This window comes from Lutjanus erythropterus, chromosome 5 (assembly GCF_056507025.1).
Source record: "Lutjanus erythropterus isolate fLutEry1 chromosome 5, fLutEry1.hap2, whole genome shotgun sequence".
Taxonomy (NCBI): Eukaryota; Metazoa; Chordata; class Actinopteri; order Lutjaniformes; family Lutjanidae; genus Lutjanus; species Lutjanus erythropterus.
In genome coordinates this window covers 10045140-10098846 of record NC_139321.1, presented here as the reverse complement: position 1 = coordinate 10098846, position 53707 = coordinate 10045140, and the positions used below count along the sequence as shown (strand labels likewise).

General features: G+C 40.7%; 4 protein-coding genes across 4 annotated transcripts in view; 2 read left to right on the top strand and 2 right to left on the bottom strand.

The window, feature by feature from the left end:
• The window catches only part of cnot7 (CCR4-NOT transcription complex, subunit 7), an 8467-nt gene extending 317 nt beyond the window's left edge, over positions 1 to 8150 (bottom strand). The window contains exons 1-7 of the mRNA XM_084718739.1: positions 7962 to 8150; positions 5217 to 5340; positions 4940 to 5133; positions 4392 to 4553; positions 3237 to 3381; positions 2972 to 3082; positions 1 to 1420 (exon numbers count right to left, since the gene is read on the bottom strand). The exon at positions 1 to 1420 is cut by the window's left edge and continues 317 nt beyond it. Of these exons, the coding sequence (XP_084574865.1) occupies positions 1289 to 1420; positions 2972 to 3082; positions 3237 to 3381; positions 4392 to 4553; positions 4940 to 5133; positions 5217 to 5333 (861 nt within the window). The 5' untranslated portion in view covers positions 5334 to 5340; positions 7962 to 8150 and the 3' untranslated portion in view covers positions 1 to 1288. The remainder of the gene's footprint in view (positions 1421 to 2971; positions 3083 to 3236; positions 3382 to 4391; positions 4554 to 4939; positions 5134 to 5216; positions 5341 to 7961) is intronic.
• Positions 8151 to 11434: 3284 nt separating this feature from the next.
• On the bottom strand, positions 11435 to 24355 carry mtmr7a (myotubularin related protein 7a). The gene is made up of 14 exons (XM_084718738.1): positions 23895 to 24355; positions 23476 to 23598; positions 22572 to 22734; positions 21837 to 21994; positions 21614 to 21742; positions 19757 to 19891; positions 18433 to 18565; positions 16021 to 16130; positions 14251 to 14376; positions 13823 to 13872; positions 13538 to 13738; positions 13170 to 13304; positions 12282 to 12408; positions 11435 to 12173 (listed from the first exon to the last, which is right to left on the bottom strand). The coding sequence occupies exons 1-14, from the start codon at positions 23916 to 23918 to the stop codon at positions 11829 to 11831; spliced, it is 1959 nt and encodes a 652-aa protein (XP_084574864.1). The 5' UTR covers positions 23919 to 24355; the 3' UTR covers positions 11435 to 11828.
• A 5630-nt stretch (positions 24356 to 29985) lies between these two features.
• Positions 29986 to 43971, top strand: slc7a2 (solute carrier family 7 member 2). Its single transcript, XM_084718736.1, has 12 exons — positions 29986 to 30245; positions 32355 to 32732; positions 33492 to 33647; positions 34790 to 34955; positions 35116 to 35252; positions 35944 to 36166; positions 37734 to 37873; positions 39986 to 40088; positions 40603 to 40814; positions 41877 to 42043; positions 42133 to 42241; positions 43102 to 43971. The coding sequence occupies exons 2-12, from the start codon at positions 32363 to 32365 to the stop codon at positions 43290 to 43292; spliced, it is 1974 nt and encodes a 657-aa protein (XP_084574862.1). The 5' UTR covers positions 29986 to 30245; positions 32355 to 32362; the 3' UTR covers positions 43293 to 43971.
• Positions 43972 to 46892: 2921 nt separating this feature from the next.
• Positions 46893 to 53049, top strand: pdgfrl (platelet-derived growth factor receptor-like). Its single transcript, XM_084718735.1, has 6 exons — positions 46893 to 47098; positions 48774 to 49047; positions 49133 to 49284; positions 50756 to 51049; positions 51481 to 51617; positions 52697 to 53049. The coding sequence occupies exons 1-6, from the start codon at positions 47044 to 47046 to the stop codon at positions 52883 to 52885; spliced, it is 1101 nt and encodes a 366-aa protein (XP_084574861.1). The 5' UTR covers positions 46893 to 47043; the 3' UTR covers positions 52886 to 53049.
• The last annotated feature ends 658 nt before the right edge of the window (positions 53050 to 53707 follow it).

Here is a 53707-nt window from a genome sequence, read left to right as displayed (position 1 = left end):
AGAACTACAAGTGAAATGAACTCCACTGGAACAAAAAAGATGCGCGTTAAAAGGCAACATTATTTTTTTTCTTCCAATGAGTAAAAGTTTTTTTCTCCTTTTATTACAACACTAAAACTCTACAAAACCTTAACTTCAATTAAAAATGAAAATTTTACTCTCAACAGAGTAGTTCAGGGTAACCTCAGCATGTCCTACAGCAGGCGAGTATTTATTATTATTAATTTTTTTTACACTTTAATTGTTTTTAAGGTCTGGTGAATTTGGTTGAAATGCATCTGTGTTCATGTGTGCTTGTGTAATTGATGGTGTTTACATGCACAAATAATCCACATTCCTCTAATGGAAAAGTATGCACCTAGTACATACTGTCTTATATCCAAGTATGCGACGACTCTGAGCATTATCATAAATACAAAAAAGGAAAACGGCAACGAGTAGTAAAGAGGAAATGGTGTTCACTTGTTTTAGTATCCCATCTATGTGTTTAAGCAGAATACACCAGCTTGTTAAAGGCTCACAGTGGGATTAGAGCTTATCCAGGTCATTACGAACATTATCTTTATATGAACAAATGAAAAAAAAAAAAGAAAAAGTATTTCTGTGCACGTAAACAGACTCAGAGAGCTCCCTTTTCTCATCATGATACAAGAGATCCAATGACAGAGGGCGAGCATGCCGCCATGCTGTGTTGAATCTTTTCCATGTCAGACAACCTGCACAATAAATTAATGTTTAAAAGATAAGATTGCAGCTAATATTAAGGCTGAGCGTGGTGAGAGCGGTTGTTTGTTGTGATAGTAAAGAAGTTTACATGTTCACAATGTAAAACGGGAACGTAGAGAAGGCAACAGAGAGGAGAAGGAGACACCAGAAACGTTTTCAGCTTTCCATATAAAATCAGGTTAGAGCTTTAAAGTGCAAAACATTTTCTACAGAACATTTTTAGGAAAACTAAAATCCCATCTTTTCAAGCATGTTAAATTGAACTGATTCAACCAGGCTGCCTACACCGCTTCAGAGGAATAAAAGACTAAACACTCACACACACACGCAGCCAGCAGGAGCATGTGTGAGGACAGCTGTGGGTTTTGTTGTTGTTTTTTTTTCTGACCGTCATATTTCGGTTGTCTAAGGTGAGCAGAGCCTATGAGAAGCAGCTTGCTAAATGACGTGTGTGTATGTTTTTATGTTCTTCCATTATTATCATCCGCTTGGCGAAGCTCGGCTCCAGTGCCGCACTGATTGTGCATGTTGAACCGCAGGATGGGAGAGTTTCAGAGTGATGTCACGACTGCTGCTTGTTAGCCTCCTCCTCGTAAGCGTTCCCCGTTCCGTTCTGGACGTAGGCCGAGCCGGAGCCCAGCCCGTACAAGTGACCACAGTACTTTGCATCATCGATATGATCCTCAAAGAACATCTGTGGGGAAAAATAAAGAACGCAGGGTACTGAAAACAGATGCTTACAAGGTTATTTAATGTCATATTCATCATTTTGTGCTTCATCATGTGAAACACAGGCACCGATGTGTTACTTCCCAACTCCGTGTGGTGCGGTTTAATTAGGGGGTTTTTACATCAGGGACCTGGGACTGGATCCAATTACACTTGACCCCAAAGTTTAGTTCATTTGATAAGTGTGGACACATTGTGCTGTACCTGGGCATGGATCATTTATCTGTGCCTGTGTCCACTTGAGAAGGTGGTCTCTAACGCGGTTCATGTGTACTGTTGCGTGGTTCACATCAGGTGTGAGAACTAACCGTAACAAAACAAGGAAGTGGACTGGTTTTTGGGATCTCGTCATCAACAGGCTTTTCTACACAATAGCAACAACTTAAATGTTTTGTAGGTGATGATGAAGGCTGACCGATGGGGAAGTGGAGAGGTGGGGCAATCTTAATCAGTCACACCTGATGTGAAAACACCCTCACATGTAGGATGGGTTTTGAGACAGAAACAACTTTCAATTAATTGTTCAGTCAACTGACAGAAAAGTAAAATTCGACATTTTTGATGATGAATTAATAACTTGCAAACAAACTTTTAACACTTTGTAACTGAATAAAGTTATTATTCTTATTGTTGCTTTTTATGTTGTGAATTAAACTTTATGTTTTAAATTAAATATATTTAAATAGACAGCCAAAAAACAAGATGTCAACTTGTATTTGAAGATGCCAAATTAAGCATCGGTCAATTGTATTCTATTATTTTGCCAGTATATTTTTCTCCTGCCTGCTGCTGTTTGAGGATTGTATTTTGTAGGTTTTGTTCTGAAAGTGTTTACAATCTTTTTGCGACATAAAGCTCTTATATCCATCAGTTGGTTGGATAAAAACTGACTCGATCATCTGCAAATTTTGTTCTGTGCCCCAGTGATGCTTTGTCTTAAGCCCTTTTCAGACATGGAATACATAACATTGCTGGCATGATCATATTTTGTCATCCAGACACTGGTGACTAAGGTCGACAGGACAGCACATTTACAGAAAGTGCAGCATGCTTGTGCAATATTTGGCGCCTGGCGTGTTGGAGGTTGGGCGCGGGGAGACAGTCATTGTTGGATTTCAAAATTTCTTTTGACATCAAAATGACTTTTTTAAAGAGTGGTCTGAACTGCTTTTGTGCATGAAAAAGACACTTCTCTTTCTCTCTGCATGTCATAACTTGTGGTGCTGCAGCCTTCATACCTGCATCCTTTACGTTAATCAGACGGCAGTCAATTAAAACTTGAAAGTTACACACACATGTTACCAGGTCAAACATAATAAAATTTCCATTGTGACATTTACATGAATGTGACCAGGGTGCTTCATCCGACATGAGACCAGCATGTTAAACTGCTCCAGATTAACATAAAGGAGTGCAGGTCTAACTCTCTGGGCTGCTTTGCGAGCTTCTAGATTTCACCACACTCATTCACACTACAGATCTCCTCTCCCTGACTTGGGGGGGGGGGGGGGTGTACCTCTCTCATCTTGAAGAAAGCCATGCCTGTGAGTAAAGAGTCAGAGCCGGCCTGATGCTGTGGACCGATCCTCTCCAGCTCCAGCTGCTCGGCTACCTCCTGCAGCCCGCCCTGAAAACAAAACGCCGTCAGTCACTCAGCATCCACGATTCTAGTCAAAGTAAAACACGAGGGCCACAGAAACCAGAGGTGTGAAGCTTTAAATATAAAAAAAAAAAAACACAGGAGATACTCTGTGCAGCCTGCTGGAATATTTATTAAATACCTTCAGGTTTTTACAGCTCTTCATGAGGTACTTGACATCATAAATGACTGGAAAGTACAAGCGAAGAATCTCAAAGAAGTCCACCTCCTCCTCAGGCAGGTTCGCGTTGGACAGAATCTTGATCAGGTATCCAAAGTCGTAGCCGCTGCAAAACACACAAACACACACACACACCTTTTAATTTTGGTATTAAAGAGAACATGGCAGGAGCCTTCAAGAGATCCTGTCACTCACAATCTGCTACAACACATAATTAAAAACAGGATCACTGGCTTTTCTTCGTCTTATGTACCTTCCTCCCCTGATGTCATGTTTACAAAACTACTACATGCAAGAACAGTTAACTGCACAAAGCCATTATCCCCAAAATGATCAAGTATTCTTCTAATCAATGGCTAATAGGAACTGAAAAAGATGAATACGGTGTTCTGAATTCAACTGAATTAAAGAAATACCAAGATAAAAACAGAATCAACAAAAATACAACAACAAAGAATCCAAAAAAACCAACATGACATTACAGCCTGTTGGCAAAGGTTTGTTCTAAATACCTGAAAGAGATGTCAGTGATGTGTCAAACCTAAGCTTTCTTTATTTTCCAAAGCCTGGTTATCTTTAGCCTCAGTTTGCCATGGAGACACAGTGGGAAACTGAGTATGAAATGAAGATGTTAAGCAGCAGAGTGTAGAAAATACTGGTGGAAAGGTGCTTTGGCATTACAGACCAATATAACAAACCTTCATTGCAGCAAATTTTAACAGCATATTTTTTAACATGTTTGTAGGAAAACAATCACAGTTCTGCGTAACATCTTTCATGTCACTAAAAGAAAAAAATACAATAAAACAGGAGGATGTCTGTGTGCTGACATGATAAAATACACCATACATTAATTAACACTTTCAATGATAGAGTAGTTTTCATTTGGTGGTGAGCAGATATCGTCATAACACCAGAGTTAACATAATGTTTCTGATAAATGCTTGTTAATTAACTGACAAGCAAAGAGAAAAATGAGATTTTACAGGGATGAAACAGACAATTTGCGATTTCTGTACATTTTTCCTTCCTGTTGCTACGCAGCTGTCTACAGTACAGCTGCCAGATTTCAAATCTAACCGACTGCATACAGAAACAGCCATACAAGCTGGATACCTGTGAAACGACAGCCACTTGACCCCATCACATAGCACCACTCCTGATGTCATCAGCAGCTCTGCAAAGTAGAGCGTCTCGATGCCTTCGTCCTCGTGCTTCTTAAACTGAATCCCTGAAGTGGTCAGGAGCTCGATGGAGTCCTGTGCATACATGTCTTCTCTGATGATGAAGACAAAGACACGTCTCACTGTTATTATTTCAATCACAAAAGACAATAAAGTGGGTGTGAGAGCAGTAAATGAATGTCATGATCATAAAAATAGTCTGTATTTTGTAATGTGTATCTGAGGTGCTCTGTCAGTGTCTGCAGATGAAACAGTTCTAAATTTTGTCCTCAAACCACATAAAAAAACTGCTGATATGCCTTTTGACAGGGCGGTATCTCATCATGAAAACTGTTTGTGTATCGCATTCAAATCTATATTGCTGCAAAATCCACTGATGTCACAACAGATAGGATCAAACAACTCTCATATATGCCATGGACGCATTTACATGCCACATAAGAAATGAAAAGAGGGAGAGAAGAACAAAAGTCGTCTTACGTGAGGTTAAACTTAAAATTGAACTGCCATGTTGATGTTCCTGGAGGATATTCCCCTTGTTCGTTCATAAACGTGAGGCCCAACTGGATTATCTTAAGCAAATCCACATTGCAGCGCAGTAACTGGTACTGATAGTCAGCGTTGCTTCTGAACTCTCCGATTGGTCTGGCTACCACACCTGGAAACTCTGTGTCCTGCAAGCAGACGGACAACGAGTTATGCACAACAGAAGTCTGCTTGTGCGAGACAGTTTGTGCCCTGTGCCAGCACCTCTCACCATAGCAATGTAGTTGTATTTTCGGATGACATGTCGGATCCTCTTCAGCTCCTCCTCCAGGTTGTTGGCCCAAACCTCACATATTCTTTGGCTGTGATCCACAGTAGCTGCGGGCATAGTGCCACTTCACCATGCAAAGAGAAACACAGACGCACCAAGACTTCAATAAAACCAACCCTTTCATTTGTATTACATACCACTTGGGATATGTGATGCATGTTTGTAACTGAACTAACCTTTTAAATACGGTCACGATAGCACAGAACCAAATATTATTGGACTATGACAATCATTTATTTATTCATTTTAAAAGAAAACTGACACAAATTACACAACTTTGCATTAAATCGGTTTGATGAATTTGGCTGTTATTCTACCTGGATAAATAAACGCAACAATATAAAGCTAATTAAAGCTAATTAATAGTTTTTTATTGAGAGAATTTCACAAATCATTCATCTGATTTACAACATAGACCTTTTTCAGCATGGCTCTCAATGTTTTTGTATGTAATCAACTATATGGAAAGACAAGTACAAAACAAAGAACGACATTCAAAATCAAGCTAACTATATAACAGAATCAAAACCAGACAAAAAAGGAGAAAAGAAAGAGAAAAAACAAAAACAACTGGACAATTTAGACCAGGGGTGGGCAATTATTTCCCATTGGGGCCGCACATGAAATTCAACAAGCTGCTATGGACCGGACACAAATGCAATGTGACAAATAACACACAAGTTTACCAGCGACTTTAGTAAAAAAAAATACTTTTAAATATCCTGCATTAACTTTTTGCTTTTTACCACTCATCTACAGTACCACTGCTACGTGCAAAACATCTCTCACACTTGATGTACAGTACGATACGACACTTAAAACTCCTAATAATGGCTGAATCTCTAAAAACTGGCACGGTCAGAAGGGTGCTATATACTGTCAGGCACACAGGTAATGAACATGTATGTCTATGAGCTTTCAGCTGGCTAACACACTTATCACATGGCATGTCTGCGTCATAAATGTCTGAATTCAGTCGTAAAACTGTTAAATCATACTTTAGTTGTTTTTTGTGAGTTGCCATAAATGTAACTGAATGTGTTTAACTGACACATGATGTCATCTGATACCGATCGCGGCCCCTGAACTGAACTGAAATCGAATCGTGGCTGGCTCTGTGAGATCGGCAAATATCTTATCGTTGTCCAAAGAATCGATATAACATCTTAGTGTGATGAAATGTGACTTTCCACCCTGTAAACATGGATGTGCAGTAAGATAAAAATAAAGATAGAGTTCATTATCATTACCAATACCATACCCTTTCAGAATAAAGGCATGATAACAATGAGCAAAATAATATTAACTGTTAATATTTCTAAATGCTCCTGATGGCCCTGTGGACCACATGGGACCTTTGAGTGGGCCGGATCAGGCCCTGGTCTGTATTTTACCCAGGTCTGGCTTAGACCCTCTCACACAAATGAAAACAACATGCACTGCAAAATTAAAATAGTAGATAAAAAGTCATAGTACAACGAGATCTTAACATTGCTTGATGATCTCTGCATTGTTCATTTGCAGTATTGGAGTGCCTCTATTGCATACTACTTCATTAAAGTCAGCAGTTTTAATGCTTAATTTACAGCTGAGATGGTACAAATACTAAGGACGCACAACATGGATTTTTTTTTTCTGCTTATACAATAATTTTGTATCTTAAAAAGAAATTCATATAACCTTTCGTCTGTGCACCCCTGAGGGTAAGAAAGACTAAAATGTGAGGTGCAAAGATGGATGATTTAATATTCTACAGTTCTGACCCAATCAAACCTAGTAAAGTATATATATAATTATGTATATGTATATATATGAAAAACACTTAGAAATTTTATAAAAAAATTAAATTAAATGCTTTGGTCCGGTATCAATTAAGCTGATATTTATTGGCTAACACGCTAATACAGATATGGACTCATATAGCTGTGATAGGCCAATATCAGCTGATAATTTATCTGCTCCAATATTTATAGTGCATCTCTAACAACACTCAAAAAGTCAGTCTGTAGTCTGTTTCCCAAGGCTGCAGCACATTTGTATTCACATGCTTCAGTCTGCTGGTTCAGTAGTAGCATTAATTTACTGTGTGCACGCAAGACAGTTGGTTCATACATCCAATCAATCTGCTGATCTGTCACAGACCAAATGATAAGATGTGGGAAGAGGCATGCCACATTTCTAACACTGTGAACTGCAGGAAATACAACCGGTTTAAGCACAAGTTATCTCTATGTCAGTCAACACTGGGGAAGCTAATTCTCCCTCTGAGCTGTTTGTGCTTCACGTCAGCAGGGGCACTTAACTGAAATGAACAACTTACACAAACATGAAACAGACGTGGGACGGCAGCAGCTGTGTGGTGAAGGTGTGCAGGACGAGCCAAGCTGGCTGCTGTGGACATCAGGTTAGCTCGTCAGCAGCACTTTGTGCTAGCTAGGTTACCTGTAGCAGTTAGCTACAGGCAGCTAACATGAGGAGGCTCTCGTGTGGGAGGCTGTGTGCAGTTTACACACACTTCTAAAGGCAGGTAGCTAGCTCGACAGATGAATAAGAGTGTGTGCAAGACGTGAAAGAGATGAGTAACTAGCACCACACACACACACACACACACACACACACATATACACAGACACTCGTCGGCGCCACTTTGATACTGCAAAGCTGACTGTAGCCTCGTGAACTTACCGTTCCCCAAACCGGCCGGTGAGTGTTTTTAACTGTGTACTATCTGAAAACTGTTGCTTTGCTCTACCTTACTGTGTCGGGGCTTTTCCGCTAACTTTTAAATAGTTTATATTCAGTAATGTATCGATGTCAACCTACGGCTGCCATCATAGCTGAGCCTGCCACACGACGTCATCACGTAAAACACCAACGTCATGTGCGTATGTATGCATGCATGTGCCGTGTGGCCCACGTCCTATTTGTCCCGTGCTCCTGAGGAAAAAAAAAAAAAAAAACAGGGAAAAACATTTATTCACTGAGACAGGGAAATGTCTTAAAGGGACAGTTCACACCAAAATCAAAAATACGTGTGTTTTTTTTCTCTTACGTGTAGTGCTATTTATTCATCGGCTATCTGCTATTTGCAGAGTTTTGAAGATGTCGACCGTAAAGATGTCTGCCTTCTCTCAAATATAATGGAACTAGATGCCACCGGGCTTGTGGTGCTCAATGCACAAAAAACAAACAAACAAACACACAAATAAACTAGTAGACTTTTCGGAAAAACTCAACAACAATACCTCTTTCCAGAAATCATGACATTTACATTAGAGCTGCAACGATTAATCAAATAATTGATTATCAATTGATTATTAAAGTAAATTGTCAACTATTTTGATAATTAATTAATCAGTTTTAGTAATTTATTAAGACAAAAAAATGTTCAGTTCTCTCATTTCAGCTTCTTTATGACAGTAAACTAAATATGTTTGAGGTTGTGGACAAAACAAGACATTTGAGGACATCATCTTGGGCTTTGGGACACACTGACTGATATTTTTCACCATTTCCTGGCATTTTATAGACCAAACAACTAATCAATTGATCATGAAAATGATGATTAGTTGCAGCCTTAATTTGCATCCTGTGCTGTCATGAGCACAAGCCTCTCATCCATGAGTAGATCCACGGTGATGCAGTTTGGTGGACAGTAAAAAAAAAAGTAGTTCCTCTTGTAGATTATCTTGAATAACTGGCTCATTATTTCTCAAGAGACATCGCTGTTGAGTTTTTTCAAATGTATTTTCTTGGCACTTTGACCTCTAGATGGACAAATACCACTACTGGCCAGAGCAAAACTCTGTATTTTTTTTTTATTTTGGGGCAAACTATCCCTTTAAAATTTCAGACCTCTGTTTAAAGACATGTTAAGTCTATGTAAGAATCCATGAAAAGTAAATTAAACCTTTTAGACTTGGACCAGCTAAATTATAATTAGTCCATGTAATTTACAGCCTAATCAACATTTTCCTAAAAAAAAACAAAACAATGTCATATAACATAACCTCTTTTAATCATCACTTATGATCCGTTAGAAGTGTGTAGTGGTGACTATATCACATACCATATATATACCAAACTAAAATGTTGGTATTTGACTTTGTGATGCATTTAGGAGCAGCTTGGACAAATCCTACTCACTAAGTTTAACACTAAATAATTTTGGAAAAACTGTAATAGCAATCAAGCAACAACAAATATGCACTGTTGAGGCTCAAAGTAAAATTCTCTTTGTTTACAGATAATAAATGAGAGCAGCACTACAGCTGCTGACAGGACTACAGGTTCTGGCTCATGGCCAGTACAGCTGGACAGATGTTCATAAACAACCTGGACTGATGCTGAGCACTAAAATCAGGGGCAGTGTGTGCTGTCATTGACTGAACTGACATCTACATTTCTACCTATCACTTGGGATGTGTCAGAAAATATATGTTATTTAAATTTTGTTGAACTCACCCTTAAAAAAGGTCAGGCAAGTAAACAACCAAAAACTACTAAAACACTTTGACTGACAATGATATATTTATTTCAAAAAGAAAACACAAATTACACACATTTGCATTGAAATCAGTTTGACAATTTTGGCTCTTGTTCCACCTGAACAAATAAACACAATATAAAGCTTTTTGTGGACAGTTTAGACCCTCTAATACAAATAAAAACAACATGCATTAAAGCAACAGTAGTCAAAAAAATAGGTCATAGTACAAAAATATCTTAACATGCTTTGCTTAATCTCTGCATTGTCCATTTGCTTTACTGGAGTGCATCTAATGTGTACTACTCTATTAAAGTTAGCAGTTTAAACGCTTGTTTTACAGTTGAGATGGCACAAACACTCTAAAAGTCAATCAGTCATCTGCTGCCTAAAGCAGCAGGACGTTTGTGTTCGCATGCTCCAGTCCACTGGTTCAGTATTCAGTAGTCATCATTTACTTTGTGCATTATTTGTACCAGTGAACAGTTGATTCCCTTTGGTAAGAATTTTGGTTTGATCACAACAAATTTGGTGTCGATGTGGCGAAAGGTTTTTAAACTTCCCTTCTGAAAGGTTATTTTTCAGATGTTTGTAGTGTGAATAACATGTGATATTGTGTTTCTAGATAAAACAGTAGGTGTGAACCACAACTAACTGCTGGTTATTGTAGTGTAATGACTCCACAACCCAGCTGAGGTCACTGTGGCGTGCTGAGTGAGTTTAGTCCTTTTGACCTGAAACTCTGCTCCAGTGACATTTGAACTGAATTCTGGGTTGAACAGGATTATTGCTGTTCCATCAGGCCAGACTGAAATCTTGAATCCAGACTGCCTGTGAGCAGTGACCGTAAGGTGCCGTGTGATCAGGTGTTGCATGAAATTAACAAAACAATTTAAATAAAAAAGGACTTTTGCAAACACTGAGGAGTTAATTCTCAACGCCAATTAGCAGCACGTGTTGACAGCATGTATTCTGTACACATTTGTCATACCCATGATGTTGAGTTTTAACTTCTTCCAAGTGCTGCTGCCTGTCATGTCCTTTCTCATAAGGTGCAAAGCCAAATGCCTGGCGAATAAACAGAGTACAGGGAAGACCATGGTAAAAAAGTAAGCAATACACACCTAAATGACTTAGGAATTTGATGAGTTAAAGGGCAAATTCTGCAATTTTCATGTGGATGTCCAGTCACTCTTGATGATAAATGTAGTCAACTGAAGCTTACATTCCTCAGTGTGTGATTTATTGGCTAAGACAACTGAGTTCTCCTGCTCACAGCGCCGTGCTGGCAGTGTCTTCATGTACCAGACTGCATTGCGTGCAAGTTTCTGAGACCCATGTTTCCATTTATCATCACCCTATTATTTTGTTGGCCAAAACACGGTGTTAGGTGACAAATATTCTCATCTAGCATGCACCCTGGCTACCTAGAGTCAAAGGCTAGAAATCCAAGTTTCTTCCTTAATACCAACTACATCACTGTGACATCACTGGATGCAGGAAGAACAACAGATTTTGCAGCAGGAGAACTCAGGTTTCTCTGTCAATACAGCAGCACTGAAGGATTAATTGCACCAGTTGACTCATTTACCATCAACACCGACTGGACACCCACATGAAAAGGGCCAAATCTTCCTTCTAACTCCATTGACGTGCGTTGAAATGTTCACAATTGGTTGATATTAAGCCTCAGTATCTTGGTTAAAATGCCATTAAATTGGTTACGGTGACCCTGGAAGCTTTTCACTAATTTTTCCCTTTCACATTTTTTCTCTCTTATTGGGTAACTTTGCCATCAACAGAGCAGCTTTCAGCTTTGCAATTATTTTTAGAATCTTAATTTCTTTCACCAGTATAAGAAGTAAAAAGTGATCAGCTACAATAAACAACTATTAACTAGTATGTGTGTGGCAACAGGTAGAGTCCACCAAACCACATGCAAACAAAAGTGCAAGTCAACTGTGTGACCCGGATAAGACTTTTCACTGGAGTTAGCCCACAGCCGGGTTACTTTGTAAATGTTTGCTCAGTGGCCCCGTGAACCTTACACCAAACGCTACATTTGCTCAGGCAGCTGAGTAGGCAGCCTCGTCAGAGTCTGGGTCCCTGGTGCTGTCCTCGCTGAGGGGTGAACGGCAGCTCACGTCCGCGATCCCCGACTCCTGGTCGCTGCCGTTGGAGAGGCTGGTTTCGGATGTTTTGTTCAAGTCCTGCGGCGGGAGGATCAAGCTGCTGTCTGGCGCTTTGGGCTGACAGGGGCTGCTGGTGATGAAGCCCCCGGTGTAGTCCTGAGGGGTGTTGGCCAGGCCGATGTCACTGCCGCGAGCCCACGCTGTGGGGCTCTTATCAAAGGCGGCTGCTTTCTGGTTAACACTCCTCCACTCCTGCTCCTGCTCCAGCTGAGCAATTTTCTATTGTTAACGTAAGACAACAGTCATCCAATACAATCAGGAAAGAACAATGCAGTAGATTTTTTTTTTACTCATGAGAAATGACCAGCAGTGTGACTTCTGTCCTACCTGTTTGTGTGAAGCCAGCTGCTCCTCCAGCTGCTGCGTCTCCTCTTGGATGGCACTCAGATAATCCTCTACAGACTGTCGAGGGTGCATCCCTCTGTCAAAACGGTTGTACAGCCCTCTCCAAAACCTATAGAGAGATTTCCAGCTCTGACATGAACACATCACCAACTGTTCCTTCTATCGGTTCTATTGGTACATGGTATTTTAGCCACTTAAAAAAGGTCCACCTAACAAAAAAAAAAAAAAGAAAATCAAACCCCTATATCGGTTAAAGTGTATGCTGTATTTGTAATATTTTCACTGTTGTACCTTGCCATGATGCAGCCTTTTCTGAAGGGAAGCCGCAATTACATAAGCCAAATATCACTCTCTTCAAACCAACCAAACTCCATGAGCGAAATTGGTGATTTTACCTCACAGAACACAGGAGCTGCTGGTCTACTGCTGCCTCAATCTGTTAGTTTGTTTGTGTTATTGTGTGACTTCAGTGAATCCGAACTAACCTTCTTAATCACAGAAGTCACATAATAACACAAACAAACTCACGTATTGAGGCAGCAGAAGACCAGCAACTCCTGTGTTCTGTGAGGTAAAATTAATGATTTTGCCTATGGAGTTTGGTTGGTTTGGAGAGAGTGATATTTGCCTTATATAAAAGCAGTTTCCTGTCAGAAAAGGCTGAGTCACAGCAAAGTAAAGCGGTGAAAATATTCTTTATACATACATAGAGCTTTCACTTAAACTGTTGGTGATCTTTTTTTTTAGCTGGACCTTTTTCAAGTGGCTAAAATACCTTGACTGCTGGCAAGTACCTCATACAACCCCACTTCAAACAATCCAAACTATCCCTTTGAGCTGCATGCACAGTTACAGTGTGTGAAAACCTACTTAAAGCAGTAGGGGGCAGTAGACGGCCGGAGGAGGCCCTGTGTCTGGCTGTGGTTTGGCCGGTACAGAGGGTTGATGTAATCTGCCTTGTTCGTCCAAAGATAACTCCACAAAGAGTGAGTCCTCTCACGCAGTCTGTATGAATGTCAAGTGACAGTCAGGAGATAAAGACAGTGAAAGACACGGTGAAAAGTGGATTAATGGGTTTCTGATAAAAGAGACATTTTGTGTCTAGGACAGAGTCGTCTCTATTTGCATCAGCCCTGTGATATAGTATACTCTGTGCTATAGTAAGTCTTCTCTCTGACCAGATGTCTGTGCTGTGAAAAGGAAAAGAAACTGATGTCGTCCTCTGGTGTAAATCTCACCCCAGCTCGATCCTCTCTCGCTGGTTGTTGCCAATGAAGTTGCCGTACTGGCAGGAGTAGATGTGGCTGTGAATGGTGATGAGGAGCCTTTCATTGAACTCAAAGGCACAGGGGAACTGCTCCATGAGCTGCCACACGCACTCCAGGAACTGGTCGATGATGGGAGACACCTCTTTAGGGTCTCCGACCTGGTGGTTGCATCTGTGGAGGAGGTGAGGACACTTAGATCCAAACCCAGCATCTTAAAATCACACGTCCTACGACAGTAAAGTTTTAGAGACCAACCTGTGAGAGAACTTGTGTCCAAATGAGACCCAGTCTTTTTCAATGAGAACCTGAGAGCAGAAAAGAAAGATTCATGTGCTGAAACACAGTGAGAGTTTGTGTGTCCTGAGGCTCGAGAGGGAAGGTTCAGACAAACTGTAGTGCACAGTTAAACCCTGCAGACCAACTGAACCTCTTCACCCTCTGTGTGGGGTCACTTTTCTCCGACTTCAGGGACAATTCCCAAAAGCCTTCTCTACTAGATTTATTTCCCACAGTGGCTCTCAGTGGATTCCAAGTTAGCCTGGGCAAATCCTTCTGATCAAAGAAACAAGCCTCATGAGTCCAGTATGGACCTACTACCAGCCAGAATGGGACTGGATGTATGAAGTCAGTACATCGGCAGTTCTACACTGTAACATGAATACAAAAAAAGGTTCAGTATGTACCATAAGTCCTCTGAGGGTCCTGTAGTATGGATCCAGCAGCACACAGGCCACTGAACACACCTGGGCAGTGCGGTCCCAACCGTCTGAACAGTGGACCAGGACGCTGACCCCCTCCTCTGCAACAGCCTACACACACAAACACACAAACACACAGTCTGTACATCTACTGAAGTCAAAGTGCACATTTCAGCATTTATCCGTGCCAGAATTGTAGGAAATTTCCACCATGGATTTGGTAGTTGAGCCACAATGATTAGTCGATTAATTGATTTGTTTGTCTAAAGAAAATTAGTTGCAGACTATTTTGACCATTCATTTTTCCAGCTAATTAAATGTAAGAATTTACGACTATTTACTACCATATATGACAAAGAAAAGTGGCAAACAGTAGTAAGTAAGTCTTTGAGTTTTGGACTGTTTGTTGGAAAAAAGAAGCAATTTGAAGATCCCACTCTTGAAAATTGTGATGAGCATTTGCATTTTCCACAATTTAACATTTTGACATTTTATAGACTACATGACTAATCATGAAAATAATTTGTAGATTAAATAATAAAAATAATAGAAAAAAAATAGTTGCATCCCTATTTGGTAGATGTGGCAAAAATGTCATTTTCAGTTGCCAAAAGTGGAGCAATCTTTAAAGGTGACAACTTTTAATAAACGTGATGATCAACCCAATCATTTCTCACATTTTTAAAAAATTATATTTAGCTGCCTTGGAACTATCTGCAGAAATCTGGATTTTGTGCCAGTTATCCATCGCTGAAAAGAACAGTAAAAATATGGGAGGAATGAGGGGAGAAGACGACTTCTTGCAAGCAAACATGGATGTAAATGTCGCCCAATAACATGTTTTAATCACATATGCAAACATTTTATGAGGAAGGAAATGCACTCAACATTATTTAGACCTCAGGGATACACACAATGGGTTTTGATGAGAAGCACTAAATTTAAACAGAAATTTGTTTGCAAGAAAACTCTACAGAGCATCTTCAAATGTTCTGATGCACCAGATCACTTCAGACCTGCTGAAGAAGTGCTGAGATACAGCCTGGGGTGCTTTAAAATCAATCAGTGAATAAAGGTTATCAATTAATGAAAATGTTGCAATTTCATTCAGTTTGTACCCGTTTTCAGCCTACAATTAGTTAAACCTGAAGTTATAACTGCTGAAGTTTGGGGAAATGGACAGATGTTATGCCTTTACTGTGATTACACTGCACTGTGTCTCATGTTCCTGTTTTCATCTGCTTTGAGAAGTTGTTTGCATCATACTTCTCAGTCAGTTGTCACATCAGTTTTGTTCCCTGATTCGCAAACAAATCCCGCCTCTGTCTGTTGAACTACTGACCCTAATCATAGCTGTTCTCCAGACCTAAACATATGCAAACTTAATTTTTTGGCTGGTGGAGCCTTGGAGCAAGTAAGCGTAATGTGCGAGTTAAAGGTCCACCCAGCCAGAGGGCAGTGATTCAAATAACAAATTTTTTTAAGGCTGTAGTTTGTGGTGCTGACAGGTTTTTCTATTATTTTGTCCAACTCATTTATGTCCATGAGTTCAGCCTAAAGGACTTATTGCAGAACTGATGTATCAGACTGTATTAGTTTTTGGCTAGGTGTACCTCATAACAGGCGACTCAGTGTACACAGACACACACAGAGGATACAACAACACACACACACACACACACATGCTCACACACACCTGAGCTAATATTGAGTGCAGCGCTGAGGCAGACAGCAGGGATTAACCTCCAGACTGACCTTGGCGATGAAGATGCCTGCATCCAAAACAGCTTTGATGTGCTTCAGCCACCCTGAGCTCTCCAGGCCTTCCAGGAAGTTCGACATGGACGGGGAACGCAGCTCGCACACTGAAACCACAACACAGCTGTCTCACTGGCAGGAAGCACGGAGCATACCTGATCACTCGACTTTATTAAACCTCACACTCGCATCCCTACAAACATCCACGATAAAGAATTCACAGGGAATGTGTGCATGGCATGAGAAAATATGGGTCACACGCGCATATTTTGTTTTTCAAAACAGATTTCCTTCAGCTTCTCGTGCGATGGTTTATTTGGACTCCAGACGGTGTTTTTAGTCCTGCTGGCAGCGAGGCTCTAGCGATGGCACTGTCAGTTGTCTGTTCAATAACACTTCGTCCAGAAAGAAATAGCTCCATACGTGTTGGATGGATTGCCATTCAGCACGCATTCCAATACCAATACTACCATTCGTATGCCAGAAAATACGTACATAGTATGACAAATGCAGAATGCCAGAAATACAAGGATGTCCTTCTACATCCTGCAGTTATGCAAACCATCGTGCTTTGCTGGCTACTCTGACCCACAATTCTCTGTGCAGCAGAAGTTTTGCACAGTGGATGTTTACACAAGTTCAAAGCACAATATTATGATTAAGTCTTTATGTCGCAATTGCATGGAAACCACATGCAATAGTGTGTACTTTATAAGGACAGTGCCAGTAAAAATTATGAACAAACATTCATGGTCCCCCAAGGACAGACTTTGGCGATCTCCTGACTTTTCCACTAGCACCACCATGAGCTTTATCTGTAGTTTTGAGTGAAATTACTTAATCGGTTGTCATGATATTTGGCACAGACATTCATGGTCCCCTTATTTTAATTTTAATCGCTGAGGTGTAACGGTCAACCACTATGGTTTTTGAATAGCTGATGCTGATATGTAGAAAGCAGGGTGGGTGATGACTGATATATAATGCAGATATCAAAGAAAAGTCATACATAACTCCATTATTGCACACACATTACAATCTGAAGTACTTGGTTATCTTAGCCAGTGACATCTTCTTGTGTAATACAAAAACGTTGTTTTTGGTTTTAGAACATGACTGATATTTAAGGGAGAGGTACGTCAAGAAGATAAATCAACTGCATTACTCACGTTATATATTTAACACTAGCCAGTAACAATTTTAGATTGGATACTGTCATTTAGGATGGAGCATCAACATCTTAGTATTGTCCCTGTGAACACAGCGTGCTGGAGTTAGCATGTAGCTAAAAAGAACCGCTGTATAAGCAGCCTCACAGAGCAGCTATTATAGCTGTCTTATATTCATATCTTAAAATACACAGTAAGAAGACTAACAAAGTCATGTGCAAACACAATAACGCGGCCAAGGCAGACAATTAAATACAGATCCATTTCTGTACCATAAGGCTTCCTGCATTATGTTTGTTTATCTTGTAAAACTTAATTTATTTTTCCATCGTCAGGGTTCAACATAAATATTTGAAGTTCAGTGGCGGGGCAGAGTGACATGAACTCACTTCTGCTCAGATGACTTTGCGCAGGACAATTGATCACAGTCACATTCATACTACGGACACACTTTCAGAGAAGTGAATGAAAACATGCGCTCTCTCTCCTCATTAAGGTGGTTTTTGCTGACACTTCACGGTGTGCTGACCTGTAAGAGCGCTCTGAGGCCGCCGACAGGGGAGCGAGCAGGTGAATGGGTTCGTACAACCTTTTGTAAGACTTTGTAGAGCAGACTTCCACTCCGAAGAAATGTTGGAGCTAATGCTGCCAGGCGGGGGGTCTTCCAAATCTTATTCAAGTGTGCAATCGGGTAGAGACGGAGATTCAGGCAGCGCTCTGAGGGGCAGGCGCTGTCTCCAGCATTTAAAGACTTCCCTTGCGCTGCCAGGGGGCAAAGAGTTATCACAACTAAGAACAGCTATAACTTTTCAGACTCGAAATCACATCATTCTCACGCCCTCGGTCTCTCTTTGGGGGATAAGGTCCCGGATTGTCCACTCCGGGAAACCAAAATAGCTCAGAAATAAAATCCAGATGGATTCAAAGTCTTACTAGGAGCACCCCTGCACAATACCCAGAAATTCTCCTGTGGGCTCATTTGAGGCCTGATTGCAGCACAGTCCAGCCTGCATGAGTGCATATGAAAGCCACAGGGGTATCGTGAGGTCCCGCTCTGCTTTAGTAATGTGAAGAAGGAGCTGACTTTAAACAGTCAATTCTAGAAAATATACATTTCCTTCCACAAACACTGGTGTGGTGAAACACTTCTGACACGGTGATGAATGGACTGCTGTCTCTGCGGTAATTAAATAAAAAAGAAATTAGTGTGAGAAATCATTTCGGAAGACGTGATAATTACCTTCTAGCATTTTTTGTTGGCTGTTTCTCATAACGTGGATGTTCTCGATGCCGATGAACTGGAATTTAATGTTGGAATAGTTGTCCTCATTTTCGTAGCCTTTTCCTGCAGCTCGGTTTGCGATTGCATTCAGCTGATGAGACAGGACATCATTTTTCAAGAGGAAATTCATTTTTTTTTAAAAAAAAGAGCATGTATGGTTTTACACAAATTGTCCCTGTTGGAATCATGAGGTTCTATCTGTCGTTAGTCAAAATTGAGTCATTCACACATTCTTATTCTTATTCTGACAACTTATTAACATTATGTAAGGAGTTTTTTAAGTTTTATGCTTTCTGGTGTTTATAAAAAACCTCAAGATCAAGGATTGATTGTCTCATGAAGGATAGCAGTATGAATTACATGCAAGTCTTTTTTTTAATGTGTTAGATCTTGCAGAGGAGTTTATTTTTATTGTTAGCTACCTCACTAGCTTCCTAATGTTAGTCTGCAGTTAATGCTAACATTTAAAGACAAGTGCTATGTTAAAGAATAAGTTCAGGTTTTTGCCTGTGATTTGAATAAAGGTCATATAAACTTAAAAAAAAAATTATCCATTTGTGTTTGCCATTAGCTGCCAGCTGGAGGGGACTAACCCTTCGCTAAGCCCCACCTCCAAAGAGCAACTGTCCAATCATAGCTTAGCAATCGTAATTAGAGCTGGCAAGCTTTGCATGTCCCTACAAATCGAAGATGTGCAGGAAGCTCTGAGAAGAGCTGGCAGGAGTCTGGACGGTGACGTCTTTTCTGCTGTCTCTCAAAAATGATTATTATTATCCATAAATTATTAGATTAAACTGTCTTCATCTGTTTTAACATGAGCTGAGGGCGGGGCTTAGTGAGTTCAGGGTCAGTTGTGAGCGCCAGCCAAATAAAGATAAAATACATAAGCTGGTAGATTTCAGACACAAAATAATGATTTACTGTTGACTATCATTGATATTGCTGATTTAAAATAGAGTCAGGGTGTCTGTCATTGTCATGTATGTAAAAAAAACTTGTTCTACATATCATTTTTGCTATTTTGACTGAAACTCTGAAGCCAAATATCTCAAAAACCACTCAGAATGCTGACAGAACCTTATCATTTCAAAGTGGTGAAATGTCTGTTACATAACATTGATCGTGGTTCAACAAGAACATTGCCAGGATGTTTTGAAGTTTTTGCTGCGAGCACATCCAGCTGGCAAAACCCAGTATGGAAAATAAAGCCCACCTGAACATACAACGTAGTACTGTAAGACTTGTATTTTCGCAGGCCGTTCTTTAGGAACAGAGGGCTCACCTTAGGCCTGGTGTCCACCACATACATGAAGTCGCTGCGGGGATTGGACCTCAAGATGGCCTCCAGCATCTGTTCATCCTCGAGGCAGCGAGCGCTGAAACCTGACAGGGGCTGGCTGCTGCGGCAGATGGCAGCCTGGGAGGAGGCAAGAGGCACTCGGGCTACATACGGGAATGTTTACTTGTCCTGACAGTCGATTTTACATGAACTGTTACTTTAGATGACATTTACAACCAAACAAAACAACAATCAAATGTGTGAGAATCGGGGTGAATACAAATTCACAGAACTCTTTCTGTCCTCGCCTGTTCAATTTGAATTAAATCCATTTAGGAGGCACGAGGGAAGAGGCCAAAAACTTTTGTGTGACTGTCCCTTCTGGCTCGTGAACCAGAGCGGAGCCTCTTTGCATGATCTGAGCTCCACACACTGAACCCTCAACCCTGGGAAGCTGACCTCGCACACATAAAGCACTCCCAACTGTCCAGTCAAGGATTAATAGAACAGATTATGAATGTTCAGGGTTATTCCTGATCCAATCTTTGATTTAATGGCAGAATGGACATCTCCTCATGGGACCACTGTTGAACATGACAAAGCGTCTGTTTAGATTTCATGTCTACAGCCCTCCAGTGTACGGTGGAGGTTGTCTTTCCATTTTGTGTCATTGTTAACCGAGTCTGGACTTTTGGACGTCTTCTTTATGTTCATTAATTGTTCTTCTATTGCATGTCTTTAACTAATATCTACCCCTGTAACACTGACATGATGAAAACCTATTTGTTTCCATGTATTAGGTCATTTTTAAAATCAATATACACTGAAATGGCAAAAGACAGACTTGACTTGACATCTGTTTTTTCTCTTTACCCTCACAAACACAAACTGGCATATTGCCCTGCAGCTTAGCTGTGTTGTAGCAGACATGATAAATTATACAGTGTTTTCGTGGCAGAACATCATCCATCAAACTTTTCCTGATAAGTGTAGGAACAAACTGGCCTGATATCAGACTGAATTATCAACTCAGTGGAGCGGGCTGATTTGCAGCGGGCGTTTTGATCTGTAAGTTTTAGCTGCTTACACAAGTTTTCCTTAACTTTTCTGTGGTTTAGACATCTGTAAATTGTTTTAAACTGAATTTTCAGTGTGCAATCCATTGTTATTTACATCCCAATACCTCCAATGTGGCCACATATTTGGGCTACTGGCAAAAACTCTATTAGAGGGAAGCCTTTAATCCATGTGATCATCGGTAGGTGAGTTTCAGCTGACACAATCAGAGCAAATTACACCAAACCAAACAGAGAAAGTGAAGCTACTTTGGTGCCACTGGAGCATCAGCAGTTTTGCTTATTTCAGTCTCAGTGTCTGCATCTGATGGACAGTTTGTATGTCAATTTCTGTCATTCCTAAACTTAATTTTTACTACCCAACTGCAAAGAATGGTGCATCTACCTGCCGTATCAATAACGCAACCTTTTCAAAAGTCACTTTCCGGCTGATGTTTTTTTGTGAGAAAAAACACTTTGGCTGTTTGGTCTGTCATCTGTAGCACCGCCCTCCCTCTTCAGTTTTAATAAGTCATTTTGGTGCCAAAAACTGTCAAAGCAAAGCAAGCATAAAAGAGGTAATGTCATCATAACATTTTACATCTTAATATACGATGTCTTATCTACATTCTTCTGTAAACATTAATGACATGAAGCTTGTAAGAAAGCATTCCTGTGCAGGATCCAAGTCTCAGAGATCGGTTCCCGTTATCTCAGAGTTTGAGAAACATCACTGTTCATGGCCTTGAACTTGTCACAAGAAAACATGAACATAAAAAAGAGAAAATACATGCAGTCAACTTACATGATTTTCTTTGGAGTAGTACGACAGAGTGGGAAATCTGCCGCGGCTTCTGAACTTGGAGCTCCCCACTATGACCGGAGGTGTGGCGGACTCGGGTACAAACAGGTCGGCGGGGTACGTGTCGCTCACCTTTGAAAATAACGCAACAGAAGTCGAAGCTACTACTGCCATGTCCATATTAGGATAAAACCGTACAACTGGTCGTAGATGTCGGCTCACTGACCTTGTAGTGTCGGTTGACAGGGGAGAGCTTCCACAGGGAGTTTGGGAGTCCCATTCTGTTGTAATCAGCCTTGAGGTCCAAGAAGTCCCATTCCTGCCGTCTCTCCTCCTCATCAACGTTAGGCTTATAGGAGAAGCAGTACAGCTCCTCGTAACTCTCTGAAAGACAAAATACTGGCTGACAGATGCAGGTCGAAGCTCAAAACCTCAAATTTGTATCAGTTGGATGGACCATAGTGTTGCAAAAGCAAAGGAAATGAAAACTAGACCCTGGCCAATACTGGATTTTGAGGCTGGCACTGATACAAATAATTGGAAGAAAACATTTCTCACAACATCTTATCAGCTGATGTTAATTTTTAGGGCTTGCAGCTAATGATTATTTTGATTAGAAATTAATCTGTTGATCATTTTCCTGCTTAATCAATTGCTTGCTTGGCGCATAAAATGTCAGAAAATGGTGAAGAATGTTGATCAATATTTCCCAAAGCCCGAGACAACGTCCTAAATGAGATGCTGTCAAATGTTTGATTATTAAACAAGGATCTCTCACATTCGGATAACAAAGATTTACACTTGAGAAATAATATTTTATACATGTACATCCTTCATAGACAGCTATATAAAAAAAAACAGTTTTGGACATTGATCTTCTGATCTGGTCTGGTTCTCTGGCTCTCACTGGAACAACATCATCACCAAACTGATGCTCTGTTGACATGACAACACAGGTTACCTGGCTGGGAGAGACGCTGTAGGGACAGGTGGACATCATGGCACTCGTGCTCTCGAGGGATGACAAAATGAAGAACCTGGAAGTTCTTGCAGTGGATGATTAGAGGACATCCTGAGGTTGAGGCGGACTGTTTCTCCACACTGCACACCAAACTATGAAGCACCTGGGGATTTAAATGAAAGACAAATACAGACCTTTTATTGTATGTATTGGAAACACACCGTACAGCACGATGCATGGATGCATATAGTGGCTGAGGGATCTAAAAGTAAAAATCATGTATTATCTACTCTACATCATATGTTCTGCATTGTGGCTTGCGGTCTATTTGAGTACTTCTAGCGTCTAAAAGTTTTGTGAACTTTGAAAGCATATTTTGGATTTCTGAAGGTGGGTTTTGTGAGGTACTTATCTATACACTTTGAATATTTTCACCGCTTTACTTTGCTGTCAGACAGCCTTTTCTGGTGGGATACTGCTGTTATAAAAATGCAAATATTGCTCTCTCCAAACTAACCAAACTCCTCCTTTGAAAAGTGAGTAAGTTAACTCCACAGAAAACAGGAGTTGTTTGTCTACCGCTGCTTTGATCTGTAGGTTTGTTTGTGTTACTGAGCAACTTCTGTGAATCTGGACTCACCGTTTAAAACACAGAAGTCACGCAATAACACAAAACTAGCCGGTTGAGGCAGCAGTAGACAAGCAACTTCTGTGTTCTGCAAGATAAAATTACTGATTTTGCCTCTGGAGTCTGGTTTGTTTGGGGTGAGCGATATTTGACTTTTGACCATCTACTACAGGGCATGCCTTTACTATGGAACCCTACTTCAAAACAATCCTTAGTGTCCCTTTAATGTTTGTCTTAACTGATTGATTTGTGGCCCTTTACTGTGATGTTGCGTACCCATGTTTCATTGCGCACTCCAGCCTCGTTTTCTACAAAGATGGTGTGTGTGGCCGTCAGGTAGAGGGTGCCCACCCTTCTCCTTCTGGGGGAGACTCTGTCCAGCAGCCTGACATTCTCCACCTGGAGGAGAGAGGAGGAGGAGGAGGAAGATAAACATGAAACGGCTTCATCCCCTGTGCACGAGCAGCTCAGACAGACACAGCAGCACTGATACGCACACAAACACACCCTGATAGCAGCTGGAGGACCTTGTCTGCTTACGTGGCCCGCACAGCGGCACACGCCCTTTAAATAAACCCGTCTGTTTGTTTAATGGTGTTAAATAAAACCCGACGGGTGGTGCAGAAGTGCCACTGGAGGTACAGACTGTGCTCAAATTGTGGCTAATCACTGCAACCAGAGCCGCGGTTGGTTACCTTTGGTAGTCGGATGTGCTCCATCAGCAGCTGATAGACGAGCCGCAGCTTCCTGTGATCACTGAGTCTGACACAATACACCTACAAAAACTACAACATGTGAACAATGATACTACACTAAGCTTTATATTAGCTTAAATGGTTAAGTTCGTCAGTCGCGCGCAGGTAAACCGGCCATAACATTGCTGTTTCTGTATTCACCGGAGCTGCGCCGCCGGGTCCTAAAGCCCGTCACGCTCCCAGCTGTGGCCTGTGTTCAACGTTAAAGGGCATTTAAAGGGATAGTTCACCCCAAAAATTGAAATTGTGTCATTATGCACGCACCCTCATGCTGATTGAAAGTCGGGTTTAGTTATTTTTAGTCTGCAAAACACTGCTGGAGTTTCACAGGAAACAGCATTGCAGAATCTTCCAAAGAATGACCAGTTTTGAAATGGAAAAAACAAATGAGAAAAAAAAAAAAAAAAAAAAAAAATCCCTCCATGCTGCTCGTCCGGCATATTCTAAGACACCCCCCCCCCCCCCCCACCCCATTCAGACAGTGTGCATGTGCACATGAACATTTGTGAAGATTTAGACTAAAAACATGGTGTAAATAACATTTTTTAAAGTCAACTTGGCATGTTGGGGCTTTAGGAGACTTGGATTACACCAGACAAGCAGTATGTTTTTATTTTCTTGTTTTTTTTTTGTTTTTTTTTACATTGTATTTCTGCTCTCCTTTCTTTCGTATGCAAAAAAGGCCCAACTCCATTTAGTGTAACAGAACCTTTCCAGTGGACCAACATGCACAATAGCAGCACGTCAGCTCTGTTTGACCTGAATGGAACGGAACTTTAATTAGTATCGTTGGTAACACTTGTGTTGTTCACTCTACTGTTTCATGTCAAAATTCCAGCTGTGAAAATAAATTTTGCATTAATGTTAGTAGAATTTCTAAGTTTTTATGAAGTTTATAGGTTTACTTTTTTTAAAAAAAGTGTTCTGTGGACTTTCAACTTTAAGAGCCAGTCATGTCGAGTTAAACTTTGGTGGGAATTATGTGTGATAACTGAAACATTCTCATAAATGGTAAAGGTGGAAGTCCTACATTAAAAGATATAACAAAAATTAGGCCTAGAGGTTTTAAATCCTTTACAGGTGTGGTTGAAAAGATGATTTGCATTGTTCTGGCTTAAAGCATGTCCTAGTTATTGTTACTCAAATATTAATTTAGGTTGTATTTTTGGCCACATGCTAAACAACATTCATAGACTAGAAGATGTTACCTTTTAAATGAAGTCTCATTCATGCATTTTGGCCTTTCAGTTCTTCTCTCATAAGTTTTTCTATTGGGCTATGCCAAGTAGGCGAAATGTGTATAAAAAGGGTAGCTGTTATCAGGGTGAGAGAAGATTTAGAGACTCAGTAAGAAAGGACTAATTAGTAAATTCTTTTCTTACCAAAAAACATGATGAAGACAAACTTAATGCTCATCAGCTCTGCCCTGTTCTTTTCACTGCAGTGAAAACTTTGAGGCAGAATTTCAGTAACTGAGAAGCAAAACTTTAAATTGTTTCTGGTTTCCTTTACAACTTTTCTCATTTTCTGCTCCACAGCGTTCTTTGAAAGCTGTCAGAGGCACAGCTCTATGTTTTGAGATAGCATGTGGCTTTTTTTCATTTAGCAGCCAGCACAGATGTTATGGGGTGTCAGCAGCAGATGTTAGTGTTATTTTATTTATTTAAAGGCAAAATTTACAGTACAGTATTGCACATTCTGGCACAGAGCATGAAATAGCTGGAGTTTGCTTAAGTGATTGTCACACTGTTAAACAGAGCGTAAAGCTATTTTGAGAAGCTCCCCAGTGCAAACAGGTGGATCCCACAAGATTTAAACTGGATGTGTACACATTTTATCTGTAAATATTCTAGTTTATCAAATTCCTCTGACATATTCATAGTTTTAGCAAGTCATACCAAATGTATTTATATATTCAGCAGTATTTCCAGTGAGCAGAGCGGCCATCTGTTGCAGGACAGTAGACAGAAAGAAAACAATAAAAGTAGTTAGTTAAACTAAGCAGAAGTGATTGACTTACTGACGCCTGGCAGCCTCGCTGCACGCCCTCTCCTACTGCGCTGCATTCATGCATGAGGAACCACAAAAAGCTTGATTGTCCAGTGACTATAAAAACTATTCAGTTCTAATAAAATCACACTGATCAGATGACTCACTTCTGTTTAGATGAACAGTCATATTATGTGCATGTTAATTAAGACAATCCGGCCTTGATGACTGAACTGATATTTGTTCATGTTTAGTATCTCTTTTATCGCCAGTGTTGTAATTAAAGCTGTAAAATAAAAAAAAAAAAAAAAAAAACGATATGAAAAAAACCATGATAGAGCAGAGGGAAGGTTTGAAACCAAATATTTATTTAGGGTTGTAAATCTGTAAAATCCCCCATGCATATCAGCCAGTTTGACGGTAAACCACGCTTCAGCCTTCTGAGTATGGAATTCATTTTTGGAAGTCGAAGATTCCCAAGGGACTTGGACCGATGTCAGCCTGAGGTCACAGTCAACCCACAGGCCAAAATGATTCTTGGACATCACGTCACAGATCACATTCAGAGCAATCTGTCACTGCTGCCAAGTGTGTTAAATCAAAAGTTCAATATACTGTAAACCATTCTGCGATCGTACCTCGACCTACATCCAAACCTTTGGCCACAGTAATTTCCTAAAACACGAGAGGTCATTGAATTACATTGAAATGTGTGCAAATGTAGTAGAATTAGATCTTCTACAAACAAACCTGTGAGTACCGTAGCGGGTTTGTCCACTGACCCAGATTTAGACAGGAAATCACTTTTAGCAGAGCAGGGAGAGGACGAATCCATCCATAGATAATACTTCATCGTCCTACCTAATAAAAAGAGTATTAAGTCAAACTAAGAACAGGTAATGTCTTCAGGCTTCAGTCTCCAGACTGTTCTTAAAATGTAATATGAAGAGGCTTAGATTGAATTCAACATGTAAACCATGGCTAATACTGGCCTCCTATATACATTTCTAACCTACACTTTCTTTGTCTTACACTGAAATTCGCTAAAAATGATTTAGGTCTATATATCCAATCGGACAGTGTCTTATCATGGGATATGTTTATTTATTTAGCCTTTATTGAATTAAGAGTTCACAAGAGGGAATAGACGGCCTTGTTGTTCATTACCCCAAGTTATCTGTGGCCCTGTCCTTTATTTAACTTTGGTGCACTACATATTCTAAGTATCGTCTTTACCGAAAGGCTGCTGGTTTTAATCTGGACGTCACTCTTGCTGTCTTGATTCCACTCAGATCTGCTGTCTTGCCTTATCAGTAATTGTTCACTCTAACATTTCCTGGTGACACCAGTGTTAACTGGAGCGAACAGTCCCGGTGTCTGCAAGGCAAACACCACTCAATCTGTTGACCATATCCACGTTTTTGAAGCTGGGTCACTCAGCCATTGGAGGGCAAATGCATTCAATTGGCTTCACAGAATTAGCGCATGTCAACAGTGGGACACGGTGAGCCACTGACTCCTTTCCATCCTTGCCATGGTTACAGTGACTACCTGCTGCAGGTGAAAAAAACTCAGTTCGTTCCAAAAACAAGTATTTATGTCGTCCAGGAGGAAATATGGGATTATTCCAAAAATGATAATCAAAGGTGTAATCCCAAACTGAAGCGCTACAAAAATGTTTAATATATTGAAAGGTAGTGATCGTGTATAGATTTTTTACTGGCTGATGCCAATATTTAAAGAGAACAGTGGCCGATGCCAATATCAAAACAAAGAAAAGACACGCATAATTCCATTATTATACTGCATTACAGTCCAATGTAATCTGTTGTTTTTGATGTTTTTTTTTAATTAATTATGGAAATAGTAAAATACTTTTTGTTATGCTGTAGGTTTCAGAATGTGACTAAATGAGAGCAGGTACATTATATAAGAAGTGAAGTCACTCAACTGTATTATTCTAAACATTATAACATAATATAGATTTAATGCTAGATGGTGACAGTTTTATATTAGATTTGCTGTCATTTAGGATGGAGGAAACATGTTAGCATTTAGAAAAGCTCTCCACTAACAAGACTGCTTGCAGATGTGTCTGCGGACTTTTTTAGTTCATTGGGTTTGTGAGTTTGTTGGCTGATGTCATTTGTCTCAAAATGGCAGAAAATTGTTCCAATTTAAGAGCCAGCGTGTTGGATTTAATGGCATCTAGCGGTGAGCTTGCAGATTACAAATACTTCAGCTGATCCTCCTCTTCCGAGCGAGTAGGAGAAGCTACGGTGGCTGTGAAAGGCCATATATTTAAAGCCAGAGTTTGGTTTGTCCATTCTGGGCTTCTGTAGAAACGAGAGCCTGACTGATACTGGATTTTTTTTAGGCTGACGCTAATACTGATATTAGGGAGTAAAATAAATAAATATATAAATATCTGCATTATGTCAACCGGCTGACTGATATATTGGTTTGGCTTTAGTAGAAACAAAGCGGTGCAACATCTTCTGTGGAAAAAAACTTGAACCCTCTGTAGATATAATTTTCAAGCAATGAAAACATGATTCTTATTTTCACGTGATTGTATGCTGCCGAAAACATACTTTTATTATGCAATTTCTATTCAGTTTCTGCCATATTGTACCAACGGATCCCCATAAATCTTCCATATTAGACCTCCAATGAGCTAATCAATAAATCGTTATACAAAAAGGTGCTTCCAGATATAGTGTAGTTCATATGACAGTAAATACCCAGCAACGTGTACTGTTATATGATATTGATAATAATAAATAGCCTATGTTTTTGTTGTTGTTGTTTGTTTTTGTAATTAGTGTAACGATCTGAGTACCTGATTCACCAGATTCATAAATTCACTGCATTTTGTTCCTCTGTGCACAACAACACTTTGTTAAACCGTGAAGAGCAAAGTTTGCTGTAGCATGACATTGTAGAAAATTATTATTTTTCTAAGTTTCAAGCCTCTCAGTCATTTGACGGGAGACATATTGTCTTGTTGGTGCAAACTGTTGGCTGTATTTGTGTTGAATCAGAATTTATTTAGGTCCGTTTTCGTGATAAATGTGCGTGTGTGTGTGTGTTCAAGGCAAACAGCCAGCATTAACAGTGGTGTCTCCAGTCTGCCCAGCATTGGCTTTTCTCATCAACATGCAGGTCAGATAATCAGCCGCTGTAGCCAAGGTTTAGTGGCTGGATGGTCAAACTGAGAGAGAGCTGGCTGTTGTCATGCCATGGAATCTCTGGTCTGTGGATTGGACGGTGTTTCTAACAGCCAGCTGCCACCTTCCCACTGATGTCTCAAGCTGGTTTGAGCTGGTCCTGGCACAAATTTCCTCCACTGCAAACTCAAACTTAGTTGTAATTTGCAGGCAGTGTTTGATGGAAAAATTCGACTTTTCATTCCCTCCAAGAGCTCAGACTTGTAACTCAAGTTGAGATGCCAGGCTTCTGGTGGTGTACCACAGTGAGCTGTGTTATTGATTTTGTAATGTCCATGGGTCCAATAGCTCAGCTCAGCGAACATTGAGCAATACCTGTCTTCCATTAGGAGGACTTAACCCGCCAGTACTGTAGCTTGTCCACCCTTCATTGACCAATCAGCACCCATGCTTTTAGCAGCACTCCTGTGGGCTGCGCTGGGTAAACACAAGTGTCTGCCTCAATGTTTGTCAATGCCAGTTGCCTAACCATTTATCAGTAGTCAGTAAGCATCTGGGCAGCTGGGATCTATTTGACCTGAGTGTGCATTAGAAATCACTAATTCTACCTCAAAGATTTCTTCTTTTCTCCTCTCTGTCCTGCTGTGTGATCCCAGGATGAGAGCTTATGTTGTCTCCACAGAGTTTAACTCCCCCAAACCTCAGGCATGGAGGTGAAACGCCCCCCCCTACACACACACACACACACACACCCCCGACCCTAATTCCCTGAGCTTCCCTCCTCCCCCCTCTTGCCTCCCCGCTCACGGGACGTCACTCCCCTGGCCGTGGCGGGACTGGAGGCATATGAGTGCATATCCTATGAAGAAACACTGGGGACAGACAGAGGGGAGGCGTAAAAGCACCGCTCTGCACAGTGTACATGCCAGCATATGAATGAGTGTTGAGCAGAGTGCTGAAGGAGAATTTCAAAGCAGCCGTTCATGGGATCGGTGGATGTTATTTGACTTTTACCTGTGCTTAATGTGCAGCTGATCTGCTGTGGAAGAAAAGCACAGACACTTCTAAACAGGCTTTTCTTTTCTGTGTCTCATCTCAGACTCATCATATCCACACAGTGTCACTCTGACAGGTAGGTACATGTCTCTTGGGAGTGGACCAAATGTAACGTAGATCACAGAAATTCTGCAAGAATTTAGAATGACTCATGATAGCATCTATGAGTGAAGGTTTTGCAGCAGCTGTGTTGTTTGTGAACTGGCAGTCTTTGCAGAGAATTTCAACATGTTCAGTTTAAGATATGACCTAGATGTTGCTGTCACTGTCCAATGTACAATACACATGACCTAGTGAATAATCATGGATGTAGAGCTGCAACAATGAGTTGATTGATCGATTGGTTGTCCACTATTAATGATTGTCAACTATTTTGATAAATCAGTAATTGGTCTGAGTAATATTTAAAGAAAGAGAAGCCAAAATTCTTTAATTCTGCCTTCTTAAATGTGACATTTTTCTTGTTTCTTTAGTCCTCTGTGACGGCAAACTGAGTTGTGGACAAAACAGGCCATTTGAGGACATTTTGTTGGACTCTGATCAGCATTTTTCACAATTTTCTTAAACTCATTGATTAATCCATAGATAATCAACAGATTCATTGACAGTGAAAATAATCATAAATTGTACCCTTGGATGCAGGCTAATTGTGCACAAATGACTGCAATCTGTATTTTCAGTTTCCAAAACTGAATTTCCACTTGTCAGAATCTGAATCTGAAAACTTGTCATCCACTGTATTCTTGGTGACGCTGTAAAATAGCCCTCATTGTGATGTTAATGAGCTGTCACATCCAAAACTCATTTCTCTTGGTCTAAAAAGGCACACTGAAATGGAAATCAACGCATATTTGGACGGTCGTCAGTGTTAATTTACGGTAAAGATAAGCAAAGTGTCAGTTCTAAGAAGAAGCCTCAACTTCAAAAGCAAGCTAGGAACTATTCATTGCGCGGCGGGAATATTTCACTCCTCTTTTATCATATTGCATTCATGCAAATATTTTAGGCAGGGGATCCCAGCTGTCTGACTAATGGAAAGAGACATTTTTAGAGATGAGACAATGAAAACAAAGAAGACGCTGCCGTTTGTCTTTTTATGTTCTTTTTAAAGTAATTAGTAAAGAGAGATACTGGAATGTCGTTATTGTGTCATAGTGGTGCATTCATGAACCCCTTATGAATGCAGCTCTTTGAGCGCTTAGATTTGCACCATAACCCCAAACAATAGACTTTAATGGGACGCTACTGTATGAACTTAACAGGGCCATAGGATTTGGCGGCATTCCTAAAGTGCGCGTCATAGCGTGTAGAGTTAATATCCCTCTCGTCATCGCGCCACCTTTGTTTCATCCTCACATGTTATGCAACTGAATTTTCAGCATTTTTTTGTCAAGAGAACAAGCTGTACATGAAGCAGGTGGAGTTAAAATGCATTGTGTTCACGTACCTGACCTGTGGTTTAACAATTCTTGTACCTCCTGTTGAATGTTTAAAAAGTGCAAACACTGATGTGGAGGTAAAGAATAGTAGTAATGACTGGGTGAGATCTACTACCTGATATTTTTCCCCTCTCTTGCGCCGCGACTCGTTAAGATTTTTTCAAATAATATTTCTTATTTATGCATGTCTCTGCGCCATAAAAAATACAACTAAACAGCAATGTCTCTCTCCAGAAATCATAACCTGGTTACTCAAGATAATCCACAGATATTGTGAGAAGTTTTATGTGGTAACAACTTTCTTTCAGTTGTAGAATCTACTATGTTCTATGAAACTATTCCATGAAACTGCTCACAACAAGGTCTATGGATTATCTTGAGTAATCAGGTCATGATTACAAATTTTTCAAATGGATTATTTTGTCACTTTGAGCGCCACAAAGTGAGTGACATTTAGTCCCAGTTTATTGGAAAGAGGGCAAACATCTCCAAAACTCTGCAGCTCACGCCAATACAATCTAGACTGATAAAAAACACTACAGGTAAGAGGTGAAATATGCTTTCTCATATTTTGGGTTGGACTGTCTCTTTAACCAGTTTTATCCAGTTCAAACTGTTATTTAAGTTCATGCCCTGACTGGAAGTAAAAGGTTTCTGAGGGTTTTTTTTTCACACAGTAAATCAGGTCAGACTTGAGCTGCACAGGTATTTTCACTCTTTTCTTCTCTCTTTCCTTCTGTCAGCAGGTGTCAACATGCTGGAGCAGGTTCTGTCGTTCGGCCGCTCCCTGGTGCGCAGGAAAGTGGTTGACCTGAGCAGCCTGGAGGACTCAAAGCTGTGCCGCTGCCTGGGAACCGTCGACCTCATCGCCCTCGGGGTGGGCAGCACCCTGGGCGCCGGCGTCTACGTCTTGGCTGGCGAGGTGGCCAAGGGCGACTCGGGCCCAAGCATTGTCATCTCCTTCCTAATTGCTGCCCTGGCCTCCGTCATGGCCGGCCTGTGCTATGCTGAGTTTGGCGCACGCGTCCCCAAGACCGGCTCTGCTTACCTTTATAGCTACGTGACCGTGGGAGAGATCTGGGCCTTCATCACTGGCTGGAACCTCATTCTCTCCTACGTGATTGGTAAGATAGAGACGAGCTCGTCCGATATATCGGTACAGGCCTATCACAGATATATCGTATCGGCGTGGAAGTTTTTTTCTGCTGAACATGTCATGCATAAAACAATGCTTGAAGTGATTTTGATTTAGCACAACAGGGACCATTAGTGGTGACGAGGAGCTTCCTGACAGATGTAGATGTCAGATGTCAGGATACTGTGCTTCTTGTTTTACAACCTGCCCCTGACTGGCAGTGTTTAAATAGTACTGATGTTTATTTAGGTGTTTATTTTATTCATTTATTCTTTATTTAAAGCTGCCATCATATTTTGTGGATTTTTAAGGCCCCTGCAGACAAAAGAGGAAGTGTTTCCTTTTAACTGACTAATGTACTAGTCACTGTAACTTTGGCTGGGAAAATGTAAACACAGGCCTGTTTCATCTGATTTGAAGGAGAATCCGGCTGATTTTCTCGCATATGGTCTCATTAACTTACTTTGGCCATGTAGCTACATCAGTGATAAACTGAGACTGTTTCATAGCCTTCTGTGTACATTTGCATGGCCGTATTGGTGCAAAATTGCTGCACAATGCGCAAAGAAAAAGTCTATTTTCATTCCAGCTCAAATATTCACTTTATCAGCCACCATATTGGTACATGGGTGGATTTTTTCCCCTCTAAGATCTCAAAAATACCACGTTGGTCAGGCTCTACTTCAAAGTGCGTGTTATTTAAAGAGGATACTGATTCTTATTCTCTCTGTTTATTGGTTTCTCACAGGTACCTCCTCAGTTGCCAGGGCCTGGAGCGGCACTTTTGATGAAATGATTGGAGGACACATCGAGATATTCTGTAAAACCTACTTCAGCATGAACTCTCCCGGCTTGGCTCAGTACCCCGACTTCTTTGCCGTCTGCCTGATACTGCTGCTCTCTGGTGAGGCGGCAAATAAAGGCTGAGAGTCGTAACATGCATGCCCAGGGTCCATGGAGAAAGAACGGAAATTAAGATGCGTACATTTTATTTAAAACAGGCAACTTTGATGAGACACAGCTGGCATAATCCAATAAAGAGATGGCAGGACACTGTGTGATAAGTGTTTAATAGGGCAGGGCAGTCCACCGGGAGCCGCATTCACCCCTTCCTTTATGAAGATCTCCCTATCGTCTTGCTAGTTTTCAGCAGCACCCTGCTTCTCTTTCCCACAGTCACATATAATCACAGCTGGGAACTGCTCGGTGCAGGACCGGTTTCTTTACAACCTCAGGCCACTGAGAAGCTCCACTGTAACAGCTGAGGGGTTTAGTATCGTCAGTAGCTTTTGGTCACTTGGAGAGAACTCCATCAATTTCCCGTGGTCAGATTTATGACAATCCAGGGATTGGAACTGGACATATTTTGGTCAAATTCCACCTTTATGATCCTCGGGCCGAAACTGAAAACTTTATCGTGTGTTGCATCCTTCGGCCTGCCAGTGAAATGATCACATTAGGTCAACGTGACCCGCAAACAATCCACCAGTGTTTCGTTGTTTTTATGGACCACAGATGTAGAATTTATGCAATATCTGTCCATGAAAGCAAAACAAAATGCAAAAAAAAGATTAGCTCCTGTTTTGTGAATCTTTCTGTGTTGCTGTAGTCTTTAGCACCATAAATCATTAAACAAATTTCTTTTATTAATATATTTTTATAACATTTTCACACAGTCAGACAGCCTTTAAACTTCACCTGTTATTCTCCCCAGGTTAAATCGTAATAACTTCTGTGATCCTCCTCCAAGACTTTTCAGCTAATGTCATCATCAGGGCAAAAACTTAAAGATATATTGTGTCTAAAGTGTCTAAAAACACTAGACCTGTGTGACTATGTATATTGAGTTGTGACCTGAATGGAACAGAACCCGGAACCCAACTTGATGATAATGATTAATAATTAATAAAGAAAAAAAAAAACTGATGATGTGTGCAAAGATACCAAACCATTGGGCACAAACAGATGAAAGCATTGCTGGCATTTCAAAGTAGAACAAACCTCATATGACTGAACTGACCTCTGATGCCCTTTTGCTCCTCCCAGGACTCCTGTCGTTCGGGGTGAAAGAGTCCGCCTGGGTCAATAAAGTCTTCACTTCAATCAACGTGCTCGTACTCTTGTTCGTCATCATCTCCGGCTTTGTCAAAGGAGACGCACACAACTGGAAGATAACTGAGGAGTCCCTCATCAATGTCACCATAGTTAGAAGGTAATTTATTCATTTGTCTGTGTTGTTCACAAATCCAAATCCCTGAAGTTCTAGTGTGTTTGTGTTTGTGCATTCAGCACACCAGCAGTCCTCACATCATCATGTCACCCACATTTTTAACCGCAAATATAGTTATTAAATGACCGTTACCATGTTTCAGGAACTTGTCAGTGACAGCCAACGTGAGCAGTGATTATGGAGTTGGAGGATTTTTGCCCTACGGCTTCAGTGGGACGTTAGCTGGAGCTGCCACCTGCTTTTACGCTTTTGTTGGATTTGACTGCATTGCAACTACAGGTAGTTAATGCAACCACACTCATCAAAAATATAAATACACAATTTTTGATTTTGCTCCCATTCTTCACGGGTTGAAGTAAAAGATCTTAGACTTCTTCTGTGCACACAAAAAGTGTATTTCTTTTTCAGTTTTTTTTCACAAATTTCCATAATCCATCCACCTGACAGGTGTGGCATATAGAGGATTATTGCAGAAGTGTGCCTTGCTTTACCCTGATATTCTTCACCTAAACCTAACTAATCACTCCTCAGGCCTAAACCTCACCACCCCAAACAACAAAGGCAATGAGCACTAGCCAATCAGAAGCAGAGTAGGGTAGTTCATGCCCTCCTGGGGAAAAAATGGTTAGGGAGATCAAACAGCACATTTCAGACTGGCCTTTTATTGTGGCCAGTCTCAAACAGACCTGTGCAATAATCCTGCTGCTTAATGAGCATCTCCAGATGCCAAACCTGGCAGGTGGATGGATTATCTTGGCAAGGTGCTCACTAACATGAACTCAACAAATTTGTGAGAAATAAACCTTTTGCATGCATAGAAGAGCTTTTAACTTGAACTCACAAAAAAATGCGAGCCAGAACAGTGTTGTGTTTATACTTTTGTTGCGCAAACATTGATGGGATGTGATTTGGCGTGATTTCATTTAATCAAAGCTCAATGTAAAGATATCTGAGTGTCTGTGTGCGGCAGGCGAGGAGGTGAAGAACCCTCAGAGAGCCATTCCCATCGGCATCGTGGTGTCGCTCACCGTGTGTTTCCTGGCGTACTTTGGTGTGTCAGCTGCGCTCACGCTGATGATGCCCTACTACCTGCTGGATGAGAAGAGCCCTCTGCCCATGGCCTTTGAATATGTTGGCTGGGGTCCAGCCAAATATGTGGTCGCTGCGGGCTCGCTGTGTGCCCTCTCTACCAGGTATTCAGTGGATTTGCTTTTGTAAAATAAGTTGAGGACAAAATATCAATACGAAAAGCACAACGAAAGCATTTAGATGTTAGATTTACTGTATTTGTGTCAGCTGAATTTATAATAATGATGCACGCTATAAATTGGTGATAATGGTGAATGAGATCTGGTCAAAAATGATGACCACATATCTCGTGTCTGTCTTGTTATTGGATTGATTGCTGTTGCTTAACAGGGCGCAGTGGGTGCAGTGCTTAATTCTCTCTGTTTCCACATATCTGCATGTCTTTATTATATAATATTTATAAGTAAAATACATGGATAAGGTGGGCTAGTTTTTCCCAGAACAACATATTGGTGTGACTTAATTCTGTCTTCCTTCCCTGATGGTTTGCATCAGTTTTACATCAACAAATCCTTGTGGATGTCAGTCACTAACTTATCCCATGATCTGCATTCATGTGCATATTATCAAATCTGACTTGAACCAATTAAATGTTGGATAGGTCAGTGCCTGCAAGCAGTGTTTAGGCTGTTTACTTTGGCATTCGCCCTTTGGCAGATGGTTTCACAATTTCTACCAGCTGTGAAAAAGCTTTAACACACATTCTGGTACTTTTTTATCTTTGGACTAAATGTTTACACTCCTGAGAAATGTAATTACTCAAGGGACCCGAAAATCCCTTTAAATTCAACTCAAAGCCAGTTCTTAAAACTGAGAAAAATGACTGTAACCTCTTTAAAACATAATAATTTGACTGTTCAAATCTATTGCAGTCCAGTCATTTAAGTTGATGAAAATAAATGAAAGAAAATGATGCAATGGAATAAATGCCAACAGGAAAGAAAGACACTGACTATGTTTACATGCACACAAATCTTCCACCATTATTCAGAATATGACAATATTCCAAAATTTGATATGGGTCATATCTGTTTAGATATTCTGAATTAATCCTTATTCCTAAAACATGTGGGATATGCTGGTATTATCCAGTTTTTAGAAGCAGTTTTTGAACATATATACAATCAACACACGGTCTCCTCCCTGTTTATGGTCATCTCTACTTTTAAACATCATGAAATACTTAAATAGGTTTAAACCAAGTTTTTGGTTATGCACAAATATTACAAAGGCGACCTTTGCAGAATGAAAGAGTGTGCCTGTGTTTGCACGGTCAAACATGTCCGCCACTGGTGGAAAACTTTGATAATATCCTAAGAAGCAAAATGTCTCAAGCAGCTCCAGCCGTTCCATTTTTCCGTAATCAGAGTATACATGGATGCATGCAAACGGGAATATCAATAGAATATTCATTTTCATCAGATATGCAGATTGGAATATTGTCTTTTTCAGAAAAAGTGCAGAAACTGGAATATTTTGTGCATGTAAACTTGGTCATTGACTTTAATCATGCTCTGAAGCTTTGATCATGTGACTGTAGGTGTATGTGTGTGTGTGTGTGTGTGTGTGTGTGTGCGTGTGTGTGTTGGTGTGTGTGTGTGTGTGTGTTGGTGTGTGTTTGGGGCTCTTGACTAACGTGTTGGTCTCGCATGTCTCTGCTGTCTCATGCAGTCTGCTGGGCTCCATTTTCCCCATGCCTCGTGTAATCTATGCTATGGCTGAGGATGGGGTGCTTTTCAAAGTCTTAGCCCGAATCAATCCTAAGACGAAGACCCCACTTATTGCCACTATGACCTCCGGTGTAGTAGCAGGTGAGAGCCGGGGACAGTCCAGTGAGATCACTCCTGCTAATCTTTCTCCACCAATCAACTGTGACAGACACGGTCGAAGATGCAGATGCAGATGCAGATGCAGATGCAGATAATCATTTGGTTCTTTGGTTTCAGCTTTAAATTATCCAGTTTAAGGAGGTTTTCCCTCCAAATACACGTGTTGTTCTCTCACAGTTGTGCAGGTGTCATGTTTTCTTCCCCAGAACGCCCTCAACTTAACCATGAACCCTCTTCTCCCTAGCCTGTTGGGCTCCATGTTCCCTCTGCCCCGCATTCTCTTTGCCATGGCGCGGGACGGTATTCTGTTCAGTTTTATGTCCAAAGTGAGTAAGCGCCAGTCGCCTGTGGCTGCCACCATGGCGGCAGGCACCACCGCGGGTAAGCTCCTGAGACGAGGACTCGCCTATCGCAGGGATGTGTAGTGGACTTGGGGTGGTGTTGGTGGTGACTGCATGTTGAACTTGGTGATGGTGTTTCCAAAAGCATGTGAAAAAATGATAAACACATCATTAGTGCTTTTCACGCTGCACTTATCCCAGGGCTAAAGGAATTCTCATGCTGCCTTCAAATGGGGTCGTGTTTACCGTGTTCACAAGAATGTGGACGCTCCCGTCTTGTGGGATTCACGACCTTCTGAAAGCTCATTCATGAGGTCATGAGTCAAGTGCACAACTTCCCATGTCATAACCATGAGTTCTATTTGAAGGCAGCAAAACCAGGCAAAAAAGCTGTTAAAAAGAACAGACACGCGTTTTGACAGACAATGATACAGCCTTGGGCTTAGGTTGACCCTGGGCTAACAATGTATGTGTGAAAAGAAGCTAACTACCCCAGGGGCGACTATTAGCCTCAGACTGAAAACATGCAGTGTGAAGTCTAATCATAGCTTTTAAGTTTATGGACATTTTTTAGTTTTAAGACGTGTCTTTGTTCACCACTTCAGTCCACCTGGCTTTAAGTCACTTGTCTGAATAAAGAAAAGGAGAATTAGCTTCTGATAGATCTGTAGACCATTCTCATGTCTGTATGCTACATATGAAGCTACAGGAAATCACTGTTCTGGACCAAGAAATAAGTCCTCTCCTCTAGTTTAACCACAATGTGTCATTCTACACAAACAAACAAACAACATATGAAACTACAGCGCAGGGATGGTGAGCTTATCTTAACACAAAGACTGGAAACGAGGGAAAACTTATATCTTGATGGTTTAATTAGGGTCACATCATCACTGTTAAGTTTCCAGGTTTTAACTTCACGTTTGCCTTTTCATGATCATCAAACGTAAATTTTCTGCAATTTTTGTCTCTTACCATTGACTACGGTTCATATTTTTTCTTAAGTTAAGTCCCTCGATGGTCCACTGGAAAAGACATGACTGGACTGTACTTGAATTAGATATTCTTCTACTTTTAATGATAAAGTAAAGAAGAAATTCAAGCAGTTGGCCTTTGAGGACTGGTGTGGTGTTCATACGATATTAAAAATGTCAACCTCTAAAGCTTTCCTGCTCAGTAGGACCCAGGTACAGTACCTTGTTGCATCATGCTCGCTGTGCTCAGGTGTTCAGGGGGCCGAGACCCTCAGGGTACATACGTGACGGGCAGATGTAGAGCCGGAGCACGGGCCGTGTACTGAGCAACTGGTAGAACTGGGCAGGGGAGCTTTCTTTGTTATCTTTGTTTTAATGCGATGTTGTGAGGAACAGTGGACGCGCCGCCGCTCTGTGTTTGAACTGAGCTGCTGAGATCAGCTCCATACTGGAGTCTGGTGCTGAGATACGAGAGAGGGGAACCCCGTCGTGCATCTCACATCAAACGACACTCGATATGGAGATGATTACAGCTGTTAGCCTGGGGAAACATTTAGCTCCTTTGTGTCTTTTTTGTTGTGAAAACATGTCTGCATGAGATTTATTTTGCATCTCTTCATGTTCATGTGCATTTGTTGTATGATGCATCTGAAGGAAGCAGGTGTATGTGGGTATAAATGAATGTTTTCATGTATTTTGTAAAAATCTTTGCTCTAGTATTTCTTATACATGTTTTTTGTGAAGGTGAAAGTGTTGATTTATTCTTTTGGTTACTCCAGCTATCATGGCTTTCCTGTTTGACCTCAAAGCGCTGGTGGACATGATGTCCATCGGGACTCTGCTGGCCTACTCACTGGTTGCTGTGTGTGTACTCATTCTCAGGTGGGTACATTTATAAATAACTAAAGAAAAGAAATCTTATTTGTGCAACATTGTGAAACGGCTTCACTTATAGCTTTTCCAAAAGCCCACAGGTATGATTAGCCTTTCACTGTAACATACGGCTCATGTTGTTGCATCACGCGGTGATGTAAGAGCTGTGAATGCTCCCTTTGTATGACTGTGAAGTGGCTGCTTGAGTGAATGAAGGTGTTTACTTAAGTTTTCTGTACTTGCTAAACTCTGGACGTGCTGTACACCTCTGCTGGTTGCACCCAGGTTACTCATCAACACAGCAGCAGGAAAGAGACACAGTGCTTGTTACCTGGTTTAAACTGGATTTATATGAATTACAACTTAAACTATTTCACAATGAAAGTTGTTTGTATAAGGGATATTCTTAATATAAACAGGTGGAAGCACTGAAGAAACTGAATATCTTGCTTCAGATTACAGAAGTGTGGCTTTGAATTTAAGTAAAATTCAGTCTTGTGGCCTTTATGTCTCTGTGGTTAAGGTACCAGCCAGATGGAGCCCTGGAGCGGCGGGCAGGCGCCGGCGAGAGGGACTACCTGTCCTCTGAGGGGGGCGAGTCTGACCTGACGGAGTCGGAGTCCCACCTTAACATGCTGAAGGGTGGCAGCTCCACCCTGCAGACAGTCCTGCATCCACCTGTCTCACCGTCTGAGCATTCCTCCAGTGTGGTCAACATGTCCATCTGTGTGCTCGGTGAGGCCAGGTTATCAGAAAGTCATTCTTACCGTGCATCGGGTCAGGTGCATGAGTGTACTGTCTGTTCTGCTGCCAGCTGATCTAACATGCTACTGGATCCTTCAGCCTTACATTTTCTGTGCACATTAATGACTGTATGCTCACGGACCTCTAGTGGTTGCAGTGATTCATAAGTTTATACGAAAACCTTGAAAAACGTATTTTATTCACTTCTCTGTTTCATACTGACTGCAGACTCCTCACTCCTCACGTAACTGATCAACTGCTAGACTGAAAACAGGGTTTATCCTGTCTGTTGAGGGCCACATTTTGACTTTAAGCATGAGTCGAAAAAGTTTTGACTCATCTTAAACCCAGAGCATCTGCAGAGTGATTCCATACCCAGAAACATGAGACAGGATATGAGATGAATAAATCCCTGTTTTTCTTGATTGTACCTCATTGACTGCTGCTGTATTTCACTGTGATGCATTCAAGACTGGCCAGTAAACAAATGCAGTGTGTATTGAGAGATGCAGATGACTTCACTACAAATATCAACTGTAACTCGCTTAATTTCATTACATTTGGTTTGTGAAGAAATTGAACATGATAGTGGTCACTTGTTGGTATTAAATTTAATTATCTGGAGCGATCTCATCAGCTCTCTGACAAAACATTTACTTTCTGTGTAGCCACAATTTCAGAATTTCAGCTTTTATCAATTCCCCCCCCCCCCCAAAAAAAAGATTTCGATATGTATCGTATCGCTGTAAGACGCCTGGTTGCTTATATTGTTCCAGATAAATAACGAAATGCTCTGAATTAGTATTTTTTTTCCTTATTATGTTACATTTAGGTGGCACTCTTTTGCAATACCGTCACTCTGTTTTATGAATCTTAAAGAAAACTGAGGTTTAATGATAAAAAATCACTTTATTAAAAACTTTACAAATCTCTGCTGCTTGTATCTGGTGGTCGTGGTGGCTTTGCAGTAGGTGCTTCACCATCTCAGACATCTGCTTCTACTCTTCTAGTTTCATGATATAATTGTATTAAGTGTGTTTTTTCACACCACAGTGCTGGTAGTGTGCGTGCTCAGCTATCTCACCACGTACCACATCGGCTCCATCCTTGGTATGGAAGTGTGGATCCTGGCGTTGCTGACCGTGTGTCTCCTCATCTTCTTTGGCTGCATCTTCATGGTCTGCAGGCAGCCTCAGACCAGCAAGAAGGTCTCCTTCATGGTGCGTAGCAGCTCATTAAGTCCACCGTTATCATACCAAGTCCTGTATCTTATACAAATACTTTTTTTGTGTGCTTGTTGCCATCACAGGTCCCTCTTCTGCCTTTTCTGCCCATTCTGAGCATATACGTCAATATTTACCTCATGGTGCAGCTGAGTGGAGATACATGGATACGTTTCTCTGTGTGGATGGCTGTGGGTGAGTGTTGAAACCTGCCATGACCCACTGCGAATATTAAGTTAGAGTTAGATTAGAAGATCAGTCTCACTTTCATGTGTATGTTAAGTATGAAGCTAGTGTAGAGACGGTTAGCGTAGCTTAGCATACAGACTGGACATCTGGAAACAGCTGGCCTGGTTCTGTCCGAAGATACTCTTTCTTGGCTGAGAGCAGTGACTCCCCGCTGTCTTTTCACACGGGAAAGCTAGCCTTCATATCTTTCTGCCAGAAAAGGCTTTTTAATATGTGGTTAATCTATTTTAACCAAAACCATCATCTTTTCTTAAAACTAAATAAGTAGTTTGGTGCCTAAACCTAACCAGACTGCAACATAAAACAGAAAAAAATGATGGTAATAAGTCAACTAAGTCTAAAAATAAGTCAGTAACAAGCTTCACATGGGAGTCAAATCCCAGTCTTCTTCCCATCCTGTTCCTGATGTGGAATTCTTTCAAGTGTGGCATCTTGTCTTCACCATGAAGTTGCCAGGCAACCACTGGAGACTTCAGGAAGTCACTGCTCCCGGCCAAGAGATAGTTTGGCACATAACCACCTTGTAACACTGCGACACGATGGTCTCACGCTTCAGTTTTCGTACATGTTAATGACTGTAGAGGTGCTGGTAGGTGGATTTTGTTGTTGTGATTTTGGACAGAGCCAGGCTAGCTGTTTTCACCTGTTTCCAGTCTTTATGCTAAGCTATGCTAATTGTTCTCTGGCTGTAAGTACATTTTTGGTGGACATTTATGAGAGCTAAACCCTGAATTTCTATCTGAACTGTTATTTATGTTGCATGCCTACAATATTTCCCCAAATATCTTGTCCAACACTTTTCTCAGGCTTCCTGATCTACTTTGGCTACGGCATGTGGCACAGTGTGGAGCGCCAGCGCCTTCTCCAGGATCCTTTAAACGGCGGCAGCACCCAGGAACACAACAGCAAAACCAGCAGGGAGAAGCAGATCGGTATGGGTGCGGTAGGAAAAGACCAGGAGCGTTTCATCTGCCCGGAGAAGACCAGCCAGTGTTAAAGTTTACCAGCTCATTCACAGACTCTGTGAGGCCTCAGATGAGTAAAAGCACACAGCAGCTCTTCACCATTTGTGCCTCGGTCACAAGCACATTCAGTCTGCGAAGGCAGCGTCAGTATTCTGTATCAGCGGCCACATGATGGGGAGCCGCTCTATCACTGATCCTGTAGGTCACTTTGTGCTTTATGGACAGCGTGGAGGCAGAATTGAAAGGACAGGTAACACACTGGAGAGTGATGTTCATTTCCTTTAACAGTGAAGTAGTCTATGCTAAGACTGCAGCAAAGCTTTTCTTAGTGCATGACACACATTTTTGTCTTTTTCTGCTCATTTTTACATTTGACGCAGGTTTGTACAGGGGGGGTTTTAACTGTAAAGAGATCTGTGTTATCCGTTTGAGGAATGTATGTTATTAGATTTTGATACACCAATGATGCATTAGTATTAAAATTAATGTTAGTTTGTGATAAAAGCACTCATTGTTCTTTGGCATAAGTGTGCAGTGCTGAGAAAGGACCAATCATAAAGTTGAGGTATATTTTAGAGCTATTTTAAGCATAACTGACCCCTAAGTTCCACCCCTTTTTGCTCTGCGCTCCAATAAGAGTTGGCACCTCTGTCAACTTTCTCTGTATCCTGCAAAATCAACATAAAGGCTACTTCTCACTACACAGTCCACTAAATAGTTTGTCATTTTGTTGTGTTGTCTGAATGTGTAGTGAGAATTATTATATCCTATAATACTATATACTATACTCAAAGTATCCCACAATACATCTTGAAAAGCAGCGAGCAACTGATGGTCACTAACCAAGTAATATATACTATCATGCATTCAGCTGAAAGAACGATAGCAATGACGTAGTTGAGAATCAGAGTGTAAAATGCCAGCTACCTAGCTAACTAATGCTAGCAAAACACTGGCTAACTGGCTGGCTAGTGATTAATACAGATTAGCTAGTGTTTTGCTAATGTTAGCAAACTTAAGATGTGATTATATGTTGCTTTTATAGGTTCTTTTGAACATAGATGAGCTGAGCATATAGTATATCCACAGGAAACAGGAAAGCAGGAAGTTGAGCGACGTATCAAGCTTGTTCAACTGTCATTTGAGCAGAGAGTAAAAAGGGGCGGAGCTTATGAAGTCTCAGTTGTTTTGTATGCATGCATGTGACATTGTGACATCTGTATAAAACGGTCATGAAGGTGCCTGTCAGATAGTTTATGTCAAATAGTTTTGTAGGCACTTAACTTGTCGACTCAGTTTACTGTATATATCAGAGTCCTGAAAGTAGGCCAAGTGCTGGTGTAAAGTTTCAGGCTCCTGTAGGGTATTGCATAACAGATCATAGCAATCTTCGCTGTAGTTTTTGGAGCTACCTGTAGCTGCTGTGGTGGTTTTATTCAGCACAGGTTCACTTTTTTTTTTTTTTTTAATTTTTGCTTGGGTGTCTTTTATCTTTGAACTGTTACAATCTGTATATGAAGATTGTTGTTTGATACAGAACTCGACTAAAAAAGTATTTCTAGTTTCTTTTTTCACTCTGTCTGATGCTGACCAGCTGTGTTTTCCAATTTGTCTGATATTTTATGCCATTTTGATACAGTTGGTGTTAATAGAAATGCTGTAACCTTTATGAAATTATTATCTCTTAACCAGACTGCTTTGCCACCTAACAAGAAGGAAAACAATTAATCAAACAAGTATTAAAAGGTCTGTAATGCTACATAATTTAGATGAACTGGGCATTGTTCCAGGTTTACTGTCTTGTTTTCAGTATCTCACTACAAAGACTGGAGTCTGTGTCGCTTTATAACCAGTTTGAGGAGGCTTCTGTTCGTGCTGAAGATGCATGAAGATTCAGCGCTCACATTCTTTCCTCTGGGCTTTTAGGGGCCACCGTGTCTTTCTTGTACTATGAACTGTAAAGCTCAGTGAGCTCCGGTTTACAGGAGAAACTTGTTTAGTGTCTTACACCAGCCGATGTGGAGAAATCCTTCACTTTTCAACAGGTCAGACACAAACAAGCTGCAGGATGCTGCTGATGGATTAATTGGGTTGACTGATGTGTGCAGTTCAGTGTTTTAAATGAATGTGGAACAAATTTAAAAGTTGGTCTCTGCAGGAGAAAGACAGATATTCTACTATACTGAACCTCTACATTAACAGTGTAGAGTCTTCCAGTGAGGTTGCAGGTTAAAGTTCATAGACGTAACTGTGATGTCATGATGTAGTATCACTAGTTACCAACTGCACAAAAGCAATAAATGTATTTTCCAGTAAAACAGTGTTTGGTGTCTCATTTTATGCATTTTTTTTTATGTCTGTTAGCAGAAAATCTGAAAAAAAGAGACATTTCAATGAAATCTGCTGGAAAGTTAGTCTGCAGGTCAGAGAGGAACTGGTTCATTTTTAATGAAGATTGCGCCACCATGTGGCCATTTTTTACTTCTAACTCCTAAACTGTGAGACTGGACCAAAAGGTACGATCCAATTCAATCTTTATGAATTCACAGTTTTGGAAATTCTCCTATTGTTTACTCAAGTAAATGTACCTGTACCACAATGCAAAAATACTCCACCTAGAATACTGTTGCTTATGTAATAGCACAGAACTATTGTCTACAAATGATCAAAATCAGAATCAGAAATACTTTATTGATCCAGGGGGGAAATTGTTCATGTTACAGATGCTCCTTTCAAGAATAGAAAAAATATATTGCATTGTGCAATTAGAAAACATAAAAATATAACAAGGTGTATAACAATATGTACAGTACTACCAAATATAAACAGAGACAAAATGCTAATAATATATAAAAAAAGAATATATACAGTAAAAATATGTTTTTTCTTTGTTTTTTCAAACAGTAATATACTGTTATTATACAATTATTATAGTAATAATATTATAGTAATAATAGAATAGAGGTAGAGATATAGAATAAGACATGACAATAAAAGAAGACAAGAAAAATAAGAATTATTTACAGAATGTGCATCTTGATACAAAGATATATCAGCATAAATGGAAATGTTTTATGACAGAGTGGACAGTAGAGTTATTGCACAAGTTGAATTATTGCACAAAGTAATTGCACTGTTTAAGGGCTATAGTTGTTCTCACACACACACACATACACACACACACACACACACACACACACACACACACACACACACACACACACACACACACACACACACACAATATCAAAAGTACTTGTTCTCTGGAAAATGTCCCCTGTGACTGATATATTATTATATATAACATTATGCTGATGCATGAATGTGTAAGCAGCAGTGTTGAGCAAGTTACTCAGAAAGTGTAATAAGTTACTTTTTACTTATTACTCCTTTAAAACCCTTTAAGATCTGATGTGTCATGATAAGATTAATGATCAGAAAGAAGAAGTTCTGCTGCACAGATTTCTATTAAAATTTTTTCGTATAAGTAGTGTTTTAAGATGGATTTGAAACTCAAACCTGTCCTTTAAACGGCACTATGATTCACTGTCAGATCCTGCAGAGGGCTCCACAGGACGTGTTTCTGCTCCTTTGGTCTAAGGAGAGGGAGTAAACAGAGGGGCTCTGAAGTTATTTTCCCTTTTCCTCTCAGTCTGTGAGGAGGATGGAGCTGGAAATCTAAACAGGGTAGCTGGAGCCGAAGCTCAGAGCCTAACCTCCGTTTCTGCTGAGCTCCTCACCAAACCTCCCTGATCTCCCCTGTGACCATCCCATCAGAACACCATGAAGCTCTGGGTTGTGCTTTGCCTGGCACTGCTCTGGGTGGAGCTCCACAACGGTGAGTAAAATCTCCACATATGTCACAAAGATTTATGAGTGAAGAAAAATGACTGCTCATTTCATCATGGGAGCTTGGAGAGTAACCTGGAAATAGTGGGAGGATTAGATAATCTGAGGTTGTGTAAATATTGGCTGGGGAGTCCGGTTTCTGTGATAGGTGTAGAATCAGAGGTGTATTCCCAAAGAATTACATCTTACTCATGTCTCGCAAAGACAAACACGTAATTCATTTGTCAGTCATTTGATATATATGAATTTTACATCATGCATGTGAATTTTAAAAGTTTGCATTAGAGTTGTTTGAGATTTTGCAAAGTATTTCTGCAGAACAACTCAAACCAGCTGCATCTGAGGCATGCAGCAGGCGTTTCTAATTAACTGGCCTTTACTGCTGACCTTTCCTTGGAGTTCTCATTAATGCTGCACTGGAGAACAGAACAACAAACCCCAGAGTGATCATTTTGTTCTCATCTGTAATGGTTTATGTGTTAAATGCCCACAGAGAAATACAGCTGAAAGACAGGCTGGGTTCTGCACATTTTGTGCCAGTAACAAGGATTTCGCACTTCCTGTTCTGCTGTTGTCACAGCTGGGGGAAACACGAAGAGTAGCACTACAGTGACCGAGTTACAGAAACTTCCTATCTGTCTAAGACAGCATTTTTCTCAAGAAGACGTATTACAGAAGGAAATCCTAACTAACTTTTGGAATCCTATCTTATCAAATCCTGAATACTCAACCCAACATCACTCATCAAATTTTATGTCTGTCTCCTAGCAACTGATACTACTTGTACTTTACTGAAGCAAAAGTGTAGCAAAAACAACAGCAGACACTTCTCTCGAAGACAGATGAGTTAGAGGTATTGGTAACATCTGTAGAAAAATCAAAATGTTCTTTTTGGAAAGATGTACAATGCTAACTCAGGAGATAAAAGACAGAGAATGGGCAAAGATAGCAGACACAGCATCTGCCATCCGTTGTGCAACAGCAATAAAAGAGGAGCCATACGAATTAAACAAGTTAGCTTATGTTAACAAATGCTACCACTGGCCACTATTAGCAAACACTACTACTGGCTAGTTCGTAAGTTAGCTACCACTACAGGTGGAAAAGTGAAAGTCAGGACGGCTGAATGGTTATCCTAAAGTTAGGAGAGTTTATTTAAGATTTTCAGAAGTTAGGATGTTTATGAAGTACACATTTCCTCTCTTCAGGTAGGACAGTAACCTTGACTTAGGAACTGTTCACCTGTAACGTTTTTTTTTTTCTTCAAAATCAGGTTCTAACATTTTTATTTATACTAAAATGACAGAAACCATCTTTGGGAAAAATTTTTTTGACATTAAGTTTGATGTTTTAGTTTAGTTAACACTGGGGAGGCGGGATTTATGACCTATACTGCAGCCAGCCACCAGGATGTTCTGGCTTCACTTTTGAGGTTTGGTCATTTTGTCCATTTGTAATATAAGTCAAGGGTCCTAAGCCTAATTACCATAGTTACCAAACAGTTAAGAAATGATCTGTAATATGGACCCAGATGAGCAAACACCAGCACGAACTCTGCTGTTTCTGTACAGAATTTGGCCACGGTACACTAACAGATACTTAGTTTTTGCTCCCCTCCCTCTTCTTTTCCCTCTAACTGACCCTCTGTGCCTCTGTGTATCCAGGTGCCTGCCAACAAGTCAAGCGGAGAAAAGACGTCGGAGAGAACCGCATCCGGCCCGGGGGGAAACGGGTGAAGGTGAGACACCCCAAAATAAAAGATGTAGGAGTGAAAGGCCAGTCGCTGTTGACCCAGGTTTTAGATAAGGGCCGCTTCGTGCGCCTGGCCCAGACCACCTCTCTGACTCCTGGGAAGAACATGGAGCTGCGCTGCAAAGGCAACTCCATCGGATGGTCGTACCCCACCTACCTGGACACTTTCAACGACTCACGCCTCAGGTGCTGGAAGCAGACGTCAGCTGACTGAGCTGCTGTAAGCTGATGTGAATGTGAAAGTCTTATATTTTCGTTTTCCCGCCTGCAGCATCAAGCAGAGTGACAAGTACAGCCAGCTGATCCTGACGTCGCCCTCTGCTGCTGACACGGGGCCCTACAGCTGCTGGGTGATCGTGTGTGACGGCACCGAGTGTGAGAAGGACCACGAACGCACCTACGTCTCATACATCTATTTCACAGGTGATCAGATACTGAGTGCATGGTGCTTTGCATTTGTATTTTCTAAAATTAGCAGCAAGGGATATTAACAGAGATTAATAATTTATTATAATATATACACTATAAAAAAGTTAAACTGTCTTAACTAACTTTTTTAGGTTTAAGTCAAATTGTTTTGAAATAAGCAAAAAGAAAAAATACTGGCAACCTATAATCTTTTGTTATTATATTAAATTACTAACTTTTAATTATGTTTTTTCTTAGGAGGAAAGTAAATCATCTCAACCAAAAAATATTATAGGTTGGCAAAACTTTGTTTAAGCTTCAGCTGGTGAAGACAGTTGCCTTGAAAATTTTCCTTATTTGATTTTGATTTTGATTTTGACTTGAAAGTTTTCTCAACATTTCTTTTATAGCGCATTATATTTATTAATGCTTTATTATCAGTTATAGGGTCAGTAATAAGGCATTATGATGCAGAAGTAGGAACAAACTTTTAGGTTAAGAGCCCACATTTAGTTGGTGTTTCTCCTCTGCCAACATTGCTTTTTTTATATATATATATATATTACATATCTTAAAAGCTGCTCTAATCAATATCTTTATATAAACAAAGGATCAAATGTGTAAAGTGAAAGGTGTTTCCCAGATTGATGAACCTATATAGAATTATTAACCTGATAATGCAGTTCCTCTCAGCTCTGTGGACAGTCTTAGTGTCTGTCAGCTCACTGTTTTGGTTTTTACGGCCTACAACTTCACTGTTTTGGTTCGGTCTCACAGCTCATCAGCTGTTTTTAGCAAAACCAGTTGGTGCTTCCTGCAACCAAATGGCAGACAGACAAATTCAGTTACTAGCTGGTGAACATGGAGAAGCGTTTAGCTGCGAAACAGCTGGATATTTCCCTCAGGAGTCGGTGGAAACCAAAAACAGAGCTAAAAGCAGAACACAACCTCTAAAGTTTGCAGACAGTGCAACCTGATACATGTAGGCACTGACTGCACAGCTCCGAGAGCAGATCCTTGAAGAGGGTTGTAAGGAGTCTCCAGCAAAAAGAGGAATAGATTACTGTAACTTCCATCACATCTTTTGGGAGTCGGAACAACAAGGGAAAAAAACAGAGTTGACCGTTTTGATTGATTGTAATTTGTAGTGATCCTAGTTTGATCGACACTGAAGACTTTATTACCCAACTTTACTACCTTTATTACTGAACCTAAATACAAAACAAAGCAACAAATATTCAGAGAGGATTCCTTAGGACAAAATCCTCTCAAACTGGGGGTCCATGGTCTGATGTGATCCACTGTGGGGGTCCTTGACATGAAAAAGTTTGAGAACCCCTGCTGTAGAGCATCTGCATTTCATCTGCATTTTACAAACTATTATCAGCCATCAAGCCATAAACATAACTCCTTTTAAAAGCTTGTTTTCCCTCAGTGCTCTGTCTACTTTATTAACTATTCATTATGTCATTAAAACCCCTGACAGACAGAGAGAACCTCTTCGTCCCCTCTGCCATCCACTTTGAGATCGTGTACCTGCGCCCGGACAGGCCTGCTGTGGTCCCCTGCCGTGTGACCGACCCGCAGGCCAGGGTGTCCCTGCACAGAGAGGTCCCTCCGGAGGAGATCACCGCCAACGGGACGGCGGTGACCTACGACCCCTCCAAGGGCTTCGTCCTGCAGAACCCCAGCCCGGAGCATCAGGGGGTCTTCTACTGCAAGGCTGTGACCAGGGGCACCCCTCAGATCTCCACCAAGTACCAGCTGCTCTACGTGGAGGGTAGGGACGCATTCAGTCACACACACATATGGCGGTGCTGCTTCGCGTGCATTTTCCTGCGCCTTTAAATATCCAACAGAACCGTAATGCTTGTCACTGTATTGAAACTGCAGAGAACCACTGTGAGAGCCATTTCCACAAAGTCATGAATCAAATGTTGGTTATTTTGCTTCATCAGCGTCCAGGAAAAGGTTGTCAAAGCCTCCTCCTCCTCACTGCTGAGCTCAGTCCATGTGGACTCTTGCCAGCTGAAATGGAAACACCGTCTGGATTGATGAAATGGAAATTGTGTGTAGTTTAGGTAAAATGAACCTGGCAGACAGAAAGAAATAAAGTTTGGACTGATGATGGAGCTTTAACGTTTAAAACACCACTAAGCTAAGCTTCAGAGGCAGACATCATTCATGTTGTTGACCGTCTCTCGTTGACAGTTCCTAGTGGACCACCATTTGTGAGCCTTGAAACTTCTCCGGAGTCTGTGAGAGGAGGCGACAACGTCAATGTGACCTGCACGGTGCTGGGGGAGCCTGAGGTGGACGTGAGCTTCACCTGGATTTATCCTGGTCAGGTAAGAGGAACGCCGGGCTTCAAAACTAAAGTCAAACCTATTTCAGCCAGAAACGTGTGTTTATACATGTCAGTTCAGTTTAATTATCCCAACAGAGGAATTCATTTTGTAATTAAACAAAACTAAACCCTATAGAAAAAAGAAGAACACTAATGCAAACAGTTAGAAAATATAAAAAGTTTTCTGACAGTGGATCTCTGAGGTGTTAAGACTTTTTCAGGGGTTAATAATAATAAGCATTTAATGTATTAAAAACAGTTTACACAGTGAGTAAACAATTGCACTTATGCTGTTTACTGATTTTTAAAAACTAGATTGTAGTAATTAATTATTGTTGTCTTAATAATAATAATAATTTCCTCACAATTTTATATTTTTTTTATATAGATTTGCAAAAATCATTTTTAAAAAGCATGTAATTCAACCTATTTATCTGTTACAGTGGAAGGTAAGTAGCCACGTCATCACAGTGCTGTTCTTTATGACCAACACGTTTCAAGACATTAAAAATACTTTACTTTATCCAATGTTTCCACAAAAGACCAAGCTGGTAGACCATAAAGACAGGTGGGTTTATATACAAATATTGTTCATTTTTAAAGGCAAACTATGGAGGATTTTCTCAAAAAACAATGCAAGGACTGATACAAAAATAATCCCTGTCCGTCATCATCCACGACCCAACAGAGGTGGATGGCGTCCACACAGAGACTCTGTGCACTTTACCAACCCAAAATGTCTGTGATTGACGTCCTAAGAAAAAGACACAACAATCAACTTCCTTTCAGGGCCGTTTACAAACACAAATCCTACTAATTCTACCTTTAAAGTTTAAATGCTTGAGACGAGATGTGTCCCTCTTCGATGAAAAGTCCAGAGGTTTCGAGTTTCCATATCACACTTGTGTAAACTGCATATTTGGCATCCAAAATCCTGCTGGTCCAACCACATGTTAAACTGAGATTTTAGGTGAATTCTGCACACATTAATTGGAATTTCTGAGGTCTTGTTTAGAAACCACAATGAATGACACCAGTAAATAATATAATCATAGTAATTATGTTTGTTTTATTGTGTAGGACCGCCGTCCAGTTCACATCCGCACGTCCTGGAGGCTGGTTAACAGAGGGACGGGCCACACCACGCGGGTCACGCAGAGCGTCATGACCGTAGAGGACATGGAGACCATCGACTTTGGAAAGTACGTCTGTAAAGCCAAGAACCAGCACGGTGAGACGATCGTGACGACCAACGTCATCTCCAAATAGCCTCGGAGACGGAGCCTGAGTTCTGGTTACGTTTGTTGTGACTGTGTTGTTGAGATGTAACTGTAACACACCAACCAGATGAAATCCACATGTATATATACATAAAAAAAATGGGTGTATTTTTAGATTGCAGACTGCAGTAACATAATAAAGATTTGCTACAACTTTTGTTGGAGAGTTCTCTTTAATTTCCATGTCAGTGCATGTGAATACAGGCATATATAAGTAGACGCCACACTGATCATATGTTAATGTCACCGCCATATTGGACCAATTAAAACGGGCCTAGAAACAGATACAAGTGAAGAGCTGCTGTCTTTCTGGATAAAAAACACTATAAGATCTACATTTCTCAAAGGATGTCAGTGAGTCTTGTTGTTTTCATGGGTTTATGATCTACACAGAGAAGGAGAGATTGTTTTTTTGTCTTAGAAAGAAGGAAAAAGGGCACCTCCCCAGTTTATATATATTTGTTTATATTCCAGTTTTGGCCGGTCCAATATGCTGATGATGTTGACATATCACAGCCAAAGGACGACGAGGTTAATGCTTTGTCTTCTTTCTCATATTACAGCTAAACAGTCCACTAAAATATGCAACATTTTAAGTGAAAATGTAACAATATTGATAGATATTTAATCAGCACTGCCTAGTTTGACAGTGTGATCTGAGTTTTGTGAGCAGTGTGTGTGTTCAGATGTTCAGAGTCACGCAGAAGATTAATTTTGCAGGGGGCCTAAACATGAATTCCAAACTATCTGAAGTTGAAAGGGGAGCAACGGGCGCTGACCTGCAGGGAGTTTTCCTCCGCAGTCAGCAGAC

Excerpts from the sequence above, each read along its gene's own strand:
- pdgfrl (XM_084718735.1), top strand. The coding sequence starts at position 47,044 with ATGAAGCTCTGGGTTGTGCTTTGCCTGGCACTGCTCTGGGTGGAGCTC. Across the intron at positions 49,285-50,755 it reads CTCATACATCTATTTCACAG|ACAGAGAGAACCTCTTCGTC; the intron begins GTGATCAGATAC and ends AACCCCTGACAG. Across the intron at positions 51,618-52,696 it reads CCTGGATTTATCCTGGTCAG|GACCGCCGTCCAGTTCACAT; the intron begins GTAAGAGGAACG and ends TTTATTGTGTAG.
- mtmr7a (XM_084718738.1), bottom strand. The coding sequence starts at position 23,918 with ATGGAGCACATCCGACTACCAAAG. Across the intron at positions 21,995-22,571 it reads ACAGCGTCTCTCCCAGCCAG|AGAGTTACGAGGAGCTGTAC; the intron begins GTAACCTGTGTT and ends TTTGTCTTTCAG. Across the intron at positions 12,174-12,281 it reads AGCTGGCTTCACACAAACAG|AAAATTGCTCAGCTGGAGCA; the intron begins GTAGGACAGAAG and ends CGTTAACAATAG.
- slc7a2 (XM_084718736.1), top strand. The coding sequence starts at position 32,363 with ATGCTGGAGCAGGTTCTGTCGTTCGGCCGCTCCCTGGTGCGCAGGAAA. Across the intron at positions 34,956-35,115 it reads AATGTCACCATAGTTAGAAG|GAACTTGTCAGTGACAGCCA; the intron begins GTAATTTATTCA and ends ACCATGTTTCAG. Across the intron at positions 36,167-37,733 it reads CTGTGTGCCCTCTCTACCAG|TCTGCTGGGCTCCATTTTCC; the intron begins GTATTCAGTGGA and ends TGTCTCATGCAG.